Source organism: Echiichthys vipera (genome assembly GCF_963691815.1).
Source record: "Echiichthys vipera genome assembly, chromosome: X".
In the NCBI taxonomy this organism is placed as follows: domain Eukaryota; kingdom Metazoa; phylum Chordata; class Actinopteri; order Perciformes; family Trachinidae; genus Echiichthys; species Echiichthys vipera.
The window spans coordinates 16,991,924-17,064,012 of NC_139825.1; the positions used below are offsets into that span (position 1 = coordinate 16,991,924).

Here is a 72,089-nt window from a genome sequence, read left to right on the forward strand (position 1 = left end):
GGGGCCAGCTGACCCTTTTCAGGCAGCAGTGGAGTCATCAGCACACAGTGCAGGCAAACCTGATGACTCAAACTGTCCAAATTCACTGACAGGTCAGTGGGTTCAGTGATTGGGTTTGAGGCTGCTCCGCAGGCAATACGTACACACCGGTGCAGGGACATGCAAAGGAGAAACACAGGCACGCATGACCACAAAGATGCACATTCATGCATGGAAGACCACCGTGCTTCTGGAAAAATAATACGGAGGCCACAGAGGAGGAGATTAGTAGGGATCCATAAAAGAGATGAAATTGCTCCGTACAGTTGCATCAGCTTGAGTGGTCACATAACGCTTGACCTGGAATGTGAGGTTCCCCCTTCCCCACAGCCCACCCTTACACTAAGAATAAAAATATTTACAACAGAGCAGGAGTGGAGTAACACAAGAAGCACCCCACCACCACATCCTCCACCCTCTCAGCAGGTTTTGCCCTACATCACACCAACTCATTGTGCAGCAGCGAGCCTCTCACAGAGTTGACAGAGACGCTCTTGAGTAGTGTCGACAGTGTGGGCAAAAGATTTCCAGTCTCACTGTTTAACAACTTTATCTGTCATTCACAGTTTTTCAATGCGTCCCGATTCGTTGCACATTCTGTGTAGCCTTGATTAAAATTCTTGAGATTGAGCCAATGTTAAAACAAGAAACGTAAAGATAAGTGACACTGTCAAACAAAGGTTTTATTTATTTGATGGGTCTCACAAAAGCCTATAGATTATTGACTCTGGTCCGAAAGTAGGTCATTCCTATTGATAGAGATGATGGGGAAGGGCTGGAGCACCCGAGCTGTAGAGCTGGTAAGGAAGGAGATCTCCGTGAACTTGCTGACCTCCTCCTATATACACTGAGGCTGCTGTTGCCTCAGTATTTACGTTGAAGGAGAAGTGAGGCCATAGGCATGTTTCTTGGAAAGGGAAATGTCAATAGGCTACAGCAAAGTCATAAATGTTGGGTGAAAAATGTGTCACAGTAAAATGTTGCCTCCCAACAAGCACAACTGTTTCTTCCCCAAAATGTTTTGTGTATTTCCAAAATTTATTTCAGTGATTTAGGCACTGTATATTGTTCCTTTTGTAGAGATTAGTCAGTTGAAGCAGGGGTGACTGAGGTGAACTGCTGTTAGTGAGCATGCAGAGTTCACCGAGAGAGTACAGTTAACAAAGGTCTGTGTGAACTAAGTGAACTACGCGTCCTGGAAAATTCAATGGTAGCTCTAGGATGACATCTCTGACTCTAATTATCATCTCAACCGAATTAGTGTTGTGCTATAAATGTGATCAACGCCTATCAATGGACAGTATTTCATCAATCTGAGATTCCTACTTAACTGTTTAATAAATATAATAAAATAATGTGATCTGCTAAGATGTCCGTTTGCCTCAAAGCATCAGGATAAAACTCTTTTCACATGAAGAATATATCAGAAGAAACAATCAGAAGAAGAAGAAGTTGGTTTCTTAACTAATTCTGTGGTGTTTAAGATGGACCCAAGTCATGTCCTGGAACTTTATTGATGTTTCTGTCCTTCTTTCTTGTCTAGCAACAATCTCAGCAGCATATACTTTTTTCTGTGATTAACGTTAAACGGGTGGAGTATGAGAGGACATTCACCCCTCAAGAACAGTAAACTCGGTGCCCCTTCCTCTGCCAAAGACCAGCTGGCTGGTTTCACAAAGATAGACTTTGACTTAGATCTAACTGCTAATGAAACATAGTTAGCCTGGGGGCAGGGCCACTAACTTTTCAGGCTTAAAAAGTCTAAAGTGTCCGGACTAATCCTACTGCAAATTTACTGTAAGACTGGTCCAACACTGAAGACTAGTATTAAAGTTCCTTGTGAAAGTGGCCCCAGAAGCCAACGGATGAGAATCAGAAGCAAGACTGGGGAGAAAGAGTTCATTTTTTATTTTTTAGTATACCAATCAGGAAGGAGGGGGTGACCATGTCCCTCTTCTTCTTTTTCTTCTTCTTGCGTTTATCAGCATTCCCAAAAGCAAAATCACCTAATGTTGTAAACATGTGTGCAGGAGGAGTATATTTACTCCAACTAGAGAGAAAAGACCAGGTTAAGCTTTTACATGGTTATTAGGAGCTAATATTTTCAGATAGGAAAAACCTTCCATAGGCATACTCCTTTAGAGAGAAATATAAAGCATTGTCTTTAGTAGCACTGTACATGTAATTGTCCAGGCACAAATCCTTAAATGGTCTTTTTTTTTTTTATTTTTTTTTACAAAGTTTGAACAAAAAAATGACTATTTTTTTGTTTTCATAATTGCTTCATAAATTGGGTGGTCATAACAAAAATATGTGTAAAAAAAGTGCTGATCAATTGACTCACTTCATAGGTCAAAAAGTGCACAATAAAACCACTCATGTAATTTTTAACCTATTGCCTGGATAGTGCCCTGATATTTCCCCAGTTCCTCAAAGCAATATGATTATGTGCATTCATTATAAAATAAGAGGCTTTTAAATACAGATTTGTCATAGTCAGAAATTTCACACAGACCTTAAATGAATATATGATGGCACAGTTCAGTCCAAAGCAACATGTGTAAAGTGAGGAGATAAATGCATGTTTCCATGTTAATATTGAAGAAAGTATGCAAAATAAACTGTTTTATCTCTTATACTTAAAAATAACATTTTAACTCTATCAAACCCTATGGGGCTCAAGATTTATAAAATGTATCTCCTCTTACAATGTTTAAACTGAACAGTTTTTGAAGTGTTAAATAGTGGGGATGTCCAATACTACCTTCTGTTGTATCTTCACAAGAAAAGTGGGTCATTCAGAGGAACTCTAAGTGTCACTGGCTGATTGTTCTTGACTGTAATGTATTTGCTGATTAGAGTGCAGAAGCACCTTGAAGAATATCTGACCAAAGTAACAGTATGGTGATTTAATATGCAGCTGAAGACACTCACTCACTGTATGTGCTGCCCTACTTTTTGCACACAACCAATAGGTTCACAGGTGTGAGTGTCTGTGGAATTTAAAGACCAGTTAGTAAAGGAGTGCAGCAAGTGCAATAGTATTTGACAAGTTCAATGGTTATTACGAAGACCTTTCATGTGGTGTTTATTATTTAAGATGAACAATATGACCTGTTCAGCAAAGATTTACAATGACATGTGTTTTAGTGTGCTCCACATGCAAAATAATCAATATAAGTGATCAAAAATAGAATATTACATATGAATTATCTGCAGTACTTATGTCACCATCGCGGCCATGACCACACATCAACTCGTTGATTACATTTTTGGCACACTCTGCTACACTTTGACTTCTCCTCTGACCTGAGCCTCAGAGGTAAATTTGCCAAGGTTTTGACCCCCAGATACAGTGTACCCCCATGGCCCCATCAACTCATTGCCCTGCCTCTGTTATCTTATCATTATAAACAGGAGCTCTTTGCTGGATGTCATCATGCACCGATGTCCTGTCAGCCTGCCTGCTGGTGGGCATTCAAAAGAGCCCATGAAAGGCTTAAACACGGAGAGGTTTGCATGACAAGATTTGTCTCAAATTGCTTCATTTGAGCTTCATGGTGTTTTGTAACCAACGATACCGTAGTTCAGCAGGACATTATTGTCACTGAGCAAAATAATTAAGCTTTAAGAGATTTGTTTTGTAGAGTCCTCATAGAAGGCAACAGAGAGTATAAAAATAGGTTACATTAGTACTTTATCTATACTTATATATACATGTTTTTTGTAGGGTTCCAGTGTGTGATGGAGCACTACAAACATTTTTATGTCATCTTTATCAGCCATTCATGAAAAAGTTTTCTCCCATGTTGAATAGTGTTTCCCATTATGCTGGTTTGGGTGTTATGTTAGTTTATGGTCAGGCATCGCAGGAATAAATGATTGGAGTCTTTGATTCTAATCAAACGCAATTTTTTGTCAAATTTTGTTCATGCTGTTTATACATAACCCTGGTTCTGTAAATGGGAAACAAACAACCCCAGACAAAGTCCAATGAATCAAGTTTCCCTTTCACACATGCAGCACACAACGGGAGATCGTTCATGTCAGACGCATTCTCACTTCCTGGAAATACTCCGCTTGGTTTAGGCGAGGGATGGCGTCTGGTTAGAGCGTTAAAGAGCATGGGTGTAATTTCTATACTAATAAATAAGTGAATCACATACGAATTACATACAAATATGAGCATTACTTTATCGTCGTTATATGTACAAATAGGTATATGTTTAGGCCGGAGCCTAGATGCCAAATAACTTCTCTAGTGTTTATAAAAATAAATCCACATATCTGAACTGATGGGAACACTTCAGATTTCCCTCAAATGTCTGCTCACCAAAAAGAGCAGAGATGTCTTAACCACTTTGTTCTTAATTTAGAGTGAGTGTTAAGAGCATAACAACTCCTTGTAGGATATCAGTGCTGTTTACCACAGAATGATGGACAGTTCTGCCCATCTGTTACAACAATAACCAGAGCACTGGGTTGTAGAGAAAAGCTCTTCCAGACACTTCCAGGAAATGTTATGCGTTCATTCTTGCATGTGACATGTGGCATGTGTTACTTCTCATTCATAAAGAGAGAGTGAGCAAACAGTGGGGCCTCAAAGGAGGCTTTTGAGGAACGAGAAAAGCGATGTGAACACACCCTGCCACTCACCGGGTGAAAAACATTCCTGAGCGTACAGTAACAATATCAGGTTTCATTGGGAATATAACTACATTGCTCAATGACGTAGTAAACATGAGGAGGGAAACTCGGAAATGAGGATCATAACCATCAAAACAAGCATGTTGAGACACTGCAGAAGCTCAACCTTAACTCCCTGTTAGTGGAAAAGTGTGTTTGTGGGTTTTTTTTGGTGAGGGGTTTTATCATGTGGGCAGAGATGGAGGCAGAACAAGTTATTACAACCACTTTTTCCATTGTATAAAGGAGTTGCAAAAGTTGTGTTTTGATCATTCTTCATACAGATTTATTGTACGTATTAAATGCTAGGGGCGAAAAAAGACAAAAACAACCTTTATGTACTTGCTTTTTGTGTTTACGTCTACTCAGACCACCTACAAGTCAAAGCTGAGGCTTAGGCACACTTTCAGACTGCTCCGAGACCGCACCATAGAAAAACAATCCTTTGAGTTCAGTTTCATAGGTCTATGACTGATTCTTACCAACGATGTTAGTCAAAACTGCGTGTATGAATTTAAAGGTTCTTTGTCTGTTAAATATCCACAACCATAATCAGCAGGAATGTATGTGTTGCATCTGCATTTCCAGATGTTACTTTGGGCGCCACCAAGTCGAGGGCCAGCACAGGTAGTTATACTTTATTTAGTCATGCTAGCGCTTTGGCTCTATGGGTGGTGATTCCGGTCTGTTGGGTGTAATATATCAACAACTGTTGGATGGATTGCCATGAAATTTGGTGCAGACATTTATGATGTCCAGAGGATAAATGCTACTGACTACTGAGTGATTTTGAGTGCAATATCTCGGCAACTGTTGAGTGGAAATTTGGTTCCGACTTTTTATGTTCCACTGGTTGAAACTTAAATGTGATGATCCTTTAACTTTGAATACTGCGCCATCATCAGGTCAACATTTAATGTTAGCGAGGATGGAGAACATGAAAAACATTAATGCTGCTAAACACCAGCTGGTTTGCATTTTCATTGTTAGCATGCTGACATTAGCATTTACCTCAATGCACTGTTGTGTGTCAGCTACAGCTTCACAGAAAGGTTAGTTCTGCCAAGGGGTGTTAGGCTATGTGTCTACCAAAGTGTACAGTTGTCATGCTATAGAGACCAAAACCAGGCTGTGAACATGTTAATTTCTGCTGTAAAGTCGGGCATTTTAATCTAGGGGTCAATGGGAATTGACTTTCAGCCTCAAGTGGCCATTCAAGGAACTGCCTCATTTTCAGCCCCGTAGTTTGCTGCTTTTTAGGGGTCCAAGCGCGAGGAAGCTGGGGGCCACGCGATGCAAGCAGCAGCGTGGCCTCCAGTACCAGCTGTGCTGGGAACTCTATTGTTTTCCATCTGTAAAAGTCATACTGCAGTAAAAGTTATGGAGGTGAAACTTTGAGCATTAGCCCAGACCCCCTGCACGTACGGCAGACACCAAAAATAACACATATCCATGAGCAGGTGGCGCTATAATCAAGTTGAGCGTGTTTTTGTCTTTAACTCCCACATCCTACAACCCTAACAACTTCCTGTAGATTACAGTCAAAACAGGAAGTGCTGCATATCTTCTCCAAAATGTGTCAGATTGACACAAAACATGGTAATCTAGTTTCCTGTGTCTTACTGAGGCAGTCTACAACATTTGACAACAACCAACCACTAGGTGGCGCTATAATGCAGAATTCATCATGTCATAGCAGTTATAAGTCAGGTTAACAAGAAACTTACAGTAGTTTCTGCTGCTCGTCTGAGGCTTTGAGAAAAATATGACATCAATCATCCAGGAGGTGGTGCTGTTTCACTGTTACCAACTTTGAGGGGTGGTATAGACTGGTGCCCCCACAGAACACACCAAAAATGACACATGTCCATCACAAGGTGGCGTCATAATCAACCTCCACATCGTTTATCGCAAATTTAGATTTCTTACATCCAAATGTTTTCTGAAAGGCGCTGAATCTCACAATAGAGACTATGGCACATTTCTGCCCAGTATTTTTGCAAAGAATTAAAAACTGATTCACCTTAAAACTTTGCAGGAATTATCCTTTTATTATCCTGATATCTATCAAAAGCTATCAAAATAATTGTAAAAGTCCAAAACATGTGTGACTAAAACACACAGTATGTTGTAGTCAAAACAGAAAGTTTTGTATATCTCCGCAATAATTGGTCCCATAAACATTAAACTTGGTCTAGTAGTTCTTCATAGTAATGTGAGGCGCTGTGCAAAATTAGAGATCAATCTGAAATTAGTTGGCGCTATTACGTAAAATTTAAAAATACACAAACCATGCGAAAATATTAAAAAACTACTTTTGCAAACTCGTCCTAGGCCAAGAGTCCCATCAGCACGAAATTTTGCACACGTAATCTTTCCAAAACTACGATCAAAAGTTATCAAAAGAATTTCCATAATCCAAACAATATGGAAATTATAGAGGAAAGACTTCCTGTACATTGTAGTCAAAACAGGAAGTGGTGCGTTACTTTGAAGTAGTTTCTCTGATTATTACACAACTTGAAAAAGTTATATCCTGAGCCGCACTGAGCGTCTGTGCAAAATCTGACATCAATCAGCCACAAGCTGGGGCTGTTGTGCAAAGTTGAGTAATGCATGCATTATGTGAACAAACACATTATCTACTAACTAAAATACGGACACTTTCTTTTTTAAACTACAATCTGTGCTGCGTTCAAGCTGCGACTTTTTTTGTGTGTGTCGTGCCCGTGGACCTGCAGGTCCGAATTGCATCGCCTCTGCGGGTTGCCAGGCCAGAGTTGCGCGGGGGGCTTGGGCCATGTTGTTACCTGATTGCAGGTTTAGTTCATTATTATTTTTTACATATGTGTCATTCTTAATTCATATTCTTAACATGTCCAAGAAGCACAGGTAACCTGTGCGTGACTGCCTTCTGTGATTCTACACCAGGCTTCTCCTCTTGTTTTTGCCATGCTCCTGTTTTCTTTCTATCATCTTCATTCATGTTTACAAAGTCTGATGTGGTTTCAACCAGCTCATCACTCACGCTGGTTGTTACAACATCTGTCTGGCTTTGGTGCCAGGGTGCAGGCCGTGCCTACACTGTGTGCGTTGATGTCGTAGAGAAGCAAAGCCCAGAGGTCGTTCAGCCTGATCAAAAGAGGGTTTTTAAATGCTGTTTAGCTCGCTTGCCCAGGGCTAACCCAGTTGTTTTGGAAAATACGGCAGTATTTGTGTGTGTGTGTGTGTGTGTGTGTGTGTGTGTGTGTGTGTGTGTGTGTGTGTGTGTGTGTGTGTGTGTGTGTGTGTGTGTGTGTGTGTGTGTGTGTGTGTGTGTGTGTGTGTGTGTGTGTGTGTGTGTGTGTGTGTGTGTGGGAGGTAAGGAGTGCACGAAGACTCTACTCTGTTATGAGCCGTGCAACTGATGTGAGATATTCACTGGAAAGGAGCCAACTTGTTGAGTTCAGAGGGGTCCTTGTGTACCCTGCTCTGAACTATTACAACCTCAGTGTGTGTGTGTGTGTGTGTGTGTGTGTGTGTGTGTGTGTGTGTGTGTGTGTGTGTGTGTAAGGGGTGAAAGGGGTGAAAGGGGTGGTAAGTAAATGAGTGAATGAGCTCAAAACATGCACCGGTCGACCTCGCCTGTGCCAACAGGGTGTCCCTCCAGCACTTATTTGTATGGCTATGGCAACGATAGCATCCAGTAACTCACGCTTTTAAACACCTCGTACCCTCAGTAAAGCCACCAGGAGAAAGCATATTATGTTAGTCATCACGTTTCCTGAAGATGTTCATACAGGCGTGACATACAGCCATTTGTTGTATCTGTTACACATCAGACGGCTACATTATACACACAAGAGCTTGTATTGTCCTTTATTATTGGTTATATCAAAGGAAAATAGAGACCCTTCCCCCATACATGGGTGCAGATACTGGAAGTATGCAACCTCAAAATTCATAATATATGCAACTCAGAATTAAAAAAAGATTGGATTTAATAAAAGGCAGCTACGAACAGAGAATTCTTTAGCATTGATTTATAAGAACATAATTGAAGCAGACTTGCAGTTTCCTGGGAGTTAGTTTCAGATGGTGCATGAAAGCTTTGCCATTTATCATTATTGCCAATAAAATTCACTGTAATGCCCTCAGGCTGCGTTATCATGTGACGTTGGGTAATTAAATAAAAGTAAGGATACAAGAATCAAAAGGTGACACGTGAGATGTTTCAGGTCTTAATAAATTGCACATTGCTGCTCCACAGTTTTGCTTTTACTTGGTTTTGTAAAAAGGTTAAATTTTTAAAATAAGGGCTGTGTGGGACCCCGATCTTGTGGTGGCTGTGAAGAGAGCCCAAACAAGCCCAACTTGGAGTTCACCGGGTTCACTTCTCCAAAGCAAGTTATCTGAAATAAATCCAGATGTAGAGGCCAGGTGTGAGAGGTGTTGCGCTTACAACTAGCTTTACTTTACAGGTTTTGACAAGACAATTTTGACATCATGTCCAAAATATTTAAGACTAAAGTTAAGAGCTGTTCTCTTATTTGGAGACTGCAACCCATCCACTTCCAAACATTTAGATATTTTACATCTTTATTTGTTGACTGAAACTGTAAAAGATCAGATATGAGCTGTGAGAAATCATTTAAAAAATGATAACCATTTCATAACTTCTTACTACCAGATTATTATCCCCATTTTTTAATGATTTAACACCTTTCACACTTTTTCTTGTATGTTTGTTTTTATAATTACTGTACTGACATGGCATGGATGGGTGGATGACTGACTGGACCCAAGGAGCCAGGGGAACCCTGGATCAGAGCCTGTGTTTGAAATTATTATTATTTTTTTACATTTCTTGAAAAGTCAGTCATCAATGACGATGAAATTCAAATTAACCGCAGAAAAGATGGCCAAAGAGTCACAAAGAGACACAAACAGCTACAAAGAGATGACTCATGACCATAAAGAGATTTAAAAAACAAAAACAACCTCCGATTCAAACATGCTACGAGGAGACAAAAGACACAAAACAACTACAAAGAGACACAGAACCACAGATTCCAAAAGATTACAAGGAGACACAAACGACTATGAAAAGACTTAAAAGGACCTCAAAGAGACTTAAAATGACCACCATCAAGAGAAGTGGGCCGTTCACATGTCCCAGATCTATCCATGCTAGCAGGGAGAGATTATGTGCTGAAGGGAGGGGAATATTGAAAAAATAGATTAAAATGGTGAAATATTAAACTTATGCTTCTATACGTTTCCTTGGTAATAGGTTTATGTTTTCCTTTGTTCAGCTTGCTGCTTTAGCTGTTTGTCAATTGTGTGTTCAGTACATTGACAGCAACAACAAACCACAGTATTATCACATATTTGGTCAATAAAGCTGATTCTAATCTCACTGAAGTTAAAAATTGTATTCCTCAATACAGAAATAAAATATATAAGCTACAGTTGTTTTGCGTGTGTGCTGGCTCACTCTGTGTCCATGTCAGATGACTTTTCGGGGGCCAGCGGGGGCCACAGAGTGACTGACCTCTCAACAGATGTTTTTTAGACATTGATGAGGCCGCCCATCTGATCAATAACCCCTCACAGCGTAATCACACCGACATATGTGTGTGTGTGTGCGTGTGTTTGCCCTCTCTCTGTCTCCCGCTGTCTCTCTACCAAACTCTGTTTTTGCTACTGTATTTCATTTAACCGCATTGATTTCTCCATGAACCACCTCCTCAAGGTCTCCTGTTGGAGGACTCTGATCTGTAGCTGTAAACTTGTTGTGCTCTTTTTTTTATAAACTGTGGACAGAAAGTTGAAAAACAAGCTGGAGGTTCAGGTCTCTCTGGCCTGAGCTTACGACAATCAGACAAATATTTAGAGCAGTTTAGCTGCTGGTAAAAGTTTCTTGTAAAAGTTGTGAGGTGTAGTTACTCTTCATAATGCATGACACTTTATTGGGCGGTAAATATAATTTCACCCTGACGGAAGTCATTTCCTCCAAAAGAGCACTGAAAAAACTTTAATTGCCTCTGTTCAGGATTAACTTAAGCCTCTTTGGGATTTAACTGCTGTCATTTGTTTTCACTATCAGTGTGTAGCTAACAAAGTGTGTTAAAAAGTTATAATGTAATTTCTTTGTACACATGTGGGGCTGTATGAAATGAAAACAAGGAGTTCAGGATATTTTTAATTCACAAAACAACAACTCAAAGTTTCGGCAGTATTTAATGCTCTTCCTCAGCAGATTGAGATTGAGTTGACATGGAGGTGTTCATCCCATCAATGTTGATTGTTTGAAGTTTCATCATCTAAAGATCCACCACAACTGAGCAGACTGCAACTGCTAATGAAGACCATACGATATAGTGAAAAGCTCTGGAACAGCGCAAGTTTCTTTAAAACAGGGTTACTCCCTCCTTCCTTAAAAAAAAAAAGTCCTGTCCACACCACCTATGTTTAAAGACAACTGGATACAGTACCAAAAAAGTTCAACTTCCATGTTTCCATGATTGGCACTACTTCTGCCATATTTCTGCACTGTTGGCCCATAGAGGAGGCGCACTAGAGACTTCTGGTCCGGCACTCATGGCTAACTTGAATGGGGATTAAATTATTTATTCATGCATCTCTTCTAGCCTACCAGAATGTCATCAGGCTGAATGGGTCAAACTCTGACAGTGAAACAAGTCATTTTGCAGGGCTTGTGATGCACCAAAAAAAAAGTATGATTTCGTGATGATGATTTTTCCATGATGTAAGTTGTAATTACACAGTTTGACCTCTATGTCAAATTAGCTTCAAAGTCTGGTGCACTTCCTGGGGTCCTGGTCTGCACAAGCACCATTTAAAAAAAAAATCTCTATTCAAATGCCCAACCAATAGACAACATTTTGGCCAATAACCCAGAGAAGTATAAGATGGTGGCCAATCAGAAGCCTAAAAATAATTATTACCGGGAGGCTACCTGGCTGCAGTGGGGCATTGATCACTGTAGAACATTCCTCAATATAGTGGAAGAGTACATAAATGTGCAAATGTGTAAAAAGTCCTGTTTTAGCAAAGTTGAAAGCCATGTCGCCATTGCATGAAATCTTTGACTTTACCGTTTACATAAACACCTGCCTACATGTGGACTAAGACAAGGTATAAAAGAAAGAAAAGAAAGACACATATAAGCAAGTAAGTGGACCTTGAGTTGAAATTGTTTTGTCAAATGACATTTCCAAGGTCACAAATCAACTATCCAGCGCAAAAGTTAATTATTGTTATCTTTTTAAACAAGAGATTTGTGAGATTGTAGAGTTCAATATTACGAGCATGAAGTTTGTCTTCAAATGTCTAATGAAGTTTTGTTATATTTCATTTATAATAATGTAATATAATAATATGTTTTCCATTTTTCTTGGGAACTGGGATTAAGCTATTATTAATTACAATGTTAACATGGATATTAAGTGAATATACAGCAGCTTCAGATATGGGAGTGAAACTTGTTGAACTGGCCCTTTTTTAAGCTAATGGTTTATCAAGCCTTTGGCTCAGAGGGTCACAGTGGCAGAAAAAACATTTTGTTCATGCCGCCCATTTACGGTAAAAAAACAAACAAACAACAACCCACAAATGATAAACTTGGGGATGTGAGGTTTGTGTGTGTTGACCGACAGCATGTTTATTTGTTTGACCTGTGCTGTGTTCTCCATTAACGGCCTGCAGAGGAAATCGGGGCGCTGTGGTCAGTTGCCTCCTGGGTAGATGTCCATCTGTTTATCATGAAAGGGTCAATCTGTCAACATGACCTGATTAAATAACTATTACACATTTTGGCAGCTGTGTGTTTGTGTGTGTGTGTGTGTGTGTGTGTGTGTGTGTGTGTGTGTGTGTGTGTGTGTGTGTGTGTGTGTGTGTGTGTGTGTGTGTGTGTGTGCGTACTTGGGTATTTGTCCTCCAGTTTTGTGAAATTTTAGGGGTTTTGACAGGGCAACTAGTAGCTGTCCAGTTGCAGGACACAGGACAAGTTAATACAACACTTGCATTACATTGGTTAACAAAGCCGACTCATAAATATGAGGCTCCTTTTGCTGGAAAAATTATGGATCCTCTCAATTTTAAGTTTCCCTAATTTCATCTGAATGATGTGGGCTGAAGCTAAAATTATTTTTTTTGTCTTTTTAGTTGAGTTACTTCAAATGATGAAGCATCAGTGCTGCATACTTAAATATGAGACCATATAAAATAAGGTGTTTAAGGACATTAACAAAGCAACATCTACTGGGGCTAAAAAATGAAGCCAACACTGAAGTGTCAAATCCTCATATGGCCACTCCAAAAGCAAGTTAATGCCCATAGATCCCTGTGTTAAAATGTTCAACTTTACAGCAGAAATAAATATGTTTCCTGCTTGGTAGAAAGAAAGGTTTTGCACTCTACAGTTACTTTCCTTACTTTGCACAGCAGCTGAATTTTGCAATAGCACAAGATCACTAGAGAACCGCATTCACATGTCACATGAAAATTCATCTGGTCAGACCCTAAGTAATGCAATTGTGCTTCGGCTAGTGGTCATCTGGAGCGGGGATGATGACACGAGATGCGACTGCTCGTTCAAAGCAACAATTACAGCTCCTAAAGAAGTTAGCTGAGATGCATCAGTTTTATCAAAACTGGAGATTTTTTTTTTCATTGAAAGACATGAACAGCACAGAAGACTTCTCTTGATGGAAATAATGTTTTCTCTACGGCAAGAGTTTGATAGACAGATGGTTCATCCACTCAGCTGGCAGGTGATTTTCCCACTCAGTTTCCAATGAGGCCACCAGTCAGGGCATCAATTTAGCCATTTATGACAACTGTATAGAGGATGAACCTTTTTATTATAATTCACCCCAAACCAAAACATCTTGATCGCGCCCTGGTGGCTAGCTGCAGGATAGCCCCCTCCATCTCAAACTGATCCAGAAAAGGGCCGCTGTGGTTGCAGCTTTTCATTCCAAACAAACAAGAACACACCTGATCCAACAAATCAACTGTGTGAAGACAATTCAGTTTGTTTAATAAGTCGAGTCAGGTGTGTTCTTGCTTGGTTGGAATGAAAACCTGCAGCGACAGCGGCCCTTCACTGGATCAATTTAAAACACCTGCCTTAGACCATTTTTTAATAGTTGCAATGTAAAAACGGTTTGAAACGTCATGATTGACAGCTGTGATTGACAGCTGTGATTGACACTTGCGACTAGTTGGGCGGGTGGATACCACTATTCCCCCCTATCACTACTGAGCAGATTCTGTTTGCAAAATTACAACATGGTGGTGCCTGTATCAAGGACTTTCTGGCTTCACTTTTGTACAGTGGGAGGAAATGGAAACGAGTCGTCCGTCTTTGGTGTTTACCCTCACAAAAAAATAAGTTTCTTTGTTTTGGATGTCTGTGAGTTACATATAACTGTTCAAAATTATCCGGTATTTTACAAAAAGTCTCCTCACATTAATCATATGACCGCTCATATTTATTTATTTATATGTGACTCATAGGAGGTGGGAACACACTGGATGAAATACTCAATTCGCAATTTGATCATTTTTAAGCAGTTCATCTTGTTCACTTGCAACCAGCAAATCTCCCTGTGAAGGACTCATTTTGTTCTGTATTTTTAAATCCCCCATCCTGATCAGAAGATGTATCTCTTTAAAAGTACAGTGTTTTCCCCTCTTTAGATAATATCACACACTGTACACATGCTGTGTGTTGACTCACATGTGAGGCCTTTAAGAGTACAAACCTTGATATGTTTGTCCCCTCAGCTTCCCCAACAACTGACACAGATTCAATATTGCCATCTTGTTTGTTTTTTTCACAAGTGGTGAACTCAAAGCCTTTGATGGACAGATAGAGCACACAAAAACACTGCCAAGTGTTATAACACAAGCAGGAGTAACTTTACCTCTGGTTTCTCAATTGTACTCTTTGCTTTGGAGAACTGCCAAGTGTCATTCACCTGAAATGTGTGTGGAGGTGAACTCAAAACAAGTGTCATGTGTTGGTTTTGTGGGTACAAGGATGTGAAGAAGGACGATTTGGAAGATCAGAGGGATGAACTGGTGATGCACCGAGAGAAAGTTTTCTAGCATTTGTCCTGTGGAGAAAGTAGACGAAACACTCTCCTATCATTAAATTCATTTATTCTTTCCATATAGCACATACAATTAGTTAAAAGTGACAATGCAGATGTTTTATCAAGTGTTCTTGTAGATATTTTGTAAATAAAATTAGACTTTTTCATTGTCCAGGAGCCTTTATTCTTCATTTCCACACAATTTGGCTGCATTTAAAGGTCCCACATTATGTTCATTTTCAGGGTTCATATGTAATTTTGTTGAGTTAAACATTCAAATTCTCAGATAATCTGCATCATCTGACCTAAGCAAAAAAAATGCTAAATCCTGATTGGTCCAAAGAGGTATATGCCATCATCTTTTTGTAAATGTGCCCCAGCCCACTTCAGATAGAAAAAATTCAGAAATATGCTCTTCTTATGTGAAATAACTAAAAAACAGAAAATACTGCGTGACTCAGATTGAATATAAATCAAAAGTCTGACTAGATCATTTCAGAGGTTTATAATAATATTTATCACAGTTTCTCTGTTTCGAAGGAACCAGCACCCATATGGCCTGCTGAGTGACACACTGTTCAAAGAAACTGCAATAGCTACAAAAACAACTTCTTAGTGAAAAATATTCCAGTCTTCTACCAAAGTAAAAGTGGTACAGTTAAACAATACTGCATTAGGGGAGAGAAAATGTCACTTCACAAAAAACACAGAAGTAAGCTATTATTACCAAGTGTATAAGTATCAAAGTAAAAGTACCACTGGCCTCTGTCAGAGTTTTATTATTACATTATTTGGTAATTATTATAAAGCATTACTGATGCATTGACTGACCAGGTAGATGAATACATGTAATAATTGTATCTGCTTTATATACTGCTGTGTTTGTTAAATCAATGCATCATATTTTATAAGCAGATCCTTATAAAGAGAACTTTATAAGCTTATAATATATATTGTGTGTAAAATCTATACAATAGTAAATGTAGCTGTATAGCTAAAATAAATGTAGTGGACTAGAAGCATAAAGTGTCATTCTAATGCATAATGTAGTGGAATTCTAAATACAAATACTTAAGCACAAGTACCTCAAACATGTATTTGAGTGAATGTACTTTAGTTGCTTCCCCCCACCAGAAATAATCATAATCATGTATTAAATTATAAGTAATAAATAATACTCTAGAAACTATTGAGTTGCGTCATAGACAGCCGCTTCATTGTTAGATAAATGGCGCCCTCTATTTTTTATAATTCACAATAAACCAGCCCCACCTTCCTCAATGAAAGAGCACCTACCATCAGGGCTGTTCGTAAAATGTTAGGGAGTGGTTGGACATGTTGGTTTTTTTTACACACATACACATTTTTTATCAAGCCCTGTGTCAACTGATTTTAATGAGACCATTGTCTCAACATAAACTACTGCATTTTAGCTGCAGATTTAAACATTTCACTTTAATGCCACTGTTATTAGGCACACGTCACCAGTGGTGAAATTATTACTAAGTACATTTCGTATTGTACTTACTGTCAGTAAAATGTGGAAGTACCTGTCATAAGTATTTCCATTTTATGTTGATTTATATTTATTCTCTTCTACATTTTGAAGGCAGATATTGTATTTTTTTTACTGAACTATATATATTTTAAAGCTTGAGTTACTGTTAACAAAATATAAACCAATCAATAAAATGGGATATACAGTATTATTATAGGTTAAACTGGCCACCTAGCTCCACCTTAAGTGATGCTAATAGATTACCTATGAAAGTATATGATTTAAATATTTTGTTATCATTATAATTTTACTATATCAGACTGTTGTCTGTCTTTATGTCATACTTTGACTAAACTTGACTTGAGGAAATGAGACCTGTTATTGGACGCGCACAAACACACACACACACACACACACACACACACACACACACACACACACACACACACACACACACACACACACACACACACACAGACACACACACACACACACACACACACACGCACACACACACACACACACACACACACACACTCCTCCTGTCTGCTTGTCATCATCAGCAGTGACAGGAAGCGTTTGTCGCCGCTCGTTTTTTCACGTCGCGGTGTTGGGTGTTTTATTTAGCAGCTGCTAAATGTTATAAACTGTAATCTTAGAGGAAAACTAAACTGTAACATCTTCCGTTTCTTTAATTATTTATCTCGCGCGTATACCTAAAGGTTAGTTGGCGAGAGCTCAGTTAAGTTAGTTTGAAAGTTATTCCGAAAGATAAAGGTTGAGATGACTTCTGGAGGTTTGGGCTTCACCGATGACCTGGGTCAAGACATCAGCCAGGAGGAGCTGGACTTCTCCGACCTGTTTCTGTATAATCCACCTGGAGAAGACTTCCCTGTCGGCTGTGATAAAGGTGTGTGCATGTGCGCAGTAGTTATTCTGCAACATCTCCTTCCCAATGACATTATTTTCTTAGTATTTGTATGGCTTTGTAGCAGTGAAGTTAAAGTGTCAATCAGAGAGTACTTAGCTGTCAGGTACTGATGTTATACTGTAATCCAACTCTTTGACTGTCATTAAGGGGTGGGGGGTGGTGTGTGTGTGTATATGTGTGTGTGTGTGGGTGGGGGTGGGGGGGTATCTACTAGTATGGAGACATAAGCATGTGCTGTCTTTATCACAGTGGTGGAGTTAACATGCATTCAAAAATGTGTTTTCCTTCTTGTGACTTGGAAGTTTGAGCTTCACTGTGTAGATGATGTATAAACTAATGTAAAGAATTTCTAATGAGGTAATTCAACATTTTCGACAACAACAAAAAAAACAACAACTATGGACATGTGTGACCAAATGAATCCTTACTTTTGTTATTGACAGATTACTCTGGTGCTCTCCTTCAAAACGACAACAAGCCTCCGCTGCTGGTGGTCGACAATCACACTGAATACATCTCCAGCTCCAATCAGCCAGCCTCCAGTCAGGACCCCTCCTCTTACAGCTCTGCTGCAGAAAACCTGTCAGGAGCAGTGTTTGAGTCCCTGGGATTGGCATCGAGACCAGGGACCATCCCCGCTCCCAGCCCCAGGATTGAAATCACTCCATCGGGTGACTCTCTGAGCTCTCAGATCCCGGAGGCAAGCCCTGGCACCAAAGCTCTGGGGGCCTACAGAGAGTGTGCGAGCCCTGCCAGCAGTAACTCCTCCACGGGCTGGCCTGCAGAGGCATACTCTCCTGTGGCTTCACCGTGTGTCTCCCCTTCTAATGTAAGCAGCTGTGGCATTGGGTTGTCCGGCTTAGACATCTGCCCAGGCCTCCAGAGCATTCACACTTCTTCTGCCCACTCCTCTCCAGGAGCCTCACCTAACAACAGCGTCACAGACGAGACCTTTCTCTTGCCCCAGCACCAACGCACCGCCTCGTCACTTCCCCATCAGCGTTCCCGCTCTGCCTCGCCACATGGAAAGCGTTCCTATGACAAGGCCCACTCCTGTCAGGGGGGCCCTCCTGTCAAGCAGCGCTCCCGGAGCCCCAGCCCAATCCCCTCACCCCATGAGCAGCAGGGGTCCTACTACCAACACCAATACCAGGCTCAAGCTGAGTTCCAGCCCCAAGTGCACGACTCCTCCCCAGGCCTGGAGGAGATGCTCAGCAGTCTGAGCTCCATTCTACCCAGAGGGATGCCCCCTGCAGTTGTGCGAGATGCTCATGGGCAGGCCCAGAGACAGGCCTGTGTGTTTGGAGAGGGGTATGACTGGGCCATTGAGCAGGAGAGGGTGGGCAGAGCGGGAGCTGAAGCCAAGTCTGAAACCTTCTATATGCTCCCAGCTGTATGGCCTCCTTCTCATCCAGTCCACCACGGAGCATTTGGGTGGGTTGATGGTCCTTTCTTACTTATTACAAATCATTTATGTAATCCTAATGAGCTCCAATGTACGCACACATGACCTGTTACAGCATTTAATTGACAACTATGAGATGAAACTGGATCATTTTGGATTCTAATATTTTTTCCCCTTTCCATTTCCCCCTTTTATTGTCTTTCTCTCTCTGTCTTTTCCCCAGTGGTCTCTCTGTGGCTCCACTTCCATCTTTAGAGTGGCCGTTGCCCAGTCAGTCCGGCCAGTACGAGCTTCTTATCCAGCAAGAGCCAAAGTCTCACCACAGAGCTCATTATGAGACTGAGGGCAGCCGAGGAGCTGTAAAGACACCTATCGGAGGGCATCCGGAAGTTCAGGTGCTTTTTGGGGGGGCTTGGAATGGGTTGTACGATTATGTATCATGTATGATTCTTTCAAGAAAGAAACATCACTTTCACTCCACATCTGTGTTGCTATGTTGCAGTTTTGTAAGATCAGGTGAAATTCTAAATACAGGTTGGTATGTCCTGGAGAATGTGTATACAATTGACAGCAATTGAATGATAGAGTCTTCAAAGTGCTAAAATATACACTGAAAGTTACAAACCAGGTGTATTGGCCCATCATACAAATATTGGTACATATAACTAGTTTATTTACTGCCCTGGTGGGTTAATTAATAAGCCGTTACTTTTGGCTTTCCTGGCATTGATGCACAAAAGGACTATGCAAATTACTGTTCTTGCTATGCCAGTTAGACAGTGATCTGTGAAATCATCCCCACAGGGAAAAGAGAAGTGTGAATTTGTTCTCTGCAGCCGTGGCTATAATGGTATTATAGTCAATTTAATTCAGTGTGACGCATGCATTTAATCACCTTTGTTGCCCTGACTAGCTCCGCGGGTACCAAGGCACAGCCCCACTGGGGCTGCAGGTCTTCATAGGAACAGCAGACGAGAGGATCCTGAAACCCCACGCCTTCTACCAGGTCCACCGCATCACCGGGAAGACCGTCACCACACCCAGCATGGAGAGGATGATGAGCGGGACCAAAGTGTTGGAGATCCCTCTGGAGCCAAAGAACCACATGAGAGTGGTGTGAGTAGCACAGAGACACTGTGGGATACTTGGGTTATTAAACAATCTGCAGTCACTTCCACCAGAGTTGCAGATGCAGAGATACATTAAACAAAGTTGTGGGTACTTTGGATTTTCTTATGAATGATGAAGTTTGAGTTTTTGTTTTCTTTCTAACCTCAGATATGGTGGCTATTGCTGCTCATGCCAGCTGCAAGGCTTTTCTCTTTTTCACTCCCAATAAGTTGCTTTTGCCACTGACAGAAACAACAGACACAACATAAAAGAACAACTGAAAAACATAAGCGAAAAAGTTTTTATTAAATCACAATGTCACAGATTACTACTTTGACAGAACAAAACTAGGTTGTAACTGATAATTCTTCAACTGAGGGTTATAGGCTATAGTTTAACTGTGTGTGAGCAGAAATGGTCTTTGATTCCTAAGAAAGCACTTTAGTCTCATTTCAGAACACTTTTAAAAAAAACTTTTCGTCTTTTATTACATTTCACAGGATTGACTGCGTAGGAATCCTGAAGTTGAGAAATGCCGACATTGAACTGAGGAACGGTGAGACGGACATTGGACGAAAAAACACGCGTGTGCGTTTAGTGTTTCGTGTCCATATTCCTCAACCTGGAGGCCAGCTTGTGTCTCTTCAAGCTGCTTCTCTTCCTATTGAATGCTGTAAGTAGGGTTTAATGATTGATAGCCTAGGCTGATTTTTGCACTGAACTTGCAGTTTTAGCTATATTTATTTGTACTACTGTTTATATCTGTATGTGTAAACCTAATGCCTTTCCAAACTTCTTAAAATGTGCATATATCTTTCTCTGTTGCAAATGAAAATTCTAATTAATTAGCAATCAAAAAAAAGTTGTATTAATTCAGTGCAGCCATATTTGGTGTGGTGTGACCAGTAGTTTATGGTGTAATGTTAGATAGCTATTGCTGTGTTGCTGACAAGTTTACTAACTTTAAAACTCTTCTTTAGGCTACTCTACACTTTCAACGTTAACATTGAATTGTAACTTGTGGCCAAAAGTTACATAGGCTGGCTTTGACCTGAATGTTTGCTAAGCAAAAGTAGTAAATATTGCAATTCTGGATTTTAATTATAGAATATTTGAGTAGCCAACTGCTGGGAAAAGTTCCCACTAGATGTTTTGTAACCTCTGTGGTCTCTCATACAGCTGTGTCCTCCTGTTTCCTCAGCCCAGCGCTCGGCTCAGGAGCTCCCTGAAGTCGAGAGGCAGGACCTGGACCGATGCTCAGTACTTGGTGGTCAACAAATGGTCCTTACTGGACAGAATTTCACATCTGACTCCAAAGTGATATTCTCAGAGAAGACACAAGGTGCGGAAGACATATACCTTTTTTTAAATCAGTAGTCATGTTATGTTAGGTAGCCTCAAATGATGTCTTTTCAAAAGGCCTAAAGATGAGGCATAACGTATGGTAAAATACACTGCACAGATTGATACCACTCTCATGTCTGTACAATAAATATGAAGCCAGTAAGCTTAGCTTAGCACAAAGACCAGCCACAGGGGGAAACAGCTAGTCTGCCCAAAGCTAACACAATCTGCGTACCAGCATGTCTAAAGCTCACTCAATTAAGTTAAATATTGTATGTTTAACCAGCACATAAAATGAAGTGTAAAATGAAATTTTGTGGATTTATGGGTTAAATGTTTTATAGAGGTGCTGGTAGTCGGATTTTGGCACGGATCGGTTTCCAGTTTTTATGCTAAACTAAGCTAACCTGGTCCTGGCGGGAGCTCCATATGTACTGTACCAGCATGAGAGTGGTATTGATCTTCTCATTTAAATCTCAGCAAATAAACGCATTTCCCAAAATATCGATCAATTTCCTTAATACATTCTACTGATCGTATTATGAAAATAATGTGTGTTATTTTGACCCATTGTTAGTGTGTATATTTGGACTCCAACCAGATATCTATGATTAAAATAGACTATTCTCTGCAACACCCAGATACATCGGAGGCTTTGCAATATCCTGCTTGAGTGTATCCACCTACTCATATAGTATTTGTATTTTCAGAGTATTTGCATATCACCGGGGCAACATCAACTTTCAATGACGCACATTTTCCTTCAGCCCACCTTTTAACTGAGCCACCAGTTTAAACTTTTACTGTTTTACTGTAGGTGACAACTGTTATTTATTTCTACTTGGAAATTTCTCATCTCGTTACTGCTCCCCCTGCCCACAACATTTGACATTGGGTTACATGGCTTGAGAGCAGGATGGGTACAGTTGACTGCATGTAAAGCCTCCCTGTTGCTTTGCGTGGGGTTTTATGCAACAGGATGTGGTTTGACAGGCTGATAAAGATTCAGAGGTGTTTTTTTGGGGGGGGTTTTCAGAGCGTGGGTAGAATACAGAAGCAGCAGGTATAAAGTGAGATGGGAATGCAACACTAAACCAGACATAAGTGAGAAACTTGCTTTCCGCTGTCTTTAAATGTGCTCACATACTGTAAATTAAAGAAAGGATTGATATTTCTTACAGATTCCTGCTTTTGTATATAGTTCGACAATAACAGACCACTTACATGAGGAAAATAAAAGACTATAACCAGCAGCCAGTTAGCGTAGCTTAGCACAAAGACTGGAAACAGGTGGAAACAGCTGGCCAAAGGTAACAAAATCTGCTCCATAAAAGTGAGGCCAAGTACACCTCACTTTTCTGAAATTTTTGGTAGATTTTATCATGCTGATGTTTGTTCAAGTGTTCATTTTTCTGATAAGTTCTGTTTAAATAAGTTATATTAACGTCATAATTGACAGTTCTGATTAACTCATGATGCGTCGTCCATCTGTATATACAGTGTATGGTTCAGACATGAGAGTTGTTTTGACCCTCTTGTGAAAGTGACTGTCTTTAACTTAACATGTGTATTCTTTACTCCCTCTGCATTCAGATGGGCAACAAATCTGGGAGGTGGAGGCCACTGTGGACAGAGACAAAACACAAGCTGTGAGTTAACTTATCTGGCACTAATCTACATGCAGCAACATTTTACATAACCAATGTGTACTTTTTGTACATATATTTTTGATCGTTAAATCAACATTGTCCATTACAAACAGAAAGCAAAAGACATAAGTCACACACTACAGGCTGCACTGTATATGTCATATCCAAAGAGTTTTACTTCTGATACAAGCGAGAGATTTTGGTCAGCCCACACCTCTCTGTTTCTACATTACTCTTTATCTGAACCATGAAACATTTTTTTATCTCTCTATTGTGTCACAATCCCCGTCTAGAACATGCTTTTTGTTGAGGTTCCTCCATATCGAAACCGGACCATTTCCCACCCAGCCAAAGTCAACTTCTATGTTGTCAATGGGAAGAAGAAACGCAGTCAACCTCAGCACTTCATCTTCACTCCTTTGATAGGTATATAAATATATATACTGTATATATCTATATATATCTGTCAGCTATCTCAGCTCTGTCATTATAGGAGGAAGAGGTTTCTTTTGAATATTTCAGAAATAGGAAGGTGACTGAAAGGTCAACAGTGTCCACTCTGGAGTCAACAGTTGTTCTCACCTCTATCAGCGCAACTTTATCTTAAACATCAACAGGTATTGATGTTTATCATGTGGCAAATGTGTACTAAGTCACTCATCCTCTGATTAGGTCACATTTAGAGAATACATTAAAACGCAACACTTTAATCAGATTATATCTAACTGCTATAGGCTACAATTAAAGGGACATTTCAACCTGAAGACAATTAAACCTTAACCACATTTAAATTAGTCGTAGTTAAAATAAGCTACTAGTTTCTTTCTATGATCCTCGCTTGATGTGTTACTGTTTTACAAGAAATCAGTCAGTCAGTAGCTGTTTGCGTTGAACTGCAGCGACAACTCATGTTTTTGCGTAGGGGGAAAACTCTTACTTGCTCTAATGGGGAAAGTCACTCCACTATTGCTTTCGCTAACACTCTCTCCACCTACAAGAAAGCAGGTGAAGTACATACACTTGATGGTAAGCATTTTAGGAAACACATAAGGAAATAACTGAAGTACAAATAGATGAGGCAGGGTGAGTGGGTACAAGACATGTAATGACAATACATCATCGGGAAATGTATTGGCGTAATTTTTCTTAAATTACCGATCCGTGTAAGATCTTAGGAATGAGGCCTAAAACCCTGAAATAAGTCAGTATTTTTGCACCTCTAATTCTGCCTTCCATAAGGTCTTAAAAGAATTTCATGTCTTGTTCTACGATATAAACGGCGTAAGTTAATACCCCACAAGATTTTGCTGGTCTTAAAAGAGGCAGCTGCTAACAAGTGGCTAAATGAGAAGGCAGAGGTTGTAGGGGACATTAAATGTTAACATCCTACTGTACTGTACTGTTCATTTGTAAAGATTATCTTGCTGAAAAAAATGTGTAAGTGTCATAAACATTTGTTTGCCACGGAGCTTACTATCTGCGATAATCCAAATTCCAGAGGAAAAATCTGATCAGCTTTTTGTTTAGGGTCAGCCTACAAAAATACATCATCCCTGCAGCACTCTATTGCCATCCATAGAGCCATGCAGCTAACAGCAAAAAATATTCTTGTTGGTCAGTCCCTTCATCACTTTGTTCCAGAATAAAAAATCCCAACAAACAATTTCATGCAGACATTCATGTAACCCAGAGGATGAATTCTACCGGCTTTGGTGATCCCCTTACTTTTCCTCTCGTGCCACAGTGCTCTTGTTAAAGTTTTAACTGGCCCAGGACTTTAGTTCATAACCAGATACCTACAAAACTGGTGCCATTCCCATCAGCCTCAACTGTACTTTGTCTTTAAAGGTCAATAGTAAATGTTCGCATGCAGACAGGAGAAAATACGTTGGTGAACCCCGTAATTATCACAAGCTAAACATCAGCATGTTGGCAATGTCATTGTGAGGATGTTAACATTAAGCATGAGTCACCACTGGTGTCGCTATAGACTGTAAGTCTTGTTTCTGTGTTGTAATGATAGACCTACATTGATTTATTTCACCTTTATATTCTAGCCATTAAAGCAGAGCCACTGGATGACTACCAGCTGAATTCGTACATCTACCCAGACAATCAGTCCCTGTCTGGCCTGTCGATGAAGTCACTCTACCATCACCTGGAGCAGGAGAGCAACCTTCAAGCCTTGAATGTCTCCTCCACAATGTACCATCTAACCACTGTAGACCCCAGAGCCCAAGTTTTAATCCCTGATTCACAGGACAACCAGCCAGTTTATTACCAGTCCAGAACCACTCTGATCAACAGCCCCGTTCTGTACCAAACTGCAAACCAACGTTACCATAACTGTGGTACCGCCCTCCTCGGAGGTTCCCCCATGGCTTCCCAGCCTGCCTCCTCTCCCAGCCAGCGCATCAGTGCCAGAACCCCTGTGGGCAAACTGGGAGACGTTCCTCAGGTTGGTGATTCTCTTGAGGCTTGTTTAGTGTCAAGAAATCAGAGTTTTGTGCAGACAGTTATGCCACTGGTAAGGTCACCTCCTTCAAGATACATCCAAGGTCAAGTTCAGGGGAAGGCTGGAAGCAGAGTGGAGCCTCTGACCCAAATCGGCTCTGGTAGAGGAAACCATGAGAAACAAGTTTCAGAGAGGGTCACGGTCAAACAAGAGACCCTCCGCTATGCTTACCTGGAGGATGGTGAGTATTTCTGTTTGATTTTGTTTTATTAAAGAGGTCTTCAAACAAAGTGCTGGTCGGATTGTTGAACAACACCTGGATCCCCCCCTGTCCTCACATCTTTGCAGGGTTTAGACATCGCTCACGTTTTTTTCTTTACACGATTACTTTGGTTTCGTGGGAACATGAGTGCAACACTACAAATCCCTTTGAGAAGCGACTGATCAAATATGTACAGTGTTCAGACAACAGGTCACATGAACTTGTTTGTTTCAAACGTACCCAAGGCTTAATAAGCAATTCTTTATGTTCTATATTTGATAATAATTTGTAATTTTGTTTATTCAACTGTGTGTTGAGACAGAAATTGGTAACATATTTACATTATCTATGAATCCATCATTAACTCAGGGTCTTAGTCTGGTCTGTTTGAATATGAATATATGTTGGGGGGGGGGGGGGGGGGTTTCTTTCTGCTTCTTTGGTTGTCCTCGACAGGCCAATAGATATCTGAAACTTTTAGCCAAGTCTTAGAAGATACTGTATTAATTGCTTTACTGATAGATTAAGTAGTGGGAATACAAGACACAGTAAAACTTGCCTGAGAGATTGGTAATTGTGGTCCAGTCTGCAAATGCATACAAGCACATTGCAACTTTATGTTTGCAAATCCTACATTGTGGTTTTCTGCTGGGCCTTTCTATCCAATTTCCTGTCACTTTCAGTCTCACTCTCACTCACACAACTGAACATACACACACACTACACTTGTAGAGGCTTTATGTGCGTTTGAAATAAGATCGAATACAACTTTCTTATGAGTCCTGATGTATTTGAGGATGATGAAGGAAAAAGAAGCAACACCACCATGAAGTGACAGAACAAGTATTGCACCCTGACTTGTGGAGCAAGGTTTTTGTTTACACCTCTATGGTGGAAGACAGAAACAGGAAATTTGTTGTATTGACAAATACATGCAGACACATCTATGTTAAAACCTTTGTTCTAGTCTCTGATAGAAACTGGGGTAATGATTCAGGTTTAGGCAACTACAGCTGCCTGTTGTTGCATCAGAAGCAAATTGACAAAAATGCACTGCTGTGTTTGTTATTATTTCTATTATTAGTTGTTAATTAGCAGCCGTGACTGTGACGCTGTTATTGTTTTCACCTTGTGAGTCTGTGAGTGTTATGGTCCTGGAGACACCTACTGTTATGGGAACTACCTCAGAGATTCTGAGTATTTTGCAAGGTGTCTACATGTCTGACCGTGGACAGATTTTTTCACCGCAATATCATCTCAACTGTGCAAAATACAGTTGCAAAACTTTACAAAATGAATGTCAAGTTTAAGGATGGGTGTGGTCTGAGCAATGGCGCCCGAATTAGGGGGTAGTAAAATAGGGAAGGGGACATCGCCCCACCACGTTATACCACTGGCCCGATTTGGCATCATGGCTGGCGTGATCCTTTGACAAGATGGTCTCTAGTGTTTATTATATTTAATATTGTACTTATATTATTTCTGTCATTTGCAACAACCATGTGTTTTTTAGTTAGGAAAGAAATAATTGAACAGTCCAGAAACTGTAGACAATAGTTGACATCAATTCAATGACGTTATGTATGTATGACATCAGAACATTTCTAGTGACCTCCTGGTGGTTTTAACCACAAACCACCCCCCACCATTTCCTTTTATCCAAAGTTCTGACTTGTGGCGACACCTGCTGGTAGTATTAAAAACAAAACACTGCTGTAGGGAGCTTAATCCCTAGACCCTCCAACTATCAAACAAGTAAATGAGGATGATTGAGGTGACACCAGTTTTGAATGGAATTTACTCTATTTTTCTACAAACAATCAAAATGTTAAGACTACACAAAGGGGCTTTACATACACAACAAATTAATATTACAATCAGAAAGTTTGCACATACAAGGAATGTGACATGGTGATTTGTTGCATAATAAATAATAAAAACAGTGCAAAAGTCAAAAGACATTTAAAATAAAAATGAAAAAGTGAAAGAACTGTACAGTTTTGTGCAAAAAAAGACTGGGGGATGTGCAAAAGTCCCCCAATATGTGAAACACCAACATTTTTTCACATATTGAAACAACACACAGAGGCAGAGTGACTTCCTCAAGACTCTATTACTTCACTACATTTTTACATAATAAATATTAAAGCTCTTTTTTTACACAATTATTTATTTTAAATTCTACATAAAATAAGCACTTTGTCTTGGTTTAATAAAGTTGTAAACATTTAAGTCGCTCACCTGTGTTTGTAATGTTTTCCAGTGAATGACATCATACGAAGAGACATGAAAGGCCACAATGGAGAGTGATCCCTGTGAGAGGCCTGCAGCAGCCCTGATGTCCATCAGATTAAGTATAACATGTAAAATATGAAATCCTGATTGTCTCGGAGGAAGCTTATACTTGTTAGCAATAAAAAACGGATTGCGGTAGACATTTTCAGGCCAATATAGAAACACATCCACTTCATGCCTATGATGACTTTAGACTTTTTAGCTTAATAAGAAAGTAGAACCTGTGCCGTACCTTATACTGCGTATCTATTGTGTCTTTATTTTGACCTGTTTGACTTCTTTTTGTTTATATATTTGTACAATTGTTCTTTATAAGCATGTATAAAATATTTTATATTAAATAATTGCTGTTTATATAAATCTGTGTGTTTGCATTAAGTTGTTTAATGTGGCAGGAATTTTACTACTTTAGATGATATACTGTTAGGTAGCTTAGTTTACAGCAATGCATCACATTCAAAAAGATCAGTAAAAACTTCTCATCAGCTTCTTATGCACTTTGTTTCCAGCTGATCCAAGACGGTTTTGAAATAGTTTATTTAGCTTATGAAACACAAAGGAAAATGAATCGTTCTCTTTATGACAAACATTCAAAATCACAAATTTGGAGATACATAGAAGGATATGAAATGGACGGGATGGAGGGTATGAAACTGTCATCTGAAAAGTAACTGAAGCTGTTCTAGGAAAAAGTGCATAATTAACCTCTGGGATGTAGAGTAGTGGAGTTACATAAAATGGAAATACTCAAGTAAAGTACAATTACCTCAACTTTGAAAATGAAGTACAGTAATTGAGTAAACAGGGACTGGATAAGATTAGCATTTAGGACTAGCACAAGATCGGTCTCAAGTTTCCCAAGCATAACCCATTTGACCTCTTTGGCTGAGCTGCCCTTCTGGAGGAAAAATAAACAGGCAATAGATAAATATGAGTGGCCCATAATAGCTAAAGTTGACCACATTAACTCACTATATCATATCTGTGGGACACAGATGGGGTGACAAAAAAAGTGATGCAAAGCAATGCCCTATGTCCCCTATCATGCCCTTTTATAATGTTAGAGCAACCGCCCCTGAAAATATCTGTGGACGTCCCTGTGAGTAAATGTAGTCTGCTACCACCACTGGTAACCAGCTGTAAGCTTTATCGCTCCTTCTCACTATTTAGTTTGTACTTATTTCATTTCAATCTGCTGCTAAACTGAACAGTGCGTATTGTTGTATATTGTATATACCTACGCTTAACCACGATGTCTGTTGCACTCTGTCACACTTAGTTCATTGCTTGATTTATCTGACGTTAGCTTTATTTTGATTTGATTTATGTTTATGCTTATTGTTACTCTGATCCTTTTCCACCTTTGTATTGAAACTGTTGCAAAATAATTTCCCTCGGGATAAATAAAGCTTCTTGAATCTTGAATCTTGAATCTTGAAGATAAATAGCATACCATAAAAGTCAAATACAAAGGGGACTGTTTTCATGTAGTAAAAACCTCCCTCTTTTCAATGATTCAGGCCCCAAAGATTAATCACACACTTTATATATAAATTGGCAAAAACAGATCAGATTATTTAGGCATTTCTAATTTACACTTATTTGTTATTCTTCATTCCTTTTTCTGTGTTTTACTGTCTTTGTACATTTAAATTATTGTTCTACATTTCTTCATTTAGAAATAGATTTTTGGTATTGTGTATAACTCTGGAACATGCAAGAAAATAAATGTTTATAATGAATCTTTTCAATAAAATAAATACAAAATAATAATCACACGCTAGAGGGCGACATTTTCAGAACTATCATTCACCGGGTCGGAAGGGGATCACAGCTTTGTGGCGTCACTTCCTTTCTCTCTCTTTGGGCTAAATTGACATTTTTACCTTGATCGTGTCTCACAGCTTGACTAATATTTTTGTTTATGCCCTGACTTTGATGTTAACATTCCTGTAACGACAAAAGAAGAGTGAAGTATTTCCGCCACCGGTAAGCTTCTCCCTTACACTCAACCTTTATTGTTTTCATGCACAAATCTATGCATTTACAATGTAGCCACACTGCTATGCTACAATGTAAATGTGCCCTAGATTGGTCTATCCACACTTGAAATGCACAGTGAATGTTTTATGCTATCAGCATGACTATATAAGAGCAGAATACACCATTTGTTTCCACATTTATAACTTATTTATTGCTGACCTTATGTCCGAAGAGATCAGGGATCCAAACTCGGTCTCCTCTATATTAAAAACCCACTATTTGGAAATTACCTTTGTGACACTAAAGCTTGTTTTATTCTTTGAATTCTTTCTGCTTTTTGTTCATTTTTTTTAGTTTCTGTGTTTTTAAGGCACTTTGCAACTTTTTTGAAAAGTGCTATATAAATAACGTTTATTATTATTAATATTATCATCATTATTGTTGTTATTATTATAAGTTAGCTGTTAAGTGAGTGGGGCTGTCTGCGACTCCATGAAACACCACTTTTTGGATCACAGACATAATTTTCCTGCTAACCGTGGTTCTGTTGTGTGCACAGATAGGTGCAGTGAAGGATAACAGACCAAACAGCAGCAGCATCATGTCTGCAGAACTGGACCTGTCCCCTCCAGAGGTCCCTGAACCCACCTTTCTGGAGAGCCTGCTACGCTATGGACTGTTTCTGGGTGCCATCTTCCAGCTCATCTGCATCCTGGCTGTCATCTGCCCCACATCCAAGGGACATGAACAGGTGGGTAGAAACCAAGCAAAGGAGAGGAGCTGGTCTCGTGTTGAAGTTGTGGGGGTTATGGCGTAGGTTAGGTTGTGGTAAGGTGTTGTAGAGGTTTAGGTTAAAGTGAGAGACAATAGGAAAACAGTCTTTGACACAATGCAGTGATCAAAACATCACTGTACACAAAACTAGGGCTGGGCGATAACAGAGTATGATCATTTATCGTCTTTTGAGGGATTGTTATTGCGATATGTAATGGTCTTTTTGAAGCGCTACACTAAACCTCTCACTGATGTATGAATCATTTACCTTCACATGATTTTTGGGGATTTTTCTATTTTTTCAGGAGTAGTCTTGTGTCACTCACCTAGTTTACACTTTATCTGTATCACTCCAACTAGGAGTGAAATATAACAGTTCTCCAGACCAGTGATTATTTACTTGACACCTTGTTCTTAGCCAGTTGAAATTACAGGTGTCTTATCTTACACACATATAAATGATGTATAATAATACAATCTATCAATATGCCATGGTACTTTTTTTTTTTTAAAGGTTAAGCTTTTGACATGTAAGTAAAATATCACTGAAAGATTGAATGTTGTCATGACTTTTACTGCAGAAAGAGGGAAACACAATACTCTTTATGGTGGCTATCTCTGATATCAAATTAATGCAATCAGAAACATTTGTAGTGTGTCACAGCTGCTGATAGCATAACCAGGAAGATGGTTCAATACACTTATTTTTACCATCTTACTTGACAGATCTACAAGCCCTGCAATAACCAGACATCAGTTAGAAGGAGTAGTGCAGAATATCTTGTTTTTTAATGTCCATGAAGACAGAGCCACACAGCTGTCAGGAGAGATTTTTGACAGGGGAAATTAAATCCATTGTCTAACTTTTCTGTATTCAGACACTGCCATCAGATGCAGTAATTACTCCCCACAGAATGTCGCCATTTCATCCTTTACAGCAGCCTGCTGTCATTTTGCCTCGCCATACAGAGACAGAAACAGTGCTGATGGAGAGAAAGTGTTGAAACCCATCTTTTGTTTGGTGTGTGTGTGTGTGTGTGTGTGTGTGTGTGTGTGTGTGTGTGTGTGTGTGTGTGTGTGTGTGTGTGTGTGTGTGTGTGTGTGTGTGTGTGTGTGTGTGTGTGTGTGTGTGTGTGTGTGTGTGTGTGTGTGTGTGTGTGTGTGTGTGTGTGTGTGTGTGTGTGTGTGTGTGTGTGTGTGTGTGTGTGTGTGTGTGTGTGTGTGTGTGTGTGTGTGTGTGTGTGTGTGTGTGTTTTTGCACATTTTTGCTCCAAAATTCAACCAACATTAAACTGAGATAAGTTTATGTCTGAGCTATCTGGAGTGTTGAAAAACTGCATTAACAACAATGAATATTATTACTTAGCACGTATTACTAATCTCCTATGCAAAGGATACTGAATAAAACACAGACTGTTTCACAATAAGATTTACTAAAAATACCGTGGCACATACGTTACATGTGAGTATCAGACAGTGAAAGCATCATACACATACATCTTCAAAACACAGTTACCTAATCTTGCTTAGCAGTCGTATTGTTATTCCACCATTTTAAAATTACTTTATAAATGACAGGGTGGTTAATTCTTTGTGTGTTTGCTCTACAGGAGGAGACCGAGTCCACCGACGGCAAAGCCACTGAACAGATGAAGAAACCTAAAGGACTGGCACCTCAGATTCGACAGAAACCAAAGAAAGAGAGCAAAAAGAAGCGATAGGTGTGTGTGTGTGTGTGTGTGTGTGTGTGTGTGTGTGTGTGTGTGTGTGTGTGTGTGTGTGTGTGTGTGTGTGTGTGTGTGTGTGTGTGTGTGTGTGTGTGTGTGTGTGTGTGTGTGTGTGTGTGTGTGTGTGTGTGTGTGTGTGTGTGTGTGTGTGTGTGTGTGTGTGTGTGTGTGTGTGTGTGTGTGTGTGTGTGTGTGTGTGATCATCAGTGGGTCAACATTGCAAGTTCCCAATTTAGTTTTTACTACAGCGATATAAAACACTAATGTCACATAACAATAAAAAAATGTGTTTTTAATTTGAGACACTTGAAAATGACCTTGAACTGTGTGTCCTTCACATTCAAAACAATATTACAAAGAGCTGTGTCATACCCTTTTCTGATTGTTTATGCAGCTACATATTTTATTGGACATTTGTTGTACATGCATTTTTTTTCTTTTATAATTCAATGTCATTGATTCAATTGGATTTGGATTTCAATCTACAAATAAATACATTATGTAGTCATTCACCTCAGCTGTTTATATTCATTTCAAAAGTTCTGTTTGGTTTAAATGAGTCAGAATCAGGGCATTTTATTTCCTCGGTGTGTATCGCAGAATACAACTCGGCTTCCTTATAAAGCTACAGTTTTGTTGCACCAGAATAACCTGTTACACTGCAGGTAAGTTAAATACATAAGTCTTGTTTTTAAATGTATATGATTATTCCGACACCAACGATGATACCTGCAGTGGTTGGTTGTCAAAATAAGATATGTTATACAGGAGGATTAAGCCAGTAGGATATAGTTTCATTTAATAACCAAATTTAAGGAATCAAATGTTTTCAAATTGTAAGTTGTGTTAAAAGCTTTTAAACTCAGATACCGATATTAAAAAAGACTGAACCAAGTAACAGTTTAAATAGTATTTAATGGATTTGGGGCAACTGGTAGGGTTTCTTAAATAGATTCACAATTTAAATTTACATCTTAGTATTTTAGCTGTCAGAGAGCAATGTCAAGTAGTACTGAGCAGGCTGCTTCTAAAGCGTTGCCAGAGAGGCATAAAAATATTTTTTCATTCATTATATTTTCATACATTAACAGTTTAATATAATGCGCCCAAAGTAACTTCAAAAAAGGAGCAATTAATGAAATAAATATTATTATTCATAGTAATGATAATAATAATAAAATACGAATTAAAAAATCACAATTAAGTGTGTGTTGCTCAGCAACCGATTCCGCAAGTAAGAAATTGAGCTAATTTGGCGTGACATCTGTATTTGTGTCGTGTTGTAACTACTTTTACTTAAAAAATCGTGACTAAAGCGAAGCGGGGGCGTTGTCTTGTCGCTATGCTTGTGCTTGCAAACGCCTCGGTGCTTTCAACAATCACGGAGTCGTGTTACGCAACACGACGTGAATCCTCTTGACTCCGCCGTCGCTGCGTACGTTACGTAAAAACCCCTGGCGCACCATAATTTGCGCTCTCGTGTTTCGTCAGTGATGCACTATCCCCGTGCCTTCCCCCATACCAGGCATGTCTCCGCCACACCACCACACCACTCCTGTTTCCTCGCATGAGTTTGCCGCGCCGCCGCCTCTAGCTGAACAGGCTCCTTCACCGTAGGGTTTGGTGTTTGTCCGGTCCACCGCAGCACAGCCCTGCAGCTGTGCCCTCTGCTCCCGAGGCAGCAGTCCCCGTCATGACCTCCCCTTTCTGCGATTCTGCCGATATTCGCTAAATGGGATTCGTGGCTGGTCCGAGGTTTCCACAGCAACTGGCCATCCGCTTCCATTATTTCTCTAATGAGGACAGCCATAACACGGATTTAACACGGTTCATCGCTGCTGCGCGTCTCTGATTTTTGGGCTGAATCTCCAGACGCGTTAAAGGTGAGTTAATTAGAGCGTGTGGCATTTTAATGTGAAGAGATTAGATTTATGTGGGAATCAACACCCAGTGCTTACGATTTGTTGCTGCATATGTTTACCCATACTGATGTTTTACGCACAGTGTATGATACCCCCTCTCTCACGCTGACTTGTATTTCATTGTTGCACAAGCCATTCAGTAGCGCTGCTCGCGCATTTGATCAGTGCCACTCAGTCTGTGCCACGGCTCTTGTTGTTGATGATTTACTACAACCCACCCCCCAGACAAAATGCGTACCGGATGTGCAAATGTCTTATGTTTTGACCTTCTCACGACCAAAACACACTCGAGGAAGACGCAGCAAATCGACTGCTCACAGAAAATAAGAGCCAACAATCCATCGAAATCCAAAATGGAGCTGTAACAGCACCTGTTTTGATTCATCAGGCCACATATGCGCTGTATGTGAACCCGAAGCCCACCACAACAGAAGCATTGTCGCCTTTATCCCTGTCCCCATTCACAAATCCTTGTTTACGTGCCTATGGTGGACCAGTTTGGCAAACACGGACTTGATGTTTTTAGATTTTTTATTTTTTTTATTTATCCCCTCCCATAGAAAAGACGTTATCATCTTGACAGCTGCTACTCCTGTAGGCAGCTACCCCACCCCTTGTTTCTTTGAAAGCAGCTTTGCTGACAAGTGGTGTTTAATCCCGTGGAAATAGAATTTTAATTATGCGGCTAATCTATTTACAGTCAGTTTGGGGGATTTGGGCAAGTTCCAGCTAATTTCCATAAGGCAGTTTCAGCCTTGCTAAAAGAAAAGATGAGACAGGAATCATGGGAAAGCTTAACATTGGATTTTTAACACTGGACAACCTTATTAGATGCTATAATATGCTAGCTGCGTCTGAAAAACACAAGGCCAGAGGCATGAGAAATAACGTCAAAATACTTGGACTATGGAATTACCTTCTCCTAAATAATGTTTTACAAGGTGCGAGATTACATATAAAATACATAATGCTCCATGTCACATGATAGAAAGGGATTGATGTTGGACTGCATCTAGAAATTGTTTTCATTATTGTTTCTGGATTAATTGTTTGGTTTATAAAAATCAGCAGATTAGCATAAGAAAAAATATTCCCAAAGCCAAATTGTCAATTCTCAGCAATTCAAAACATAAATATATTTAATATACTGTCACAAAAACAAAGAAAAATAGAAATTGTACCCAATTGTGGAGCTGATTTTGTGCTTTTAAAAGATGACTCGAGTGATTTCTTCTTTAACAAAGACGTGCCAGATTATTTGTCTGTTGATTAACAGCAGGCATTTTGATATGTCATAATAGGAAAAACAGCAGTGAAATTGATAACATTAACAACGGCTCAGTTCTATTAAGTGTCTCAGTAATCTTCTCCGGTTTGCCAGACAAAACCAGGGCTTCCTCTAAGTAATGCAGCTATCATTATTGTTATAAAATACACCTGTGCTTTTCCTACTATGACAAGTCAAACTACCTGCTGTGAAAAACATCTATTGTCAAACAGGCTCTTGACTGACAGGAGAACATTGTATTACCCCAAGTTTATTTTAATATCCCGTAAATCACAGCGACAGTCCGTCTGTAAATCGAGATTATGGTCTGTCGTTAATAAAAGTCCCATGGATTTGTAGAGTCAAAAATGTGCTAAAAGTGTGGCTCCTCTGTTATGAGCCTTCACGTCCTCTTGAGACTTTGCAAAGTGACTGGGGTCAGCAAAAGATTAATGGGGAGAAAATGGGACAAGACATGATAGTTATGTGACTGCATTGTCTTTTCTTTGGCCCTCTTTAAATCAACTGCCCTCTCTCTCTCTCTCTCTCTCTCTCTCTCTCTCTCTCTCTCTCTCTCTCTCTCTCTCTCTCTCTCTCTCTCTCTCTAACCCAGGCTATTTATAGATTTGTGTATTATGTATGTGGACTGCACTGTTTCAAGTTATTATCCAGCATACAGTATAGCAGGATAGGACACTGACTCTAATGTGCACATCCGCATGTTTTGATCTTGAGGAAGCATCACCACCACACACACACCCCATCCCCCCACCCCACCCCCTTAGGCAAACTGTAATTTTCCTGTTCGACTGAAACACTGGCTCAAGCTCCTTCACTCTACGCATCACAGTGGCAACTGTTACTGTCTGTTGTGACTCACTGAGGTTTGTCATGGCCAAATGTGCTTATGTGCCTGACCAGAACAGCCTGTGTGCTCAGCTTCAGATGGGGGATTACAAATGATGATTAGACAGAGGGAATATGAGAAAGAGTTAAATTCTTTGTGTGATTGGAACCTGTGCAAAATCAAATGTAAGTTGTACTGAAACGCAGCACTTTGAAACATTATCTTTTGCAACACATTGCTAAATTTATAGCCTGGAACTTTAGCATCTGGGCTAATTATTGAGTCAGTCAGATAATTAAGCAGATAATTGGATGGTCTAAAGCAAACATGTACATTACTGACTGTAGGTCATCAATGATTCAAAAGATGGGTTTATATTTGTTCTCTCTCAATGCAACACTCTCATGCTAACCCTAACCTTTGGTAGCTCCTGTCCATACTGGCTGTGAAGAGATTGCTGACATGACTCGAATGTAGGAGACAGTCCTCGTTCTCTGCACAAATGCATTCTTAAGTTCATGTGAAGCCATTAAGAGGCTTCATCAATCTGATCAAGTGAGTATTCTCCAAAGTTACAGTCATTTTGGTACCAAATTCCCTCATTGTATCCTCAAACAATGGTTCCTTGTTGAGCTATGGTGGAGGTACAGTATGAAAAAGAGGGACTAAAGTCTACAGCCAAATTAAAATTTAGGCTTGATGGGGATTGAGTCCTGACCGCATTGGCCCAGATCCAAGTCCGGCCCAGGGCCCCTTTGCTGCATGTCTCCCCTGCCTCTCCCCCCTGTCTGTCCCACTGTCAAATAAAGCAGACATGCCTTCATCCTGAAGGCAACAGGGACGTCTGTGCAAAATATTAGGACCTATATTAAGTTGTAGAGAAATTGCAGTCAAAGCCAAAAAAGGTCAACTTCATGTTGGCACTAGTGGAAAAGTCAGGGGATCACCAAAACCAGTAGGATTCAGGCATGGGACGATATGAAAATTGTCATGATTATCCTGGTCAAAATAATTGCGATTCAAGATATTTTCACGGTAATCATCAAAATATGGTTAAGACTCTAAAAATGGCAATAGAAAACACTGGAATTATGTGATATTTTGTTAAGCAACAAATGATAATGAAAAACAAACAAATCATAAGGCCACCCTTATTAAAATGTAATTTTGAAATAAAGTCATAGTATAGTGTGTCCCATTAACCACCTAGTAATGTTGAATGTCTGTACAAAATGACATGGCAGTCCATCAAATAGTTACTGAGATATTTGACTCGAGTGTTTAGCTTTGTCTGAACTTTATAATAGATATTTACGCCACATGAGTAATCACTTACATTGGAAAACAAACATAGACAAGAGGAACCAAAAACAGTTTAAATCTACACATATGGATGTGAGTGTTCTTCTAAAACAGACTTGAAAAAATGTGAACCTAATGACCACATGGATTTATGTCATTTTCCAAGGCAAACTGGCAGACATGTACATGACACATAATGAAAATGCTGACAGTAAAAATGCTGACAGTATAAACACTGACGTGATGCAGTCTCACTACCTAACTTACTGGACTTGACTGCTGTATTAACTTACATTACTTGTCCCCATCTGACGTCTCTTCCGTTAGGATCTCCCACTTTCCCTACATTTATACTACAGACAGTTTTATGGATTTTGACTAAGACTCGGTCAACACTGAGACTGTGAGTGAGACAGGCTAGTGATAGATTTACTGCGGAAATTGAAGTGCTCTTAACTCAATTGTGGTTCTGAGGTAAATACTCCTCAGAGAACAGCCTTTGAACGAAGGCTCTGTTAGCCATGATTCATTTCTAATCCTTCAAACCTCCTTTCCCACCCGCACAACTTTATTTACACAGTCAGCATGTCTAAGAGCTTATTGTTGCTTTTCAGACATTATTAAACCACATTACATCTTACATGTCTTGACTGAGTTTAAAAATTAATTCAAATCAGTGATTAATATCAATAATGATCATGTCAAGCAAGGTGCATGCAACAAGAGATTATTTTGGAAAAAGATTTTGATTTGTGTCTTCCTCACTCCCTTTCTCCCATCCTGCCCTCCCACTGCTCAGGTGCCTGTTCTTGGAGTCACTGGCAATCATAGCGGTGTGGTGCAATCGGGTTCTCCCACATTCCTCTGTGCTCCCATTGAATGGAACATCTTACAAGGGGACTTAAATCTCTACTCATCTCCCAGTCCTCAAGTTTTTTCATTTTATTTCTCCTCTAAGACTTTATAATATCTTATTTTCTACCCATTGGTGCTCCACAGTTTACTTTTGTCTTCTTCATCTTCTCCTCCATTTTATATAATTACATTTGAAGTAGTCAGATCTTGGCACTTCTTGATATCAGTGCACGCTGACACCATATTAGGAAAAGGCGTGAGGCTCAGCTACAGGACTAGCTCTGTTGTTTACATACGCCTGCTCTGAGGCTTTCAAGGGTGCTCTCGGTTTTGCAGCGTGCTGGAAAGAACCAGGGAGAAATGAGAATCTCAAAGGTCTTCTGCCATCACTGCATTGGGATATGTTTGCACTACTGGTTTAGGATCATTACCTCCCTTTAATGGTGTGTACTTAACCCTGATGATTAGTCAGTTCTCCTGATCAAAAGTAAAATCTCAAATGGTCTGCAGTGCATAAATTGAAGTGCATTTAGTTTAAATTAGTATTTGATATTTGCATTCTTTAACTTTGTAGAACTACTATAATTTTGGACACAGATATTAAATATCCCATCAGCTCACTGAGTCATTTTCTAACTATCTCTAACTTTATGTATCACATCAACAATAGAATCACAGGCTTCTTACACAACCAGAAACCTTTACATCAACAAACATAATAACACATCTGGGAGAAATTACGGACCAAACCCTAAAGTTCCCTATCTGATGTTTTCCTGTGTCAACTTTGCCTTTTAACCCTCTCCTAAAACATTGTGCTTTTATGGGCTGCACTGTACGATAGGATAGGATAGGATAGGGTACGATATACTTTTGTCATGAACTCTGTTGTTCAAGTGCTTAAGCTTTGGTCCAGTGATGACAGGAGTCAGTCACTGTTAATGCAATTAATTAAAATACTAATCATTTTAATAATAAGTTTCACTGACTTGAATTTATGGTGCCAACTAGTGAAGGTAACAACGTTTAAATAACTATTTGACTAATCATGCACATCCCTTCTCACAGTAGTAGATTCAAGCACCTTAAGTGTGTGCTTGTTTGCATAAATCGACTACATGGGCTGCTCATCATGTATGACGCATAGGTGCCCTCCGTGATCCTGTCGGCTCATTCTGCTTATGTTTTGTCTTCACTGAGCTGGTAGATGTTTGAGGCAGCCGGACTCAATTCACACAGTCTTGTCCACCTCTCCTGCAGGCCTGTGGGCCTATCTCTGTGTGACTCAGTGTTGCACTATGGGATACGTTAACCCCCCCAGTGAGCCAGATTACCTCCTGGCAGGAGTTGAATCAAAACTTGCATGATCGTACGCATGTGCTTGAAATCGCTCATGCTCGTGCACATACTCAGCAGCTTACGCGCCCACACATCTCCATAGTGACATCCTTCCATATCTTTGAGATTTCCCGTACCTGTGTAATTATGTTATGTTCGCACATTACACTTAAAACACCCACTAAGCCTCAGCTGTCCGTGCAGTATACAACAACCACCTACACGTTCTTTTTACAGCCATTGGCAGTTCCTTCCTCCTTGTCTGTTAATAACCCTCCCTGTCCTGTCTATCAGAATCTCACAACTGTGCTGGGAACACTCACACAGATACATGCATGTGCTGGAAAAAGGATGTGAGACGCAACTGTGGTTGGGTGTTAGTGTGCGATATAGCCTTGTTTCCAACAGACCAAGGAACAGCTGCACACGCACGCACGCACGCACGCACGCACACACACAAACATATGCACTCTGTCTGGAACTGAGAGTGCCTCTATTCACAAAGGAACAAGGCTGTTTCATGTGTGTATGACTGTCTATGTTTCAGCCAGCCTGAAATAGCCGGTCTCACTGTGACTCACTCTGCAATGCCTTGAGGGGAGGACTTGATGTGTGAACACGGCACTCCAACTTTCTGTGGGTGCACTTGACTGTCTGAACATGTTCGTCTTTGTCTGACAGCACGCTCTTGTTGTATTTATCAGGCCATAATCAATGTATTCTACATCGATAAGGAAAGGAGAAGCGGTGTTATAACTCCCTATAAGAGATGAAACTGTTTATGTCCTTGTCAACGCACCAGTGTTCGCAAACGGTTTTGTACAGCTTACCAGTCCTTTGTTTGTTTTCCTTTGTAAATGTATATTGATTCAGAACAGATTGAATCAACAGATCGGATGACCTTGAACGTATGTGTAATGGCTGTTTCAAGGTGCCTTGTTCTCAGAGCATTTGCATGCTAAACAGTTCTAACTGAACCTGGAACAGCTCCAAGGATACTCTGTGGTGGTGAGCAAAGATGAATGTGACGCTCAAAGCAGACACTGCTGAGAGGAATTTTTGTTTAAGAAAGTGAAAACTGAAACTGAAATTGAATGAAGTGAACTTAGCTTCCATCTCCTATCAGGACAGTATTTATTAATGTGTATGTAAATGAACAATTTCCAATTTTCCAATCTAATGACATTGAGATTTTTTCCAGGTGGTTTGACATAATGTTTCCTCATGGAACAGGATGTGTATGGGTCAGAATTAATTTAATACATGTTTAAAAGTAAACAGACATCCGCATGCTCCTCTTTGCCACATTAGTGCTGCTGGGATGAAAGTAAACCTGAGTTTTATATGATGGCAGGGTCTGCACATGGGGGCGGGCAAAAGCAAGCCCAAGGAGCCAGGCCAGCGCTCCATGAGCCTGGACGGCACCATCGGCACAGGTTCAGACAGTGGGCACTTCCATCACCTGGGACCTGCCCAGCAGACCCAGACCCCCAACCGGAGCCCTGCCGTTGGAACCGGCAGGCGGGGGCATCAAGGGCAGCACCAGCTTGCCCCAACAAACACTCCTGAGCTGGCTCTCTTCGGTGGGGTGGACCACACAGGCACTATCACCTCGCCTCAGAGAGGGCCTCTGTCAGGTAGGCAACATTTTTAAAAGAGGGGTTAGGTGTGCAAATATTGCAAAACGTTACTGATTACTGGTAAAAGTTAAATAACAATTTTATGTTTCAGTAATGATCCAAACTAATTGTATTTCTGTCAACAGCATGCTTTAAGGGCAGTAAAATGGAGTAGGGTTAATCAGGGAAAATAATGTTATTCGCTTTCTTGCCGACATTCAGATGAGAAGCTTGATACCACTGTCATATCTGTTCATTCAATGTGATGTGCTACAGCTAGCGGCTCCTTAGCTTAGCTTAGCATGAAGACTGGAAACAGGAAAACCGCTCTTAACAAAATCAACCTACCAGCACCTTACTAAGGAGCATGTTTTTTTCTCATTTAAAGTGTAAAAACAAGACAGAGTAAATTAGGGGAGTGAGTTTATCCTCTAAGGCCACCATTACTCCACTATATCATGAATAGTTATTTGTTTGCTGCTATATTAATGTTCTGAAAATTGAGTAATCATGTATGCCCAGTGAATGCAAAAAAAGGTCTACAAAAAAGAGAGGCTATTACATAAGGGGGGAATTAAGTTGTGAAGCTAAGCAGAACAGGATCTGATGAGTACTTTGACTCAGCCCTGACCTGCTTTCAGTTTGAGATCACAAAAGTTCTGAGGAAAAATAGAATTATCTATAAACTGATTGACCAGTGATTGACCAGTGAGTCATATGTCTACAGAAAAATGAAATACCCCCTGTCAAACAGGCTTTTTAGTTGACTTTGAAGCCTGCAGTGCCACACTGTCCAGATTTTACTTGACTTTAAGCTGTAATGTGTCTAGACCGGCCAGGTGGTTAGGTTAATTTTGCTCCATCCAGAGAGGAGAGCAGAGGCTGCTGTTGTATCTGCTGGCCGCCTCCTCCTGTGCATCTAATGAGCCGATTGATGATTGGCTTAAGAGTCCCTGGTTTTAGATCACTGGTTCGTTTAAATAAGGGGTAGAAAGGTCCACAGAAAATAGAAAGCCTTCGCTATGATGGCTTTGTCCTTCACAGAAGATTGAGCACGTCTGAATGTCGATATTTCTCATTAAGCCTTGGTAAATTGTTTCATACAGATATGAAGCAGAGGCAAATTATAGAAAGGATTTACAGCATTACAGTGGATAGAGCACATTATCATCAAGGGCTAGACCTGTATTATTGAAGTTTGATTATGGGAGTAGATGTGAGTGGGAAGTACCGTTGCCTTTAATTACATTGTTCCCTAAATGTGTATTTCTTTGTGCGTTGTTTCTTGCAGGAGGTGTCACTACATTTGTTGCTCTGTATGACTATGAGTCACGGACAGCGTCTGATCTGACCTTTAGGAAAGGCGACAGGCTGCAGATTGTCAACAACACGTAAGAATCAACAGCCTCTCTCTCTCTCTCTTTCTGATGCCACAACTTCACAGAAATCTAAATTAACAGATTTGTAGACACACAACGTGAGGATGATCGCGCACAAATGTGTAAATTTATGAACACAGTCAGAGCTGGTAACTGTGGAGCGATCCAGACAGCCGAGTCTGACCCTCTCCATCTGTTGACTAAAATGGAGCAGAATGGCACTTTACTAATGCATTCGGTTCCTCTTGGGCAAATGTCTTCATCCTCATTTTCAAGACACACATATTTTTCCTCCACCCAGATGACATCTAAAGAATGTGCCTTCCTGTTGGACATCAGCTGTTGATGTTTGTCTGTGTTGTGGTGACATTTTGGACAGAACATAGATTTCAGTCGCAGGAAGTTAGAAATTACGTGTATTTTAAGCATGTGGAGCATAATTCCTGCGCAGGTGTTTAAAATCAGAAGAATGTTTTTCTTGTTTTCTTTTCCTATGGAGTCCTAAAACATGGAAATTAGTCAGCATTTTTCTCACTTCCGGTCCCTCATCTCAAAGTTAATGGGATTTTTGAATGGGTTTGTTGTGGTTAGACCCCTGAAATAAAGTCTGTAGTTAACACAAGCTTAAGACATTTTCAAGTTTCGTTCCAAGACATAAAATAAATAAGTGAATTACCCTCTTAAATATTCCATTTACGCTTCAAAAAGGATAAAATAGATGTTCACTTGTAAGCATTATCTTGCTGAAAAAAAAGTATCATAAACTTTTGTTTGCCATAGAGCTTATTTCCTGCAAAAAATTCAATGTCCCATTGGCTTTTTGTCGAGGGAACCAGGGTGATGCTAACTTCCGTGTCGGCCTACAAAACTACATCATCCCTGCAGCACTCTTTCCATAACTTCCTGTCATAAATCTAGTCTGCTGTTCTGTATCTATAGTCTGGCACTACATAGTAGGGTTTAAAAATATTATTAATTCATACGTACCATTATCATTGGACAATGACACTGTTCCATTATCCGCTTCACAGAAAAGTATACAGTACATAGGAAATTGTATAAACATTTGTGATGCAAATACTGAATTAAATGGAGTGAGACTATAAAGTGACTACATCATTTATGGATAGTAAAATAAGAGATGTGTCTGCATGCCTCTCTTGTAAAATGGCACTAAAATGGAAATTAGAACTTGAAACTTTAAAATCACTGCAGCTGGTGTGACCCCCGCTGTGTGGTCCCACTGCATATTCAGCTCCTCCGCTCTCTTGTCTGTGCTGCTTGCCTTGCTGTGTCTCCTCGCTGTGTTTTGATGTGTCTGCTGTGTCTGTTATCTCTCCCTCTCTCTTTCTCTCTCATGCTTCTTGGTTTCTCCTAGGAAAAAGTACAGCTTCAGGTCAGTAATACTTAATGCAGTAAAAAAAACCTCATGTAACCTTTTGTTCACTGTCCCTTTGCTGCTGCACAGATTTGTCTGATCAAGCTCGCAGCATAACTGCAATAAATGGGAATATATATATATATATACACACACACACACACACACACACACACACACACTGGAGATTAAAATGAGAGAACAAATTATTAATACTTGATATATTCTGAAATATTTTTATTTTTTATTCTTCAGAAGATTGGTATAGCAACAGTGGATATTCTATCAAATTCTGAACAATAAAACATAAAAGTATTTTAGAATTAATCTGTTAATAAAGTATTAATACTTTCTTCTCTTGTTTTGACCTCCAGTGTTTGTATGTATATACATTTATTTAGGTATAGATGTAGTATGTGTTAAAATGCTTGGCAGGTAACATCTTTTTATAGAGCAACAGTTAAAGGTGTAAAATGTAAACTGCGGGACTACAAGTGGAACGAAAGGGTGCATTTGTCTGTCTATTTCCTCTTAGCGCTATTTTTCTTTCTTTCAACTCAGTGTGGGATGAGACATGTATTTGTTTTAAACATTGGTCTTTAAGTATCTGCTTTTCTTTGCAAAGAACATTTATTAATACACAATCTGAAGCATCCTGTGTTGCAGACACTGTAATATCAGTCAGCTGGGCACTATAGTTTTTTTTAAAATCATTTAGGCTACTTGTTATGAAACTAATACAGGTATTTGTGATTCATTTTAAAGATTTACGTCTTCTGTAGGAACCAGTGGGCTCTCAGCAGGACAGGCTGCGCTGTTGATTCTAGTCTTTTCATGACATTTGTTGACAATAAGAAAATTCAAACGTTATTATTAAGTGTTCTTCCTCCATCAAATAGTGTGTCTCTTAATTGGGAATAAGCTAAAAGATACTTAAACCATGAAATGCTGTGGTTGCCTCAGCCAGTTTTCTGTTTATGGTTGACTCTCTTGCTCCCTGTCTGTCCTTTCCATGTCTCTCTCTCTCTCTCTTTATCTCTCTCTGTCACAGAGAAGGGGACTGGTGGCTTGCTCGCTCCCTGACAACAGGAGAGAGTGGTTATATCCCCAGCAACTATGTGGCTCCGTCAGACTCCATCCAAGCAGAAGAGTACATTATACTCTCCTTGTTTCACTCTTGTTATTCCAACTCATATAAGAGCCATTTTTCTTAGTGCAAAGCCTGAATGTCTCTTTATTTCTGCTGTATCTACTCTGCATGCTAATGCAGAGTCTAGAGATAATATTTTGCAATATACGATCCAGTATAGTTCTCTATATTTCCAGTCCAAACTTAATTGTGCCTGCCTGCTCCAGACTCTCAGAAGTAGCTTCTTTCTGATCTTGTTCTCCGTGGCCCACTTTGGCAGGTGGTATTTTGGGAAGATCACTCGGCGCGACTCAGAGAGGCTCCTTTTGAACTTACAGAACAGACGAGGAACCTTCTTGGTGAGGGAGAGTGAGACCACCAAAGGTGAGAGAGCAGACATTCCAGAGGCTACGGTCTTTATCAAGATGGTCCAGTTAGCTCTTCTGCTTTTCTCATTCAGTGCATTTACATGTAGTTTAAAAACTATAAAAGCATACTCCGGCTTCTTAAACACCATGTAAACATCATACCCCGGGTAAAATCGGAGTTCTCATACCCCGGTTTACAGACCTAGAGAACTCCTTCAGTACCCCAATTATTCATCCATGTAAACCAAGCCCCCACCAAAGCGACTTCCTGGTTGATCCAATACGGCAGTGCCAAAAACTGCAGTGTCCACTAGGAGTAGTTTTCACAATAGGCCGTTTTCACGGCATAATTAAACAGATTTAAGGCCTGGTACAAAAAGAAATTCTAGTCTGTATGTTAAGGTCACATCTCCACGGCAACACTGAGGGGGGTGAATTTTTTTGGACCAAGCTAGTTTTTATTTTATAGGAGGTTAAAGTTTATGAATAATTAGAAGGTGGCCTCTTGAGTGCTGGCCTTGGAGGTAAAGGTCAGCCAGATGGATTCCCTCCCCCCAACGTTACATCAATGCCCTTTTTTTGGTAAAAGGAGGAAATGAGACGGAGTCAAAGTCTGACATGATGGCGACTCCTGTAGGCGAATACGATTGGATCAAGTTGAGAGAACGGACCTTGACGGAGAGGCTACGTCCATTTATTTTATACAGTCTATGATTTAAACAGTATTCCTGGATTACTGTCAGGTTTCTCGTCTTCGCATGCTCCCCACTCTGATCGAAATAGAATAAACCAGGAAGCAACGGCGCCGAAAACAATATGAAAAAAACAACAATAGAGCATTTCCTTTAAACCAAGGGAGGACTTCGCCAATGCAAGTAACATCACTACCAAGTAGACGCGTTTCTGTTGTAATTCTGTCAAAAAGTCGTCCATTTCCCCCCGCTTGTGATTTCATTTCGTGTCACATTCAGATCAGCTACTGTACCGGAGTTACTCCCTTCATTTTCCCATTCAACCCATGCTCATGTATACTGGGGGAACTTCAATAATCAGATTATTACCCTTACCGGGGTTAGGCCATTTTTGGGTTACAGATGTGCATGTAAACGCACTGATTGTCTGCTTACAGTGATGTATTAAACATGTGACTCTGTGACTTTAATGCAAAAAAATTTTTTGATTGCAGCTAAGACTATATTTTGTGGAATAAGACTTGAGGCCTCCATGTACAGATGAAACGATTAACAACTAATCAATTGTTAAATAGTTTTAAAGGTCCCATATTATAAAAAGTGAGAATTCCATTTTTCCCATATTTTATAAAGCAGGTCGAGGTTCTACTTAAATACTCTGAAAGTATGAAATGCTCAATTTCAGCCCGTATTCAGAAACTAAGCGAGCCGTCAAAACTGTTTTATATATAGGTAGAAAATGAGTGCAGATGTGAAAGACCCATAAATGCAGATCAATCAGAGCAGACTGCTTTTTCAGGAGGGAGGCTTAAAGAGACAGGCGCTAAAATGCAGCATTTCAGACAGATGTGTTCTAGAAGTAGGAACCTGAAAATTAGCTCTCATGTGACTTTTAAGTCATTTTTCATAGCAAAAATGCCCCAAATTCACTAGTTCCTGGTTGGAGCTGATATTGGATTTGGTATGTATTTGCCTTTTGTAGCAATTTGACCGTCAGATGGACATAACAAGCAGTTTAGAAGTTTAGGAACCTTTCCAATAATTGCTGCCAAACCTGGACATGTCTTATTTCTTTTCAAGCAATTTCCTTTATCTTGAAAAATAAAGGCATTTGCTTAAAACACAGCTATGAAATTGTGTAGATTCTCAGAGAAAAAGCTGAGAATCACAATCACAACCTTTTTGCAGCAACATACATTTTAAAATGTGTGAATTGTTTCCTGTCAGTGCACCGTAGTACTAGAAAAAGCGTGCCTTATCAGAGAAGATCTGTGAAACTGTTTCTTGGTTTTTAAATTTTTTTGTGTGTGAAAAAAGACAACACTTTCTAGGTCCCTGGAGTTTACTCCACTGACAGATGTGATCTGAGATCTTTAGGGACTCAATTAAATAGAGGCAGAACCTTGTAATTAAGTCTTTTGTTAACTTTCACGCAGTTTGTCTCCAAAACTCTGCAGTCAGATCTAGTCCTTGTGACGTCAGTGGGCTCTTTAGGGGGTTGATTTGGAGGAAGTGGGGGGATAAGGAAAAGAGGAGTTGAGTGGGCCTTGTGAATAAATAGGGGTGAATCACTCTGCCAGAAGTAGGTCAACCTACATGTAGGAGGGTGCTAGATTTCCCCCTGGCTTTGAGAGAGGTGGGCCAAGTCTCTGATCACCCAACACACAGTGAGAGAAGGGACGAGAGGCTTGAAGAGGGGGAGGCTTGTAGGAAAGGGGGAGGAGCTCTGGAAGGAGGTGGGATGGCCTCTGGGTGTGTTCTCTTTCATAGCATTCGTTTCGTGTCTCACTATGGGAACGCCTCCTGCGTGACCTCATCAGAAGCACAATAACACTACGCCAGCCCCCTATTGGCTGGCATCGATGACGCCTATGTCAGGGGGAGCAGGGACCCTCCCCCTATATAATAGGCTGACATAGCAAGAGTCGTCATTCAAAAACCTCTTCTCGCATCTCACAGAAGCCTGTAGACGACTGTATATTGGTCGCTAGGCTAAACTGTCCACAGACTAGAGTGCACAACTCGGGTCACGGGCGCCTCGTTGCCAGCTGTACGGTTATCTACTGACGTGAAAAATAGCAATATTTTTCCGAACAACAGGTAGCAATACCCCTTTTTCAAACAGGTAGCAATACCTTACTCAAACAGGTAGCAATACCTTCCCAACAGGTAGCCATACCTCCAGAAGTAGAAATACTTTCTGCTCCCCTGCTAGCGGAGAGAAAAATAGCAATATTTTCCTCCCCTCTCGCCTGGTAGCTGCATAAGCAGTTAGACAAACCTATAAACCGGCAAGCGGTAATAGCACGCTAGCTAGCCATGGCTACTGCTATCAGCCCCGGTGAAGCGGAGAAAAGCCCGAAACTATGCCCCTGCGGTAATAGAATTTCTGGCTGGGACACTCACCCGATGTGTGCGGCATGTCTGGGCTTACCCCACGCTCAGGCTGCCTTAAGCTCCAACGATGAGTGTATCCACTGCGCTGCTTTTCCACGTAAACTGCTCCGCCGCCGACTAGCCCGCCTGGCTAATTTGTCGGGGGCAGACCCGGTAATGTGTGAAGCAGCCGCGCCGCATGTGGACGCGGACATGTCCGAGAGCTTGACCCCTACACCCGGTCCGAGCTGGGCAGATGCTGATCCCCAGCTGCTGGACACCATTTTCCCGACTCAGGAGATAGACGGGGGGTGCGTGGGCTACGCTGCCGCTCGCACAATCCTTGGAGGAGAAGCGGTGGATGACGGGGATGAGTCGGCCGACTCTGAGCTCCTGTTATCTGACGACAAAGAGGAGGAGGGATCCACCTTCCTTTCTAGCGACCACGGAGCTGCAAAGCCCTCCGTCGCGGAGGCGGGAGCCCAGCCCTCGCAGTCGTCTCCCATCGGCCTCGACATGCAGGACATGTGCAAGCGCGCCACTAACTGGCCCAGCATCCCGTGGCCCGTCACTTAAGCGGAGGTTGTAAAATCTCGGTTTGACGGCAAGAAATTGCCCAAAGCTAAGAAGTCAGGGAAGCAAGTGTTGCCTATTTTCCCGGAGCTACTCGACGAGATAGCCGTGACCTGGAAAGAGAGGCCATACAGCGAGAGACACCCCATCGGGGGCAGCTCCCTGCTGGACTGTGAGGGGATGGAGACCCACGGTGTCCGCCAGATGCCACCCATAGAGCCGCTGGTAGCGACCCACCTCCACCCAAAAGCCTCCATGTCCTCCTCGGCTCCCTCTCTCCTCGCCAAGACAGACCGCTTCCAGTCTAGCCTCACTGACAAGTGCTATAAGGCTTACCAGGCTGAGCTGGAAGAGGACATGACTGCCAAACCAGATACCTCCTTGTGGGAAGAAATCTGCGTTATAACGGACCATGCCCTGCGTCTCCATAAAGTGGCCATACAAGCTACGGGAAGAGCCATGGGCTTAATGGTTCTCCAGGAGAGGGCACGCTGGCTCGGGCTCACGAACCTGACGACCAAGGAGAAGGAGGAACTCCTCGACACTCCAATCGTCCCTCAAGGTCTCTTCGGTGCAGCCGTCACCTCCATGCAGAAGAGATGTGAGGACAAAAAGAGGGAGGATGAGGCGCTGAAGCTTTGCTTGCGAAGGAGGGCTCAGCCCGCTGTCCCTCCGTCACCGCGCCAGACGTACGCACAGGCTACCTCTCACCCGGCCCCCGCTTTCAGGATCCCCAAAGTACCTAAAGTGCAGGCAGCCTCCCAGGCCCCCAGAGGTCCCAAGAACCTGTGGTCCAGGAAGCAGTCTCCTCAGGCCAGACCTCACACGGCACCGCCACCTCCTCCAGCTACCACGGCTGGCAGGAAGAAGAAGCGGCCGGCCTGATGGCCTCTCCTCCGGAGGAGAGCAAGCCCAGTTCCCCCCCTTCACGGCCCGCTCCACCTCCTCCAGGCCTCGTTCCAGGGCAGGTTCAACGGGATGTGTTCCAGACAGAGTGCCAAAATCGGGCGGACTTTCATGCTCCGGTGCCCGTGCAAGTGATACGAAAACAGTGTTTTCAGCGTTGTCACACAAGAACTTTCATGCACTCTGTAATAAAAATGACCCCACATGCGCATCCAGGCAGATTGCCGAGGTCGCTGTCAAATGTGAAAAAATATACAAAAAAAGTATATTTTCACAAACTTGTCTGCCATAACACAGCTCATGGGGCCAGACATCCCCATGGCCGTGACAACGCAGGCGGTCCATGTGCCTCCACGCCACAGTTTGGAGGCGTCAGAGCGCATGGACAGTGTGTGCTGCGCGCCACAGCCGCACGAGGGCGCAAACACACCAGGTTTCACGGAGTGGCCGGTCAGCCCCCTCTCTTTACACAGGGAGAGCTGGGCTGCCTGCACTCAGTCGAGATGGGTGTTGAGAACGATTGGGAAGGGCTACAGGCTTCAGTTCAATATCGCTCCACCACAATTCAGGGAAATAAACTACTCTCATGCTCGAGGCGAGTCTGCCAAAATTCTCATGGAAGAAATTTCCAATCTGACAGAGAAAAGAGCTATCAGAGTGGTCCCCCCCCCCAAAGAAGCTCAAAGCGGCTTTTACTCAAGGTATTTCCTAGTCCCAAAGAAAGGGGGGAGGGAGATGAGAGCTTTTCTGGACCTCCGTGCCCTAAACCGTTAAGGAAATACAAATTCAGGATATCCCCCACACAGGAAATATCTGCTTTTTGCTTTTCAGGGGATAGCCTACGAGTTTATGGGGGGCACGGGGGGAGATATTCCATCCCCACCCAGAGCGGCTAGCTCTATGGGCCTGGCCCGTGAGTGGTTCAACCTGAATACAGCAGGGCTTCCTTCTAATGTTATTGACACTATTCAGTGTGCCAGAGCCTCATCAACTAGGACATTGTATGAGCATAAGTGGCGTATGTTTGAGAGCTGGTGTCTGAAATCACAAGCTATTCCTTTTCAGTGTCCTGTGGCAGTGATTCTGTCATTCTTACAGGACCTTATTGAGAAGGGTAAGGCTTTCTCTATTGTCAAGTTGTACCTGGCTGCCATTTCAGCCTGCCATATCGGTTTTGACAGAAAGGCAGTGGGTCAACACCCTTTAGTGTGTCAATTCATGAAGGGAGCACGCCGTAAACTGCCTACGTTTGGGCCACTGGCTCCATTTTGGGATCTTCCCACAGTGTTTGCACTCTCTCCTGTCCCCCCTTTGAACCTATGGAGCAGGTGGAATTGAAAATGGTGTCCCTGAAGACAGCATTATTGCTTACTTTGGCCTCGGCCAAGCGTATAGGCGAAATGCATGCCCTCACTGTGCATGAGGCATGTATGCATTTTTCACCTGGGAATACTGGGGTCAGCATGCAGCCTAACCAAGCCTTTATCCCAAAGGTTTTGGGCCCGTGCTCCCCAATAGAATTAGCTGATTTCTATCCCCTGCCTTTCTCCTCTGAGGAGCATTGGCGTTTGCATAACCTGTGTCCAGTTCGTGCACTGTGAACCTACATTGACAGGACCAGGAGTTTTAGACAGGGCAACCAGTTATTTGTGTCCTGGGCGTCTTTCTCACTGGATTGTAGGGGCTATTGCTCTTGCTTACACTAGCAAGGGTCTCCAGCCCCCCGCTGGCTTATGTGCACATTCCACCAGGGGTCTAGCGACCTCTTGGGCCCCTCCCCACACATTTGCAAGGTTCTATAAGTTGGATGTCACAGCACCAACTCTAGCGCATATGGTCCTGAGCGCAGGCTCTTCTTAGAGCATAGACCCTACCAAGTGATGGCCCACTGGGGACAGTTGTCTTCTTTACAGGCATGTCTGGCAACTCGGGAGTCAGTATTTTTCCCATAGTGAGACACGAAACAAATGATATGAAAGAAAACTTAAGGTTATATATGTTTAGCATGAGTGAGTGTCTCACCAGACCACCCTCCTTGCTAGAGAAGCGAGGAAGAGGTGAGCTTGTTTTGAATGACGACTCTCGCTATGTCAGCCTATTATATAGGGGTAGGGTCCCTGCTCCCCCTGACATAGGCGTCATCAATGCCAGCCAATAGGGGACTGGCGTAGTGTCATTGTGCTTCTGATGAGGTCACGCAGGAGGCGTTCCCATAGTGAGACACTCACTAATGCTAATCAGAGAACCGGGGTTATATCCATAACCTTAAGTTTTGTATTTGGTATCACATGTAAGGCTCATAGTCTGACATGGATGAGTAGAAGGATGCTGCTCATATGTTGAATCAAGTGTAAAGACTGTTCAGGATGCATCTGGTCATCTGTAAGGCTCAGAAGTGGTAACATCCTGCTTGAGATTAAAACCAGCATCTCAGCTTTTGTTGTCAAGGTGTATGTGTGCCTGCTATTGCACATAGAGTGGAGAAATGTAATATAAAATTGGTAAACGTTTACATTTGTAGAGTGGAGACCTTATATTGTGCACACATTTAGAATGATGATTTAGATCAGACTGCAGTTTCTGTATCTCTAGTTCAATCAGTCTGAAGCCTGGAAGTTAAGAACGATGTCAATCATTTCACTGCTGCAACCGTACTGTGATATTTGGGCACTTCAGGTCAATAGACTGTCAAGTTCATCTTTACTGCACTAGATTTTCTTTCTTCTGAGGGAAAAAGAGTGAACATCAGTCACAAACCTCCACTTCAAAGAGAATTGATTTTTTCATTTTCAGCCTCCTTGAGGAGGTCACGTTTGATGTTGAGTCTGTTCAGATTTTTGAATCACTTATTTTCAGTGTTTTTTTGTGTGATTCCTGTCATACATTGCTAGGTCTTATTTTTTATTCTATTTTCCATTATTTAGTTTGACCTAATAATGTATTGTTTTAGTGGTTTGATTTACATTTAACACACACACATTGTGAAATTTCTATTATTTTTTATTTATTATTAGTCTGCTTTTGAAAGAAATCAATGTTGTAGCAGACCTCAGTTCATGTGGTAGAAGATTTCAGAGAGCAGGGCCAAAATGTCTGGACAAGGACAGAGAGGCTTGGTTGAATTTCCAGGGGCATTTTTTAGGGGGCCATCAGGGACTTGCCCAGCACAGCTGCAAGCAAACCCCACAGAGCAGCTGTCACACAGGCCAACATATGCCCGGGTTTATTGTTCTAACCTGTCTCTGTCTGTTGTTGTGTCTTGTTCACAGGGGCATATTGCCTGTCAGTGCTGGATTATGATAACACCAAAGGCCTGAACGTTAAACATTACAAAATCCGGAAGCTGGATAGTGGAGGTTTCTACATCACCTCCCGCACCCAGTTCACCAGCCTACAGCAGCTAGTCTTCCACTACCGCAGTGAGTGCTCAGACACATCTGCTTTGATTGTTAACCTCTTACAACACACTACAAAACCCATTACCTGCCCGTTCACTCTCCCTTCTCTTCCATCTTCCCTCTTTCAGAGCACTCTGACGGGCTCTGTCACGCTCTTTCAGACGTGTGTCCTGTGGCTAAACCTCAGACCCAGGGACTGGCCAGGGACGCCTGGGAGATTCCCAGAGAGTCCCTCCGCCTCGACCTTAAACTGGGACAGGGCTGCTTTGGAGAGGTCTGGATGGGTAAGAACTACACACCACTCTTTTAAGTGGAATTGATTGAATTCCTCTCACACCATGGCAGATACAGGTCATATATTGAAAACAAAATCAGGGGGATCAGTTTCTCATCGAGAGCGATGATAAGGTGAATCCTGTTAAACGCTATTATAGCTAATTGATTTTTCTTATTAAAGTAATACTTTTGGGGAATAGGCTTATTTGCTTCCTGGCTGAGAGTTGGATGAGCCAAGCTAGCTGTTTCCCTCCGTTTACAGTCTTTATGCTAAGCTAAGCTAACAGGCTTCTGAGTAGTATTTGTCTGATAGGACCAATACCAAGTGATATAACAAAGTATTCCTTTAAGTCTACATTATATCAGGAGGAGATCCAGCACTTAATTTAAAAAACCTCATATAAGGTTATCTTTTATTATTTTCGATCCTCCAACAGGCACATGGAACGGTACAACACGGGTAGCCATTAAGACCCTAAAGCCAGGCACCATGTCTCCAGAGGCCTTTCTTCAGGAAGCACAGGTCATGAAGAAGTTGAGGCACGAGAAGCTCGTCCAGCTGTATGCTGTTGTGTCTGAGGAGCCGATCTACATTGTGACAGAATATATGAGCCAAGGTAATACAGGACACTTTAACAAGTGCTGGGTATTAAAACTTCAATACATTTTTTCATGCTTCTGGAGCGTATTTTATAACTGTCGAGCAGACCTGAACGATATTGGAAAAATCTGATATTGCGATACTTTTGTTGTTTGCGATATATATTGCAATTTGAAAAAAAACAAAAATTAAGGAATTCAAAGCAGAACACACATACAGGACCTGGAAACCAATAAATGAGACTTAATGTTGTCGGCTTTTCCAGACCACACAAGGAGTAAATCTGGTAAATGCAAACCTTGTGAGCTTTTAAGGAGAAAACTTGTTTTATTTCAGCCTGACCTGAACCTGAGCCTATTCAGACATTGATTCATATTGTGTCATAGTGATGTCATTATAGCATGAGCTCACAATGTGAGGGAGATGTTGTTCAGCCCGCCGTGAAGTGCTGACAGCTGGCTGGTTTATAGTTCTCTAAGTAAGATAAATAAACATAAAAGAATTGTTATAGATCTGAAACCCCTGTATTGTATTGACACTAGTATCAAAACACTTCATTAAAATGGTTTGCTTACAAAAATGTCCATTTGTATACCAATTACTCACCAAGTGTTGCCTTGAATTTGTGAAGAAAACTTTGTTTTTGTTGCATGCCTCCAAGGCTCAGGCCTGCGCCGCTATGTCACTATGTTCTCGAAGGGCGAGTAGGGCATTTACACAAGCATAAGATTATTTATGTGAAAGTGTTTTAGCAAAAATGCATGTGATTGGGAAGTACTAAGCACAAGACTGGATAAATAAGACTTGGATGTTGCTTTACACATATTATGGACAACTAGTTTATTTGGTGATTTTCTGTTTGATGCATTACCTACGACTGTACATTTTCTGAACATTTTTTATCTTTCACTCACAGGCAGCTTACTGGACTTCCTTAAAGGGGAAGCAGGAAAGATGCTCCGTCTGCCTCAGCTAGTAGACATGTCCGCTCAGGTAAAGTTACTTTTGGTGGACTAAAAATTATACAATATTTTTATTTAAATAAATAAAATCCCCGTCCTCTCTCTGTCACTTCCTTCAGATTGCAGCAGGCATGGCCTACGTGGAGAGGATGAACTATGTCCACAGAGACCTGCGTGCTGCCAACATCCTGGTGGGAGACAGCCTGGTGTGTAAAGTAGCTGACTTCGGTCTGGCAAGACTCATTGAAGACAACGAATACACTGCAAGACAAGGTGAGTCCACACCTCCTCTGTCCACAACAGATTTTTCTTTCATTCCTATTAAACCACATTGAGAAGTATAGATTTGTTTACTGATGAAAATTAAACAATTATGGGCAACACATGTTCTAAAATCAAATGTATTTTATTCTACAATATGTTGCTTAAATGTTTTTTAAATCCCCATGGTTCCTCAGGAGCGAAGTTCCCAATCAAATGGACGGCACCGGAGGCAGCTCTGTACGGTCGCTTCACCATCAAGTCAGATGTCTGGTCCTTTGGTGTGTTGCTCACAGAGCTGGCAACTAAAGGCAGAGTCCCCTACCCAGGTAAAGATTCCGCACCTGAACAAACAAGACGATTTAAAACAATAATCATGCTGGATGATAACAGCTGTAATTATCAGTCGATTAATTCATTAGTGAATCGACTGAAAATGAATCACCAACTGATTTGATAATCGGATAATTGTTTTTGTCATTTTTCAAGCAAAAATGATCTCTATCAGGTTTCTCAAATGTGAGGATTTGGTGCTTGTCGTATGTGACAGTATCGTATAGTATGAATGTCTTTGGATTTTTGACTGTTGATCGGACAATACTGGTTATTTGAAGACGTCATCTTGTAGTTTTGGATATTGTCATGGACGTCAGGACTTCTGCACATTTAGGATGTCACATGTATACTATATATAGGGAGAAAGTGCTTCTACAGTGCCGTCACAGTCTCTGGCTGAGGTAATATGGTGCAGAGACAGTGGGAGTGCAGATGAAGAAGACCCAGAAACACTGACCAAACAGTGCAAACTGGGCTTTTACGGAAGTGGGGCTTAAAGAGACAGGCGCTAAAACAGAGCGTTTCAGACAGAGGGTAGTTACAGGTATATTTAGACGGACAGAATGAGAAAAATAATGTGGGTTTTTTTACTTAAAGCCTGTAAACATGTTCATATTTTTAACTAATTTAGCTGATAGTATTCATTGGTCAAAATGATCAGTTATTATCAGTTTAAGGGTTAATCATCCCTAGTAGAAGCCCAAAATACAAGTTTGAACCTGAAAATGGGCATAATATGTTCCCTTTTAAATTACTGGTGTTATTGTGAGGAAGAAGGTCTAACTGTTCCCCAAATCTAACCTTTCTCTCTCTCCAGGTATGGTTAACCGTGAGGTGCTGGACCAGGTGGAGCGTGGCTACAGGATGCCCTGCCCGGCAGAGTGCCCCAGCTCTTTGCACGAGCTCATGCTCTCCTGCTGGAGGAAGGACCCAGAAGAGAGGCCTACATTTGAGTACCTGCAGGGCTTCTTAGAGGACTACTTCACCTCCACAGAACCCCAGTATCAGCCTGGGGAGAACCTATAGAACCACACACTGAACCAAACCCCGGGGGCAGAACCTCAACACAGAACGATCTGCACTAACCGACCTCAGAGGAGCACCTGTGGGAGGATCTGAGCCTGTGAAAATCATCCGGGAGGAACTTGAGATTCTTCTGTGGAAGCGAAACCGAGATGCAAAAGTTAAATCGTGCCAGAAAGAAAATTGTCCAGAAGAACCTGAAGACCCTCCTTTCTGCAATTGCTCATTGTTTACTAAAGGTATTCCTGCAGAAGTGAGGCTCAAGGCTGTAAAGGAGAACTGGTGGACTGACTCTGGCTCTGATTTGATGTTTTTTGAGAGGTGCAACTGATGTGGGAGGACCCAATCAGGATCTACAGACGGAGCGAGGAGGGAAAAGAACAAACCTCCTGTGGAAGAGTGGTCAAGGGAGGATATTTTGGACATGAGCTGTTTAGCAAAACCTCCCTCTTCCCCTCTTTCGTCTCGTCTCTTTACCCTCTCCTGGTATCCTTCCGCCCACAGAAGAGCACTGCCACTGTGGCTCAGGTGCCAAAAGAGTCTCTCTTAACGTCCTTCATCTCCCTTCTGCCTTGCTCTTCTCTTTCTCTCTTTCTGCCTGACTTTCAGTATTTCCCTCCAGAAGTGCTGCTTCTTCAAAGTGTCTCCAAATAACTCTGCTCTGGAACTCTACTTTGCATCTTTATTTATGTTTACTTGGACAATATGCGTCCTGTGGTTTCAACTTTTGTTCAGTGGCAGACAAAAAAAAGTTCTTGATTTCTCTTTTTTTTTTCTGTGATTATCAATAAGTAAGGTTGTTAGAACCACTAGCATAGCAGTGCCAAGGTCAATGTACTCAACAGGCAGGTTCTGTAACACTGAAAATTAGGTCAATTCAATTCAAATTTGAGGCTTTTCTCTCTCGTTTAACCCTCCATCTCTTTTCTAACTGTATTTCTTGGCATATGCTGAATGGTCACTGTGGCCAGCTGGATCCAACCTCCACAATAAAAAAAAAAAAGATTTTGATGCAGGTAGTGTTTGAATGCTTGTTGTTTTGAATGCGCCCTGTTTAACTGGAAAGTTGCATTAGAAATAATCAACACTAATGGTGGCACTAATGAGCAGTTTTATTAGTAGTCATTTAGAGGTTATTTCCTCAGAGGCATAAATGGGGTAACTTGCATCAAACATTTATGTGACCTACAAAGAGGCTGATATGGATCCCAGACAAATCCTATTAATATTCAGCTCAAGATGGGAAAACCCTGAGTCTAAAAAACCTACGATGTTGTGTGCCAAACAAATCACATTTCTTCACTGCTGTCCATGTATATAATGTTTTATTATCAAGGGGCTTACTTGGGTTTTTTTAGTTATTTAACTTTCAATTTCCCCAGTAAACGCCACGTTGGTGAGTAAACTGGACAGATAAACCTGATAAGGATTAAAAAGGTTTGCATTCACTTCACAGCTGTTGTGTCCATAATAATATGCAAACAGGCGGCCCTAATAGAACTGTAAACTTTGATCAGGTAACCCTAATAAAACTGTGTTTATGACTTACTATAAGAGTTGATTTTGAAAACCAGTTAGCATGCTTTTGTGCCGTTCTTCTCTTGACCATTGGCTGGGTTTGTATTTATGCTGTACTGTACATCCACGTGTATGTTTACTTTACTCAAGGTTCAGGTGAGGTGAGGGGATCATAAACAAACTTCTAAACATTTGAAACATTGACCTATGATTACAATTTTTTAAAAATATATCCTTCCCACTGCTGCCAATTCTCACTGTCATACTGTACATACTGTAGCTCTTTAGGGTTGGTTTTGTATCCTGTTGGCCACTTAAAAATGGCAGGTATTTATGTTGGGTGTCACACATTCACAGTGGTTTAGTTTAGTCGATGCAGCAGCAGTAGATATAAAGACATAGATTGTTGCCAGCAAATACTATGAGATCAAAATATGAGCCATGCAGCAATAAGAGATGGTCCATTCCCTCTAAAACCATCAAATTATTACCAGTGATGACCAATCCTGACGGCTAATTTAATCAATAATGTGGACGATTCTGTAGCCACAATTAAAATGGAGTTTGAGTTGTGATATGAGATGAAAAATTAGGTCAAAGATGTAAATAGTATCTTAAACAAATGACTGTGACTATCATGTAATTTGTTTTTGTATAGTTTTTTCTTTAATTGCACCTCCATGTTGAGGTTTTTACAATGACGCACGCCTGCTCCCAATACAATAAGATGCTAAATGGGGCTTAAGGAAAATGTTTTAGTATTGGACATATTATTTCTGCAAAAGACAATTTTAAAATTGGGCCTGGCATATATTTCCGAGGAACATCTTATCAGTGCTTTCCTCTTTAAGAATTGGTAATCCCCTTGTTTGTTCTGACGCACTGAACCGCCTGCAAGTCACTGGGACAATGTGGAAGTTGATGGGCTCATGACTAATATGAGTGACGCTAAGGTCTGATTGGATTTTATGTGCCATAATGAAGAAGTGTATCTGTCTTTTTTTTCCAATGTTTTTTTTTTTTATGAATCTATGCAGTTTGGGTCTGGCATTCCTGCAACTTCATGGCCATTTTGTTCTAAAGTTAAAAAAAACAATGATAAACAGAAGGTGTGAGCATTTTGTAAGGACTTCTTTTTTGTTTCCAATGTAACAGGATTGAAATGGGTATTGTGCCACTTTATGTTGATCTTTTAAATGTGCAATAAATTATATTTCAAATGTGTTTTGATAAGAGTGTATGCTGGTGTGTGTGCTGTCCTTTGACCTATATATAAATATACTGTTTGCGTGTGACTCGGTTAATAAAGTGATGAGCCTGCTGTACCACATGTCGAATGTTTAGAGAAGTAAGCATGTGATGTGAGCGCCATCACGTCACGGTGCCAGAATTTTGGGGATATTTAAGAAGAGTGAAGAGAATTTCATAAATAACATGAAATGGGGCTGCATGTTTTGTGCTAAAAAACTGCATTCAAAAGTAGTTTCAGTTGAAAAAGAAGCGTGGATGATAAATTGACCTGTGAGTGGAAGTTAATGCCGGTTTAAATGCATAAACATAAAGACAATATCAGCTGAGGCAGAATCCCTGGAAGCAGATGGAGCCAATTAGTGTTGATCAGTGAGCGTTAGAAGAGCTGAGGAAGTTTGTGTTGTTCAATGATGAAGACGTGAAAGGAGCTCAAGTGTCAGTTGTCAGTGAGCCTGTGATGTGAGGATTGTCTCAGATATTTCAGAAAAGACACCATTTAATGAAAGAAATGAAGCAATCATAATATTTTTTTCCATGCTTTGTTTTTTTTTTTATCAGATACTCTTGTCCAATATGTTCCCGGATCAGAATTTGAAGTAATTTGTTTTACACATACAGTAGATACATAAGATATGATAAAATTGTTCCCTAGCAGGGAAATTCAGTTTTTGCAGCATCAGAAAGATAAGACAGATAAGTATAGAAACAAATAAATAACAAACACCTTTACCAGCTGCAACATTAAAGTCATACACATATTAATCTAGCAATAATTTTAATCAAATAATATAATCTATTTTATTCAGTAATGTGTCGCTATGCATAATGAATACTTTAAATGTTGGTACTTGTATATTGTATATTGTATGCCAATACTTTTGTACTCTTAAATGTTTACTTGCAACAGAGAATTAGTAAAATATGATTTTTTTACAACTGCACGTGGGTTGAGTTTCTGGTTGTTAGTTCTAGTTGTGACAGTGCAGTGGCTCAAGTGTTTTTGTCCACACGGGGGCAGTATTTGTCAGGCGTATCAAGGACACTCAGTGGAGCTGCAGACCAACAGATTGTAACCCACCTGCTGTGGTGGCCTCCCCTAAACAGCATTGACCTTTGGTCATCATTTGTAGATGCTGTGATGGATGGCAGCCAGTGATAGTACATTTTTTACAAAAACTCACCCATGGCTCCATACTGTAGTTTATGTGGAGACCTCATGGGCAAACTGTTCACCTTTTTTCTCTTGTTTGCTTTGTGTCAAAATCCCCTGAAGCTAACTGCAGCTGTTAATTGATTACAGATGAGCTCTCCTTATATTGGCTTGAATCAGCGGCCAATTGGCAGCTGAGGTTTCCCCTCTAATGAGCAGCTACTCTTTCCTGCGGTTTTCTGCTCTGCTGTGATTAGAAGCAAAAATACAGTATGTCAGTTGATAAAATGCTTTTGAACATACAAAAGTGTATCTGTGTGTGTGTGTGTGTGTGTGCGTGTGCGTGTGCGTGTGCGTGTGCGTGTGCGTGTGCGTGTGCGTGTGTGTGTGTGTGGCTGTTGTTTTTCCCATCTGCTGAGCCGGAGTGCGAGTCATTTATCTCAGTTATGCAGACAGTGTCAGAGCTCCATCTGTGAAAACAGTAAACACACTGACTCATGCTCACTAAGTGACTGCCATTGATACCAGACAAGAGAGCACTGTGGATCCACACATGGATATAGTATGTCTACAGACACACACACACACACACACACACACACACACACACACACACACACACACACACACACAAACAGCTATGTTTTCATCTCATTACAGTGACAGGAGCATGGCAGCTTCGGAGAGAAGCTGGGTAATAGTGGTGTTTTCTTTTTCTTTTTTTCTCCACTAATGGTCCTCCTCTCCCTTAAATGATCCGTGGTTCGTCTGTATACAGTTAGTGTACATGACAATATTACAGCCCTTTTTTGCAAGATGAATGATCCATTACAGTGAGGACTTGGAGTATAGTGTGGCATTTACTTTTACTGCCTATCAAAATACTTCTTTGACCCCTGGATGTGAAGAGGACCTCAACCACTGCTGTTGTTGAGGTGCAGGTCTCTAGAAAAAGATTCTGTGTATGAATGCTGAGCAATAACCAGATTTGAGCAGTAACCAGGTTTCTATTTAGTATTGATCGAACACATTTGAATGGGCTTTGGTTGCCTTTTTAATTCAATTTGTTTCCGCTTCTTTGGCGACGATGATTCCTTCTCCTGTGGCGTGGCATCTTGCATTATGAACAAAAGTGCAGTGCAGGCTTTCAAATATGCCGGGGCAATGACAAGCGTGTCTCGCTGCGCTCCTTCTCCACTCTTCTCCAGAGTGAAAAAAACATGTTTAGCCTTACCAGTACCATGCAGTGCTTCTCAACTCTTCATAGTTTTTCATAGAACAGAAGGACATGGACGCCTTCATAAAGCTTATTAGAGCTACACAGTGTCCATTTAAAAGGTAAGACTTACTCCACGAGCTGGAAACTGACCCACATGTTCTCCATCATAAACTGACTTCAAACACCATGAAGATCACACGGCTACGTGTACGAACAATCCATTCAGTTTCCTCTGTGCTCCACTGCTCCCAATGACTCTCACAGACAGATGGATATACAGTGTTCAGCCTGTGAATAGAAACAAGAGATTCTTCTTGATATCAGAGGATGAACAGGTGTGCAGACGCCCCCTAAACTTTAATCAGCCTTCCTTTGTTGTGATGTGTCACGTTGTGTTGACAGAGCTGTTTGGAGCCCAACCTGCATGACTGATTTTCAAGCTACCTGCCAAGTTGCTGCAGGTTATGGAGCTCTTTGTGGCATGAAGTTGCACCCTGTAGTTAATACTGATATCAGGCGCCCTGGCAGGGTAAATTACGCCTGCAGCTTAGTTTTGACTTGCCAGCCAGGAACTGCACCAGGACAGTTTTGATACGCATGAAAGCCTGTGCATTCATCTTCAAGAGACCTGAAAAAATGCCCCTTAACGGAAAATATTTCATTGTTTTGATGTCAGAAGAGCAGAGGATTTAATCTCTTTAATCTATTTTCACTGTGAGTGTTATCTCACACCTTTTCATTGCCTTTCATTGGCTTCTTATGAAGGTTTGGGGTCCCTTTTTGTTTGTGATAATCTGTTTGCAGGTTGCCAGGCAATTTGTTTTATTTTGTGGTATTCTTTGCCGCACGTTTGTGGTGTCAGAGCAAACAGTCAAGGGCTTTATAAATCATCCCTTCACCACTCCCTCCTTTCTGCTTTCTTCCTGCTTGTTTTTAGCAGTGTATCTATTTAAGGCCCATCACTTGAAATATCTCAACAACTAAATAATTGACTGCCATGCAATTTGGTGCACACAGTCATAGCACCCAGAGGAGGAAGCCTAATGTGTTTTTCTGATCCACTGACTTTTCCTCCAGCGCCACCATGAGGTTGAAATTTGTGGTTTTCAGCGAAATGTCTCAACAACCAACTTGCTCTCATTCCAACTTTTCATATACAGCCTCTTTGTAAGGACACTACTGTAGGGACCCTGCATGTAATACTGTGACACTATAGTCACTGTGTTTTTAATCACGTGGTTAGGTTTAGGCAACAAAAGGTTAGGGTTAAGAAAAAATTGTGGGCGATGGGGTTAAAATAAGTTGGCTATGCTTGTAAGCTAATGACTTTGTCGCTCTTTCTTCCCTCAGTGTCTAATATAGCCACGGATGGGTAGGAAAACAATAGCACAGCCACAGAACAATTTTGCCAGTGATCATGTGTTGCTGGCTTTAGTGTTGTTTAGTTTTTCTTTCTTTTTTGCCCTTTGTTTATTTCCTCTCTCTGTCCACTCTTCTCCCCGTTCATAAATCCACCCTCCCTCTGTCAGTTCTCCTCCCCTTGCTAATACTTTGTCACATTGTTCATCCCCTCTCTCACTCCTTTTTCACCTCACTACACACACTCTCTCCCTCTACCTGTCTAGGTATCTTTCTTTATCTCTCCCTCCCACTCCCTCCTTTAATTTTAATCGTGCTGCTGCATTGTTTCGGGCCTCTCCACTCCACCATCCGCCTCTTGCCCTCTCCCTCTACTGTTATCCATCATCCTCTATTGGTCCATTCATCACGTAGCCAGGACGCTATTGGTTCATTCATCAACCAGCCAGCAGCCCCGCAGCTGCAGTGCAGACAGCAACCAGCACACAAGCCCAGGAATGTGTAGGCTCAGAATTTGGTCCCTAATGTTGCACGGCACTTGAAACTGTGCAGTAAGTATCCCTGTAAATGTTCCCAGAGGCAAGACTCCTTTGATTGAGTCTATTATAAGGTACTGAATATTTTTTTAAATAATAGTCTCAAAAACAAAACAACTGTGAAACTCCTGTAGTTGTGATACTGCAGAATCTGTTTTAATGCTTTTAATGTGTGACACGTGGCTGAGGAGTTTGTCAGATAGAAAGAACCGTCCATACATTCCCCTGAAGTCAACATGAATGTGAGTGTAACACTGTGTGGTGTGAATTTCATCTCTATCCATACCATGGCCGCCAAAAATACTTGTGATTGGCTCCCAATGCAACTAGTGTGGTCAAAATTATTGACATTCAGAATCAAACGCACAATAAGTCTGTTGTTAGGTATTTCTGTATGACAGATTTCTCCCTCGTCCATCAGAAAGACAGCAGCTCGAAACAACAGATGCTGCTGCTTGCTTGATTTCTACGACACAACAAATATGCAAATATGTTATTGCACATGATAATTTAAAACAATGAAAAGTAACATTCACTATAACTCTTCAACTGCTCCAGGATGCTCTCTCTCTCACTGCCTTTGTGAAAGTCCAGACATAATATCACCGTTATCATTCAGATTTTTACTCCTAAATATCAAACATGTTTGGAATTAGCAGGGCGGCCCGATGAGGCTGTAAACAGTTCAGGAGGTTTAACATTAGATCTGTAAACCGCTCACATTACCAGATAATCTGGGTCGAAACATCGGAACCGATCAAGATCCTGGACTACATTTCTCGCACCTTGTCAGGAATGAGTGAATCTGAGTTAAATCGGCCTGGAACTCCTGAAGTCTGACCCTGGCTTATATAAGTGCAATAATACACTTTGTGTTGTGCTGATATAGAAAATAATGAACTTGCCTCCGACTGGTCCACACACACACACACACACACACACACACACACACACACACACACACACACACACACACACACACACACACACACACACACACACACACACACACACACACACACACTATTATCTGACATGGACAGAAAGACAGACCTCTGAATGAGGTACAGCTGCATTCCTCTGGTTACACATAAATGTTTGCACATGCTAAGACCAAACACAAAAACACACATGCTGGCACAGATACAGAGGTTCAGGTTTTTTTTACACACACACACACACACACACACACACACACACACACACACACACACACACACACACACACACACACACACACACACACACACACACACACACACACACACACACACACACACACACACACACACACACAGCAACAACAACAACAACAACAACTGAAACTATTGGTGTACAGAGCTCTTAACAAGCTCCACTCAGACCGAGTTTCACATGCTACACACACACACAAACACAATGTAAACTTAATATTTCCAGGTGATATTAATTAAAGCGAGAACATTTTTATGCATCTATTAACACAACCGTTCTCAGAGGACGCAGCTGTCCCGAGTCTCTGACAAAATGGCTCATTTGCAAGTCGCTGTCCTCTCCTTGTTCTCACCGGCTAAACCTTCTGCTCCCCTGAGAGCACAAACGAAGGATGGACAGAGAACTATGCACACATACGTCATTCTGGAAATTAGGTTTCATATCATCTAGACCAGCTTTAAAGTTTCTAACCTCTACATGACCTAATTTTGAAGATTTTTATCATTTACCTTCATTTAAAGCTGGTCGTCCCTGAAGGCTGCCAAAATTCTTTAAGTCCCAGGTTTATTAAATCTTTTGACAACCAATTAGATTTTTTTGAGCGTGTGTCAATTTTTTTATTATTATTATTTTTTACCACTTGGGGCTACAGCTGTCAACTTCATGAATGAAATAATATTTACAAAGTTTCAACACTTTTTTGCGAGTGAGTTCAGCAAAATTACAAGAAAGCATATTCTCAGTCATGTCTAGTGGAGTGCAATGGTGAAATAAAGTAAGTATTTAGATCCAGAAAGCACTTTGTAAGTACTCTACTACAAGTAAAAGTCCTGCATTTGAAATCTTACTTAAGTAAAAGTGTATCAGAAAAATGTACTTGAAGTATGAAAAGTACTCACTGGTACCTGTCAGTGTTTTGTTATTATACATGTTTGATGATTAATAATACTGTAGTATTAATGTATGTTCTATTTTGTGTTTGTGTTCAGTTTTGTAACAATGCGTTTTCCAGGTGATCCAAGAGGGGATTTAAAAACGTGGGAGAAACTTAATGTAGTGCAGTAAAAAGTAAAATATTTGACTTGGAGTAGAAGTATAAAGTTACATAAAAGGGAAACACAAACATTAAAGTACCTTGAAATGTAAGTAAAGTACTTGAGTAAATTCACTTAGTTACATTTCACCATCTGTGGCGTGTGGCGATGTAGAACCACAAATTCCTGAGATTTTTTTCTCTGCGTTGGCAAGAGTGACTTTTCTTTTCGGATTTGGTTTTATTTTCCCATTTAGAAAAATGTGAATTAAAAGTTCAACAGAAACATGGACTCCATTATGTTGAAGAATCCCCAGACCTCACTGCGAACAGCTTTTGTACTGAAGGAACAATCCCTATGAAAATTGTGGATTGGGTGTTTTGTGGTTAGAGCAATAAAAACTTTAATGAGCAGCAACAAATCTTTCCAGAAACAGTGTCCCTTTTTAATTGAGATAATCCACATTGTGGGAGGAGGCAGAAAGCTCAAATACAAACATCTTAATCCTGGACATGTAACCAAACGTCAGAGGTGGAAGAAGTACTCAGAGCTGTTATTGAAGTAAAAGTAGTAATACCAAAGTGTAGAAACACTCTGTTTGAAATAAAAGTCCTGCATTCAAAATGTTACTTAATAAAAGTACAAAAGTATTAGCATCAAAATGTACCTAAAGTACAAAAAGTGGAAGCACCTATTATGCAGAATGGCCTGTTTGAATAATATGTTGGATTATAATTATTGAGAGATTAATGTAAATATCACTTTAGCATTGCAGCTGGAAAAAGTGGGCCACATTTTAATTACTTTACGCACTACTGTGTATCTTAATCTAGAACAATATATCTTTTTTTATTTATTAATAATATTTTGTCTTTATAATCGAAACCTGTAAAGTAACTAAAGTTATCAAATAAATGTGCTGGAATAGAAGAATAAAGTAGCATAAAATCAAATTACTCAAGTAAAGTACAAATACCTCAAAGTTGAGGACCTCAAACTTGAGTAAATGTACTTAGTTACTTTCCACCACAGCAAAATGTAAAATAACAAAAACTACGCATACACTGTCTTTAGATAATTGTTAGATTGAATATTCTGAATGTGATGACATATCGAGGTCAGTCCTTTCTTTTGACACATGGACAGAGTACAGATTTTGCCTGTGCTCGCTCCTGCACTGTTACTCTACGTTGACTGAATGTGATGGCACGTCTGTTCCTATACAGCAGCCCATATATCAGCCCGTGGCCACACAGCCTCCGGTGGTGCGACAGGGCACAGCTGAGAGCCTGGTGCCAACGATAACAAGGGCCTCCTTCAGTGCCACGCACTCTCCTGCAGCACCGCACCTGTCGCCATACGTGTGCATGTGTGTGAAGCATGTAACTGAAAAGACATGTGGTGCTCATACACATTCCTTCCGCCCCGCTCATGAATCACTCTGCCCCCACCTCTGCAGCCATCAGCCCGTGGGTCCTTGGAGAGATGAGGAGAGATGGGAGGGCGAATGAGGAGAAGTGTAGGAGGCTGAAGTATGTTGAGTATGAATGCTTGATGTATGTACAGTATGTGTGCTATCTGCTTATCTGGGTGTAGGTTCACTGCTCTGATACAAGGTATACATGCCATTATAGAGATTTTATTAGAGGACATGTTTATCTACGAAGGATAAAGACAGAACAATCTGATTAGGGTAGATGTATAAAAACACACATGCATACCTACAGTATGTTTCAGGCTCTTGGAGTTTGTGGACCAGTGGTGGAGGAAATATTCTGATCCTTTACTTAAGTAAAAGCACTAATACCCCACTGTAAAGGATTCAAGATTCAAGAGGGTTTATTGTCATTGCAGCCATATACACAGTACACAGTGCAATAAAATAGCGTTTCTCTAGGACCTTGGTGCTATGTATATAAATATAATACACAACACATGGTGCAAAAAAACTTTCCTAGTAAAGTGCCAAAAAGTAAATAGAGAAAGTACCAAAAAAACTCTGTTACAAGTAAATGCCCTGAAAATATTTAATATTTAATTTACGTTATATTTTAAATAAAAGCATGTAAGTATAATTTTAAAAAAAAATACTTAAAAGTATAAAAGTAAAATGCAGAGAAATGGCCCCTATGACCGTTGTGCTTTTCATTATTATAAATTTAGATGTATTAATGTAAAAGTAGTAGTTTTACTGCTGTAGTTGGTTGAGGTGGAGCTACTTTTTAACTATGTTGCATATGTAGAAAAGTAAAAAAACACCCATGAATTTACAGTGAGTAGAAAGTGGCATGAAAAGAAAAGACTGTAGTAAAGTTCAAATACCTCAACTTACATCACGTGAGTAAATGTACTTAGTTACATTCCATGACAGTTGGTTGTGATGCTGCAGAGCCTGACAATGAAAGCAGCATGGTATGATATGTAGTTCTCTTAAACCCTTAACACCCATGTTCCTTTAATTTCCCTTTATAGCTTCATGGTTGTTAAAACCTTATTATTCTCTTCTGTCTGAAATTAACATATTGTGTATCTGATTTACTCCTTCATGACAGTGTAGTTTAACTTTATTGATGTTTTGGGCTTTTCCATGATATATATATATATATATATATATATATATATAACTCATCCAAGACAGTGCAGCTCTCTCTGGAAAGCCCTGACACTGTCTGTCTCCAGTCCATTCACACTCTCCCTCTGGGGGCCCGGCATGCCCGGGGACATAATGTCAAATTCCACATGGCTGAGCTACCTGGCCAGGCTATTATTGGACCACATGCCTGACAGGACTGCAGGAGCAGGGGAGCTGGTAGGAGACAAACAGCAACTGTGAAGTTGATATGCAAGGTGCCGGAGACAGACAGGAGGTCAGAAAGCTCCTTTACAGGGACAAGACAGTGAATATCACACAGTGAGTAGGTGATGGGAAGAGAAAATATAGATGAAACAAGCATAAACAGGGAAAGAACAACCAACCAAAGTGACAGAACCTGTAACAATTAGGCAAAAACTGATATCCTACCACACAACTGAAGCCCTGAATGGACAAAAAATAATTGAATTCACTCCTAACCTGCCTAAACAGTGAAGCACACACTTTCAACTTACATAAAATGCTTCAGCCATGGTAAATGGATCAAACAAAATAGATAACATAACTCCTTTCTTAGTTAAATTCAGGATTGATTTTCAGGTTTTACTAATTACTTTTAAAGCACTACATGTCTCTATATTTCCTTTTTTAACTTTGAACAGTTAACTAACACTTTTATTTATTGATGTGTTCAGTTATATTTTTGACTCGGCTGATAAAGTCTCACTACATGTTGTCAGTTTCCATAAAGCACAAGAACAGGATCCTTATTTTGAAAAAAAGACTTAACTTAGTGCAATTTTCCGTTCTGTTTTTGTTGGTGCTTATAACTGATTTTTGTTTTTACTCTTTCTTCACCACAGATATCAAAACACTGCACAAGAATCCAATAAGGATCGTTTAAATTTATCAGAAATGCTTGAATTCTTGTGGCATCTTAAATATGTGTAAACAGACAGTCATTAACAATTCAGCTGACCACCATCATTAAATATTCCACAAGGAAAGTATTTTCATAAAAGCCTTATTTATGCACATTCAAAAGTTGTTTTCACTGGACACAGCTAGTTTCTGTGCTTCACATGTCCAGAAAATGAAGAACTTGAGATGCTGTTGAGGGCGACTGGAAGATAATCTCCTGCCAAAGGAGCATGAGATCATCACTGAATCAGCAAAGCTATGATCCATAATAACCACATATTACAGCCAGACACTGTTGTGTTTGGAGAAGTATATGACGAGCCAATGCTCTCGTTTCCGCAGGGCAGCATCTTCTCACAGAGAAGCTCATATATTTGTAGCGTCCTCTTTGTGTTCAGGCCCCCCAAGGCCTCCCATCCTCCTCTTCGTCCTCCTGTAGGTCAACGATCTAGTTTAATGCAAGAGATGGATAAAACCTTCTCGTGGGAGGGAGAGTCAAATGGTTTATCAGAGAGGTCGACTGAGGAGGAGAAGAGAGGAGATGAGGGACGGCTGCCACGGCCAAACACAACAGATGTTCGGCTCTGGACATTTGGTTTCAGTTGCAATGGGGTGTGAAACAAAAAGATCTCAACGTGATTTACAACCAGCACTCATCTCGTTCTCTTTTACTCTCCTCCACCTCCTCCTCTCTTCACCTCCTTCCATTTCCTTTCTTTTCTTCCTCTTTGTCATCCTAATCTTTTCCTCTTGTCTCGTCTCCTTTCATTTCTTTTCATCTTCTCCCATTTCATTCCTCCTCTTTTCTTTCGGTTCACTCCTGCCCTCTTTTTCTTTCTTTCTCTCTTCTTCTCTACTTGTTTTCCTACTCTTCTACCTCCTAATCTCCTCTCATTTCCTTTCCTTTTCTTCCTCCTCTCCTCCTCCTGTTCACTCCACGCCTTTGCTTTTATTCCTTTATCTCCTCTTTTTCTTCTTCTGTTCTCTTCATCTCCTTCTCCTCCTCCACTCCTCTTCCCCTCCTTTCCTTTCTTCCTCTTTCTCTTACTCTTTCACGTTAACTCCTCTTCTTTTCCCCTCCACCTCCTCTTCCTCCTCCTCCACTTCCTCCTCCTCCTCTCCTCTCTTCCTCTATTAGTGGCTGCAGCAATCATAACTCATGTATTTCCTCTAATCTTATTTGTGGTGCAGAATCTTCTCCTGTTGCTAAAACAAACTGCATATTATTACATTTATGTCTCTGTAACTCGGCTACAAACAATTTTGTTTATTGGTTAAGAGGAACAACAAAAACAGAAAGTTTGAGACCAGCTATCATTGAATTGAGGGCTTAAGTTATTTGGGGTTCATTCTGGGGAAATTCTGTTAAGAAAGACAAAAATTCTCCCTCTGCCTGTAGCTAGCAAATGGAAATCATTATGTGTGATTGGAGGGTTTGGCTGCCGGAGAAAAAGCCTGACTGTCTCTGTGACTGACACTCTGGACTATACCACCGGCTCTCACGTGGAATTAGTGATAAAGAAATTGGCCCTGAGGATTAAAAATGCCTCTGCATCAACCTGGATCGCTGTAAAGTTTTAGTATTGGGTTTGGCAGAGATTTATCTGCATCCATCCCAAAGGCAGCAATGTCTTGTGTTCACGCCGTAGATTCACATCGTGCAGACAGTAACGCCTACATGCCAGAGTCTGATAAGGTCTGAAAACAAGATAATTAGCTCAGACCAGTTGTTTTCTTGTCATGCTTCCCATGCAGCCCTTCTCCTGACCTATACTTTCTCTTATTCTCCTCCATCAACCTAATCTCTGTTTCCCCTCACTCCTCATCTCCCCCCCCCCCCCCCCCCCTTTGCTTTGATGATCCTTGTCAGCATCACCCACACACACCCCCAGCACCAGACACCCTAGTTAGCCCAGATTACAGGGCGGTGGAAGGAAGCAGCCACACAAAACAATAATTTTTTCCATTATTGTGAAGACACGAAGACTCAGATGATTGTGTTTTTATGTGTTTAAAGGGCTGGTTCCATTTAGATCATTTTATTTGCCGCCACCCCAACACAATGGAGGTGGTAAAACAAATTACATTAAAAATATTAACATCTGTTAAGAACAATGTCCTGTTTGCTGTGGATAACCCGTCACCCGCTGAAAACATTCTCAATGTTTCATCGAAGAAGAAATAGTTCCTTCAGATGGAGGGATAAATAATGTGAATGATCGGAGCTGGTGGTGAACACAGC

The 72,089-nt window shown here is 40.9% G+C and overlaps 3 protein-coding genes across 5 annotated transcripts; all 3 read left to right on the forward strand.

Annotated features, from left to right (window-relative positions):
* The first annotated feature begins 16,947 nt into the window (after positions 1 to 16,947).
* Positions 16,948 to 28,182, forward strand: nfatc2b (nuclear factor of activated T cells 2b). The gene is made up of 10 exons (XM_083939225.1): positions 16,948 to 17,239; positions 17,704 to 18,694; positions 18,889 to 19,060; positions 19,579 to 19,781; positions 20,276 to 20,448; positions 20,977 to 21,117; positions 22,713 to 22,768; positions 23,062 to 23,194; positions 24,826 to 25,464; positions 27,749 to 28,182. Exons 1-10 carry the CDS (start codon positions 17,113 to 17,115, stop codon positions 27,793 to 27,795), a joined length of 2,682 nt encoding a protein of 893 aa, XP_083795351.1. The 5' UTR covers positions 16,948 to 17,112; the 3' UTR covers positions 27,796 to 28,182.
* A 1,454-nt stretch (positions 28,183 to 29,636) lies between these two features.
* On the forward strand, positions 29,637 to 32,776 carry manbal (mannosidase beta like). Its single transcript, XM_083939966.1, has 3 exons — positions 29,637 to 29,769; positions 30,323 to 30,514; positions 32,148 to 32,776. The coding sequence occupies exons 2-3, from the start codon at positions 30,365 to 30,367 to the stop codon at positions 32,256 to 32,258; spliced, it is 261 nt and encodes an 86-aa protein (XP_083796092.1). The 5' UTR covers positions 29,637 to 29,769; positions 30,323 to 30,364; the 3' UTR covers positions 32,259 to 32,776.
* A 1,018-nt stretch (positions 32,777 to 33,794) lies between these two features.
* Positions 33,795 to 59,814, forward strand: LOC310965701 (proto-oncogene tyrosine-protein kinase Src). 3 transcript variants are annotated; one of them, XM_083939434.1, is made up of 13 exons: positions 33,795 to 34,147; positions 41,150 to 41,432; positions 42,706 to 42,805; positions 44,172 to 44,189; positions 45,223 to 45,321; positions 45,581 to 45,684; positions 53,485 to 53,634; positions 53,742 to 53,897; positions 54,327 to 54,506; positions 55,407 to 55,483; positions 55,572 to 55,725; positions 55,911 to 56,042; positions 56,867 to 59,814. In XM_083939434.1, the coding sequence occupies exons 2-13, from the start codon at positions 41,159 to 41,161 to the stop codon at positions 57,073 to 57,075; spliced, it is 1,653 nt and encodes a 550-aa protein (XP_083795560.1). In that variant the 5' UTR covers positions 33,795 to 34,147; positions 41,150 to 41,158; the 3' UTR covers positions 57,076 to 59,814. The 3 variants fall into 3 exon arrangements, with proteins under 3 accessions (XP_083795560.1, XP_083795561.1, XP_083795562.1); XM_083939435.1 differs by lacking the exon at positions 44,172 to 44,189; XM_083939436.1 differs by lacking the exons at positions 44,172 to 44,189; positions 45,223 to 45,321.
* The last annotated feature ends 12,275 nt before the right edge of the window (positions 59,815 to 72,089 follow it).

Coding starts and splice junctions, on each gene's coding strand:
- manbal (XM_083939966.1), top strand. CDS start 30,365: ATGTCTGCAGAACTGGACCTGTCCCCTCCAGAGGTCCCTGAACCCACC. Junction 30,515..32,147: donor CATCCAAGGGACATGAACAG/GTGGGTAGAAAC, acceptor TTTGCTCTACAG/GAGGAGACCGAGTCCACCGA.
- LOC310965701 (XM_083939434.1), top strand. CDS start 41,159: ATGGGGGCGGGCAAAAGCAAGCCCAAGGAGCCAGGCCAGCGCTCCATG. Junction 45,685..53,484: donor GGAGAGTGAGACCACCAAAG/GTGAGAGAGCAG, acceptor TCTTGTTCACAG/GGGCATATTGCCTGTCAGTG. Junction 55,484..55,571: donor TAGTAGACATGTCCGCTCAG/GTAAAGTTACTT, acceptor CACTTCCTTCAG/ATTGCAGCAGGCATGGCCTA.
- nfatc2b (XM_083939225.1), top strand. CDS start 17,113: ATGACTTCTGGAGGTTTGGGCTTCACCGATGACCTGGGTCAAGACATC. Junction 21,118..22,712: donor ATTCTCAGAGAAGACACAAG/GTGCGGAAGACA, acceptor CTCTGCATTCAG/ATGGGCAACAAATCTGGGAG. Junction 22,769..23,061: donor ACAGAGACAAAACACAAGCT/GTGAGTTAACTT, acceptor ATCCCCGTCTAG/AACATGCTTTTTGTTGAGGT.